At 36.6% G+C, this 72,089-nt stretch overlaps 4 protein-coding genes across 5 annotated transcripts; 3 read left to right on the forward strand and 1 right to left on the reverse strand.

Annotated features, from left to right (window-relative positions):
* The first annotated feature begins 5,591 nt into the window (after nt 1–5,591).
* Nucleotides 5,592–9,932, forward strand: LOC21400352. The gene is made up of 2 exons (XM_010103417.2): nt 5,592–5,775; nt 7,547–9,932. The coding sequence occupies exon 2, from the start codon at nt 7,580–7,582 to the stop codon at nt 9,593–9,595; it is 2,016 nt and encodes a 671-aa protein (XP_010101719.1). The 5' UTR covers nt 5,592–5,775; nt 7,547–7,579; the 3' UTR covers nt 9,596–9,932.
* A 261-nt stretch (nt 9,933–10,193) lies between these two features.
* LOC21400353 lies at nt 10,194–12,569 on the reverse strand. The gene is made up of 4 exons (XM_024169105.1): nt 12,103–12,569; nt 11,934–12,015; nt 11,707–11,823; nt 10,194–10,453 (listed from the first exon to the last, which is right to left on the reverse strand). The coding sequence occupies exons 1-4, from the start codon at nt 12,222–12,224 to the stop codon at nt 10,403–10,405; spliced, it is 372 nt and encodes a 123-aa protein (XP_024024873.1). The 5' UTR covers nt 12,225–12,569; the 3' UTR covers nt 10,194–10,402.
* Nucleotides 12,570–19,516: 6,947 nt separating this feature from the next.
* LOC21400354 (serine carboxypeptidase-like 50) lies at nt 19,517–21,094 on the forward strand. Its single transcript, XM_010103419.2, has one exon. It carries the CDS (start codon nt 19,633–19,635, stop codon nt 20,974–20,976), a length of 1,344 nt encoding a protein of 447 aa, XP_010101721.1. The 5' UTR covers nt 19,517–19,632; the 3' UTR covers nt 20,977–21,094.
* Nucleotides 21,095–24,841: 3,747 nt separating this feature from the next.
* LOC21400355 (ATP-dependent DNA helicase homolog RECG, chloroplastic) lies at nt 24,842–58,854 on the forward strand. Of its 2 annotated transcripts, XM_024169084.1 has the most exons (19): nt 24,842–25,092; nt 31,589–31,682; nt 32,552–32,634; nt 32,726–32,861; nt 33,525–34,037; nt 34,138–34,250; nt 34,543–34,777; nt 38,814–38,977; nt 39,728–39,809; nt 40,224–40,313; nt 40,752–40,985; nt 45,046–45,117; nt 45,230–45,382; nt 54,991–55,134; nt 55,988–56,146; nt 56,623–56,706; nt 57,115–57,687; nt 58,205–58,315; nt 58,477–58,854. In XM_024169084.1, the coding sequence occupies exons 2-18, from the start codon at nt 31,644–31,646 to the stop codon at nt 58,295–58,297; spliced, it is 2,967 nt and encodes a 988-aa protein (XP_024024852.1). In that variant the 5' UTR covers nt 24,842–25,092; nt 31,589–31,643; the 3' UTR covers nt 58,298–58,315; nt 58,477–58,854. The 2 variants fall into 2 exon arrangements, with proteins under 2 accessions (XP_024024852.1, XP_024024853.1); XM_024169085.1 differs by lacking the exons at nt 45,046–45,117; nt 45,230–45,382.
* Nucleotides 58,855–72,089: the final 13,235 nt, after the last annotated feature.

Consider the following 72,089-nt stretch of genomic DNA (forward strand, 5'->3'; position numbering starts at 1 on the left):
TGCTTTTTCCCAATCTAAAAAAAATATAAGTAGGCCTTTTTACATGAGTACTCCTAAACTTCTTGATTGGCAAATCAGTCTCTTAATTTTAAATCTTGACAATCAACCCCTTGAGGTTTAAAATTCATTGCATTGCAAGTCCAATAAATAACGGTGTAAAAAACTTAATAGATTTTTTCCTCACGTGACTTGCATGTGATTTTTAAGAAGGGCATGAATGGTATAGGCAGTAAAATTGGGTTTAATAAAAATAAGAAAAGAATTTAAACAGACAAAAAAAAGACTAAACAATTAGAAAAATAGTTCTATGATCTATCATGCCGATGGGTTGGGGATCAATTGAACAAGAAAAGAAGTAATCATATATTTCAATAGCTTAATGCAAAGACAAAAGAAGAAAAAAAAAAGAGAGAGAGATTTAAGAAGAAATAAACCATTTTGCAATCCCAACTTCTAATCGATATTCATAACAAATCTTATCTCCTCATCCATTTTTGCATATAATGATTAGATTGAAGAACAAATAAACCAAAATTGATACCGAATCTCTACAATCAGGTTTAGGATATGAGAAAAGATGTCTTGAAGGGTTGGTTTTTTTTTTCCCCTTAAAAAAGAGAATTTAAAGGATGAAATGTTTCACGACTCAAGGATAAGATCTCACCACCTTAAGATACAGAAACAATAGAGAATTCACCACTCAATGAAAATCCACCAAAGAGATAAGAAATTCTGGAGTATAGCTGAATAGCTTCAGTTTTACAATTCACCAAAATCATCTCAGTTATGGCCACATACATTCTTTTAAAGACACGTTTTTCCTAATGGCTGCAATAATAAGCCACTAATTACAAGCTTAAAACTAAAAACATAACTTCTCAGCCTACTAAGATACACACATAAAAGCTGAAGTTACAAGCCACACAAATTCCACCATTACAACCAATTAAACACAGCTGAAACCCCTAATTAAAACACACCAGATAACAACCACTTTCAGCCAGCCTCAACACACAATTAAACACACCTTAAACACACAATAAAGATACAATTAACACCACCAATTAGCCCAAAACGTCCACATCTGGAATTGATCAGCCACCAAGCAAAGAAATTAGGTCTGAACTTGAACTAAATAGCTTGAAGAAACAATTAAGTCAAAACCTGAACTCAGGCCCAGGTCCGCATATCCACCTTGGTACGAACTTGAACTTGGATCTGAACTTGACCCTACTTGAACTTCATCAAAAATGGTCAGACATGTGAAGACATAAAGCAAAAAATGACGATTTAATAGGGTGCAGATCTGGTGGAGACTTGAGTGATGGAGGCGATCTGCCCAGCCACTTAGAGGCAAAGTAGATCGCCAAAGGATGGCATGTATATCTGTTGATGGTGAAATTTCGTCAACAGAAATACGCCGGATTACCCTCTGGTATCCCGCGGGGTTACAGGCTAGAAATTAGCTGTATATTTGAAATTATGCTATGAAGTGTTTGTTGTGTTTTGTGAGCATCAACATAACACTTGAATGAGAGAACACACGAGATTTATAGTGGTTCACTTTGTTAATGAAGAGCTACATCCATTTATGTATGGTATATTTCTTTAGGACTCTTTACAATTTACATGCACGTATCCTCTTTATTGTCTAATGCTTCGGAGAGCTCTCTCTCAGTGTATGGGGCTTTGCCCCTTTTTATAACCCAAGCTTCCTTCGTGGGTGGTTTTCCTTCGTAGGTGGAAGTACTCGAGTGGCCTACTTAATAGGCTAAGACTGTAGCCCACTAATCACCTTTTAGGCTATTCACTCAACCAATTGGTCTTCTATTACGGCTCTGTAGATTCCTATAATCTCTTACTGCCCCTTGCAGGGCGGTTTAGGAGTTTCACAATTAATGCCTGTATTGCAGATGTCTCCCACCTTTAGACGCAACTTTATGATGTCAGGCTTCTTTCTGAATAGCGTTCCCCTCGGCGTCTGGGTCACGCAGACCTCACGCCCTTTCTGATCTTTTCCGAAGGTTGTTTGCATAAGTTTGACGGCACAAAGGGTCGACGCCCTAATTTGGGCCTCTTTGCAGCGTCGAGGGGTAGTGAACTCTAAGCGTCGAGGGTAGTTGAACTCTTGGTGTCAAGGGTTGCCGCCTTTTGAGGGAAAGTAGGGCCACGCGTCATGCTGTCGCCGTTCCACATGTCACCCATATTTTCCCACACAACAATATCTATTCGGTCGGTATTGCGAAGAGGAGCATGCAACAATTTTTCTAGCAATACTTCAGATCTCGGCAATCTCCATCAAAGAAATCGATGACGGGTTTGTGGCTGCAAGGATCTGCTCCAGATCCGTGAAACCCATAAAGATCTATGAGATCTTCTTCACCGACGCTGGTATGTTGCAGAGGCCGGAAAAGATGTCGCCGGATGAATGCACGGGGTAGGCCGCAAAGAGAGAGACATTTTCTTCTTTCATTTCCTTTTATTTTTTTGGTTTTTTAATTTCTCCATTATAAATTGGACTATTCATACTCTTCTTAAAAATCTTCATTAGCAAAAAAAAAATACTCTTCTTAAAAATCACGTGCAAGGCACATGAAGAAAAATCTATTAAGTTTTTAACACTTTTTTTATTGGACTTGCAATGCAACAATTTTAAATTTTGAGGAGTTGATAGTGAAAATTTAAACTTGAAGTACCGATTTATCAACCGCGACAAATTTAGGAGGTACTCATGCAAAAAAGCCCCAGCTAGATAGACTTGAGTTCAAGAAAGGTATCAACCGCCCTTCAAGAAATATAAAAAAAGGCGCTTTAAAGCCTTCACGTGGGCAAGTGGCGTTAAATAAGAGAAAATGTTTATTAAATTGATTTACAATATGATATTTCTTTCTTTTTTGTTTTTTAGGGGAATTATGATCTATTTTTATATGCTAATCATGTGTGGAATTTTGCAGCTAATGGCAGCGTAACATGTGGGTTGGGTATAAAGGGATGGACAAAGTCAGAAATGACCGGCTTTAATTTGGCCATTGTCCAAGGCAGCTCCGATTGGTAGGAGAGATAAAAATAAGAAAGATATGAGGGCTGTTTCTTTACCTTTTTTTTTTAATTAGGTGATTTGAGTGTAAATTTTAAGTTAAGTTTGAGTTATAATTTAAGTTAAAATTATAATTTAAATTTGTATTTAGTTGTGTATATTTAAGTTATTATTTGAGATAAGAATCTTTTTGAGTTTGTGTTTGAGTGAGTTAAAACTTGAATTTATATTTAGATAGTATTTTAATAAAAACTTAATGCTGATGAAAAATTTTAATAGGGTATATAGGTGGGGTTTTATTCGTCTTTTCGTTGTCAATGCATAGAAAAAAATCATCTCAATCAGAATTAAAACGAAAAAATTATAGCATTTTAAGAATAGAAAAAATATTGTTCATTAATTTAAGTTCGAGTTTCTGAACTCGAGTTGAAGGAGAAACTTGAACTCAAGTTTTAATCCCAAATTCAAGTTCAAACTCAAATTCAAACTTAAAAGAATATAAACTTAAATAAAATTATAATTCAAATTATTTTTTTTTAATTTTTAACTCAAAAAAAAAGGGCCGGGAACAGCCCTTATTTTAACTATTTTATACTACTTCTTTTCAAGATAAAATATTCCTTTTTAAATTTTTATTAATCGATTGCATGATTTAAGGGATTCTACCTCTATCTCTCTTCCTTTTTTTCCTCTTAACTAATGAATTGAGATCGCGAACCTCCCTCTCTCTCTCTCCATTTCTCATTCCTGCCAAACACACTGTAATTATTGCTTCTATTATGTTCGGTTTGTAGATTTGCATAACAATAATTTTTTATGAGCAAAAGAACTGTAATAAAAAATTTGAACTGTGATTTAAGTCTGTTTGTACTCTTCTTTATCTCGTCCTTGTGGGGAATCCAAAATCTACCACATCAGCCCTTATTTTAACTATTTTATACTACTTCTTTTCAAGATAAAATATTCCTTTTTAAATTTTTATTAATCGATTGCATGATTTAAGGGATTCTACCTCCATCTCTCTTCCTTTTTTTCCTCTTAACTAATGAATTGAGATCGCGAACCTCCCTCTCTCTCTCCATTTCTCATTCCTGCCAAACACACTGTAATTATTGCTTCTATTATGTTCGGTTTGTAGATTTGCATAACAATAATTTTTTATGAGCAAAAGAACTGTAATAAAAAATTTGAACTGTGATTTAAGTCTGTTTGTACTCTTCTTTATCTCGTCCTTGTGGGGAATCCAAAATCTACCACATAGGAATGAGCGACATTACGCCCAAACCTTCTGTGCAAAAAATGAGATTTTTTTTTTATGGAAATATACTTTAAATGAGAATCTTTTTAATTACAGGTGAACAAGACCAATAGCTATTTGTTGGGAAATAAAAATTAATGGGCGATATTTGAATGATTAAAAAGAAGGTTTTTATTATTTTGATACTCCGCATTTTGACGTAATATTACATTAGTGCTAGTGGGGGGAGTTAGAAAAAATTTTCTGGCATATAAATTAAGTTAAAATTTTAAACGTGTTTTGGTTATTTTTCCGTTTTTAAAATTTAACAAATACCCGACTCGTCTATATTTTTTTTAATGAAAAAAAAAAGTATAAGCAGGAGTGACCGGCGATAATTACCTTCTAGAACAATCAGACTCATCTATATTATTATTGTACCTTATTCTTTTCTTAATGAATAAGTCACATCCATATATTGTAGTTTGACTGTTCGTTTAATAGACTCAAACGACAACTGGTTTTTTAATTTTATTTTTTGCTACGTTGAATATTTGAATGTTGAATGTTGCATTAAAAAACAAAGCGTGGTCTTTCCATTTCGTTTTTTGCCAGGGAGTAGGGACCCCTTGTCTTTTTAATTGGATAGATCAATTATTCATTGACTAATATATATATACTATGGCGACTCTCTTACACAACTCCATTATTTCTGGCAGGAATAATTGAATGCTAGAAGGATAAAGAGAAACTGAGGAAACAAGAAAACTTTTAGATAAAAAAGAGTAAAACGTTTTAGAGATCAAAAGATGATAGAAAAACAATCACAACAAAACGTTATTCAGATTAGATTGAACACTGTAGCTCCCAAGGATGGTAGTAAAGAATCCATGGGAATAAGACAAGATATTCAGATTTCCATGACAACTCACAGCCCATTTTCCATGTTCTCACTTGCAAAGCCCAATGTCAACCTAGAAAATAATATAAACATATACATACACACATATTTAATTATATATATGTATATTTATAATACAGAATGCGTGTATTATGTGTGAGAGAGATTGAAAAAAAAAAAAAAAAAAGTATTAAGTGCAGCGTCGTGGCGTAAATTTCGCCCAATATTCATGAATCCAATAATAATAGCAATATAAGTAATGATAATAAAAGAAGAAGAGGAAAAATGAATAAGGAGATGGTCAAAAGAAATCTTCAAAAAAAAAAAAAAAAAAAAAAAAAAAAGAGAGGGCAAAAAAAAGCAGCCAGAACAGGTAAAAATCATCGACAAATGTGGCCAAATGTGCCTTTAGATGGTCAAAAGAAGCAGCTAGCACAGGTTAAAACTGGATCAGAAGCTAGTCCTTTATACCAGAGAGGATTGCAATAGAAACCATGATCAACTCTTTAGTTTGTTTCTATCATTAGTTTGACTTTGTTTAAGCTGATGAGATAGGACAGAAGCAGAAGCAGGTCATTTGTTGCTTAAATTCCAGTTCAGGTAAAACCTCTCTTTCATTCCAATTTGTTTCTGATCTGTGATCTTGCATATCAAAACTCATGATCTTTTACGTTAGATTATGGATATTCCGATTCTGTTATGTTTCATTTTTTGTTTCTAATAATTAAGAATAGCTAGTTACTAGCTTCAAGGCTTGCCTGTTTCCCATGAATTTCAGAATGAGATGAGTCTCGGAAATTCTAGGACAATATATTGGTTCGTTTAGTATGAGAGTTCAAATCCGGGTGATTCTAATTTTAATTTTAGAATCAGAACCATAATTCATGATTTTGAGTCCAAATCATGGTTCTAAAACAAGAAATAGAATCAAGGGTTTGAACCACTCAAAATTAAGGGGGTGATTCATGGTTTAAACATCATATCAAGATTTAAACATTGAATCGGAACCATCCTAACCAAACACTGATTCTAAATCAGATTTATAGAACTCTTACACCAAACAACACCTAAGAGACACCTAAGAGTTTTAAGTGTTCTATTGATTTCAATTTTGATAGTTATATATCAAAGCTCAGGCTCGAATTGTTAAACCAAACTTGTAGTTATTTTCTAAACACTTTACTGAAAATATGAGAAAATTTGAACCTTTTTTTTTTTAAAGTATCTTAACTATTTACATAAGGAAAATAATTTCTCAATAAAACTTCCTTAAAATATTTCTACATCACCCATCAGGTCAGACTCGTCTATACAATCTTAACCCAACCAACACTACAACTTTATGTGCTTGTTATTTAATATCATGCTTTTAACATAGAAAACATTTCATTTATGTGTTCATCTCTACCTTTTATGATAGCTTTGTATAAATATTATTAATAACATAAACATAGCACATGAAATTTTTTAGTATAAAGTAAGAGCCTAGCACGCATTTGTTTTATTTTTATTTTTATTTTTATTTTTTATTTTTTATTTTTATTTTTTTTTTTGTATATAAACAAGCATCACACAAAAATATACTATACTTGTGTTGTAAGTTTCTACTTACTTGACTTCCTTAGATGCAATCATGACGATGCTGAACGACTTAAGTTTGCTATTACATAAATTGTAATCCACCAATTAGAATTTACAAGGGCTTAACTGAGCTTTAACGATTCTTTACGAACTTGTTAGTTAAAACTCTCTAAAGATTTCGTTGAACAAACCGACTAACTAATATTTGAAATCATTATGGGGTTTTGATGAAAACTAATTAGTTAATATCTTCTTAGATATGTTAAACTTTCCTTCTTTACATTTTTTTTTTTTTTATTGTAGCACTATGAAAAACTAAAGACATTTTTTTAATTAAATAGGATTATAATTACATACTTTCATTATTGAATAAGACAGTTAAAATTTTTCGTATAAGGTGGAGACATAACGAAAATTTAGAAAAATTTAATATGAAAATACTTTTATAAAGTATGAGTTGTATGTGACGCCACTCACTTGGCAAGGTTCCGTGACAGGAAATATAAAAGAAATGACAACAATAGGATTGGAGTGGTGGAATATTGAGAATTTTCATTTTTCTAGCTGTTGCACCTATCAATTATGCAACTTATGTTTCATTAATTTGTTTACCATTTACGATTGGTGGTGCTGGCATATCTGTGACGATCAATTAGAGTCCTTACCGTTTCACTTGTGGTCTCAAAATTGCCAAGTGTCCACTATTTTTATTTATTTTTAAGTCATTAGTAATTTGTTATCTATAATATTACCTTCATGATCCATATGCGGACTCTACGTATGCATGTAGTTTGCTGGGAGCAGAGAAAATTAAGAAGCAAACATGGATAATGACTATGAGCGATGGGATTTATGGAATCTACGGTTTTGTGTTATCCTGAGCATCGTCCTACAGCCTACCTTAGCGCTCTTGCCATCCATGAGGCAGCGATACAAATCCGTCTGGGTGCACATATTGATCTGGTCCGTCTTCTTGCTATCAGATTGGATACCCGTTTATGCTCTTGGTCAAACCATCCAAAGCCCCAGTGACGTGAAGGACTCCAACTCCATTTCCGAAGAAAATAGAGAAATTTTTGTATTCTGGGGACAGTTTTTCTTGGTCTATCTTGGAACAACTGACAGCCTCTTGGATAGAGGTATTTGGCTGAAGCAACTTGCTGGGGTCATTCTACAGCTTGTGTTTACTGCCAATAGCTTGTTTATGCTCGTAGTAGCCAAAAGCCATAACCTACGGGCCGCCACGCTCCTGGTGTTCTTTGTGGGAGTTATCAAGTGCTTTGAAAGAGTGAATTCTCTTCTCAATGCAGGCTTTGAAAGTTTTGGACAAGTTTTGTTGCCCAAACCGAACCCCGGACCTGACTATGAAGAGGTTGTCACGGCATTCTCAAGGACACCAACGACGGGTGCGCAGGTGATCCGAATGCCGTCAGACCGGATGAATATGACGCTGCTTAACTCTGAGAACTCCAACACAGAATTCAATGATTTCCGATTGAAGGAAGAAGCATATTCAAACTTGAAGGCATTCAAGGTCCTCTTAGCTGGCTCTTCTGTGAGCTTCGAGGATCGAGAAAAGAGCAGGGAGTTTTTCCTGAGACTTAACAAATCAGCTAATGCTTTTAGATTAGTTGAGTTAGAGCTCAACATCTTGAACGATTTTCTCCATAACAAGGCGGCTACAGCACAGAACAGGGTTGAGGTCTCTTTGCGATCTATTTGTTTCGCCTTTATAATTGCTGCCTATATATTGTTTTACGTAGCTAAGAAGGATGATTATAGTGATACTGATATTAATCTTACCTACCAATTGATGGTTGCACCCATTTTACTTGATATCACATTTATACCAACGCTCATCCTTTCTAAACGGAGCTCCCTTTGCGGAGAATCATCCTGGAGAAAACGTATAGCTGCATTTATGCTGAAACAAAAAAGATGGTCCAGGTCAGTCTCCCAGTATGATATGATCAGCTATTGCCTAGGTAGCCGCCCAAGGCTAGTACTCTGCAGGTTGATTCGAAGTAATTTTCATCTCGAAGGATATATAGACAGGACGAGAACAGCCTTTGTTTCTTCCGCAGTTCCTGTCACTAAAGATCTGCAGGATTTTATTTTCAATGAGCTCAAAACAAAATCTGAGAATGCAGACAATTTAAAGGATGCGGCAGAAGCATGTTCACAAAGGGGTAGTTCAGCCCTCTTGCGGAGTAGGAGTACCACTCCCGAGTCTACAAAACTTAAATGGAGCATTGAAGAGTTCGATTATATGAAGAGCCTTCTCCTTTGGCACTTGGCCACCGAGTTCTGTTATCAGCTTGATCAGGAGGAAGACCTGTTGTCAAGCACTCAAAGAGAGCATAAAAACATTTGCAAGCTTGTCTCAGACTATATGTTTTATCTACTGGTCACACAGCCCAAAATGTTGCACCCAGATCTTGGAAATTGGGGCGTAACCTTCCAAGACACTCGGGCAGAGGCCGAAAGATTTTTTGAAAAGCACTCAATATTGCGCCATTTGGAGGCCTGTGAGAAGCTGAATAAGGTAGAAACACCATACAGATCGGCTAAAGTGAAGGGAGACATGAGCAAGTCTTTGTTGTTTGATGCGTGCATCCTCACTAAAGAGCTAAGAGCTATGGAGCAGAAGAGGTGGGAGGTTATGGCCAGAGTGTGGGTAGAATTGATGTCTTTTGCTGCCATTAATTGCCTGCCCGCCATACATGCGCAGCAACTAAGTAGAAGCGGAGAACTTTTGACTCACATTTGGCTACTGATGAACCATCTGGGTTTGGGAACGCAGTTCTTTGAACAGGAAAGGGAACATGGAAAGATATGAGATATAAGCAGAGGAGATGAGACCTAGAATGTTCACTGGATGCTTAGCTTCAAGAACTATTTTAGGGATGAAGATTATGTTTATTATTGAGGTTTCTTATTATGCTTGGATTGTCTTTATATATATTTTCACTAGGCTTCTATTGGTATCCTCTTAGTGTTTGCAGTGGGAGAGGTTTCGAGTTGATTAGATAAAACCATATTACCTCATGTCACATTCCGGTTGTTCTCGTTTGGCCTTTGATTTGATAGGTTCTACATAGACTCGATTATGTTGTGTTTCAGCGGACTTTTGAGTTGATAATGTAGCAGATTATTGGAAATTCTCTCTTTGACTCCATCTATATTCTTTTTCCACTCTTCATCTTTTTCTTCTCCCCAAAGTTCTCTCTTTCCACGTCCTACATCACTTTTACTACTAGAACTAAGCCACCTTCTGCGTTAATGTTAACAGTGTGTTGAAAACTTGAGAAACCTTGGGACTTTTGCTTTTAAAAGAGAAAGCAAGCTGTCCACTTTAATCTGAGGAAATATACTTTAACATCACTGAAACCCAATCAAAATTTGCAAAAATAAATTCACCATCTGAACAAATTAGGTCGACAATAAGAATAGAACATAGATCTTTATACTTTAAACATAGACATGACAGTTGAGAAAACATGGAAGATGAAGAGAAACAATTATCTCTCCATAATTACATGAAAGCTGGAGTAAAAACATTAACTTGATTGGTATCAAATAAGTTGGATTGAGGTTAATATTTCTCACTGTCGGATTCATCCGATAGCCTAATGATCATCCCCTTCTACCCACTTCCATCAAGTTGTCCCATAGAGAGAATGTGTGCCATGTATTGCTGTAAGCACACAGATGAAAATGAGAAATGTGCAAGTAAGTGCCATGGAAATCAAATTCTTAATGCTGACACAGTAAAACTTTAGAAAGTCAAAAACATTTGAATCGTCGAATTATATTTATGAGGCAGGACCATCTACTATGAACTACGAAGATATTGAGGAGTGTTTTAGAATATCAACTTTCAGGTCAGCATGCTGATACAGCATAAAATATACACCAAATTTATTAACAAATGAAATACAAAAGAAACCTCCACCGATCACCTCGAGATAATGAGAGAAGACATATCTTCATCTCTAGATTCTAATATATTGAATAAGAATAGAAAGCATATCTTAAGCAGACTACAACACCACATGTAACACCCACAACTGTCATTGTTTGTATATACCATTTGAAAGCAAATAAACAGTTTGATAACCTTTTGACAGCCCCAAAATTCCCCAAACCGACTTGGTGGGCTTGAGTTAGAAACCGAACCCTGCTAAACTCTACAATCTTTCAGAAGCTTGAAACTCTTGGTTACTCACCGGAAGGGGGCCCTGCGGAATTGAACCCCAGACCATGTGGGAGCAAAACCACAGGCCTGAGCCTGACTGCCTCAAACAACCCTCATGCTGGGCACTTGTAATAGAAATAGTTTACTGATAACCACATCCAGTTCATTAACAACTAAAGGTTGAGAAGCATCGTTCTAGAGGGACATTGAAAGAAGTAGAAACCACCGTATCCATAAATCTAAACTAGTTATTCACGATCTGAGCGTTTAAATTTCTGCTTTTGCGGTCCTAATTGATAAGGAAACTTAAACAAATTCAATTTCATGATTTGTGGGATTTGTAAATGGTTCATTTTTTTCCCCTTAAACATTTGTGACTCTAGGAGATTTGTTACTTCTTTCCTTTTCATGTATACCTTGTATTCAAGTCTATATTGTACCTTATGACATCAATACAAATAGTTCAACCATTCACAAAATTCAATCTTTCTCAACCTATCATACTAATCTCCATAAAAAGTTGATAATCTTGTTAGTTAAAGTGAGTTATTTACTTTGACTGGGGACCAAAAAAGACAAAAAAATAAAAAAAATAAAAAATAATAATAATAATCAAATGTAGTCCATAACACAACATGAAATAATCAAACCAGACCTCACTCTAAAAAACAAAGATATAAAACCAAGTTGTTATTATATGCATGAAAAAGATGACACGTTCTTGAAGTAGATAGGGAAATAGAACAACTTACAGAATGGTATTCATATGCTGAATTTCCCTGACGGTTGAAGTGTTTAGCCATGATGGAGAACTCAATTGAGCCCCATTCTTCCGTTTCAAAGCAATTCCCAAGCGCAGCTTTGTACAACTACAGAACCCAAAATAACAAATTATATGTACACACACACACACACACACATATATATATATATATATGCAAGTGTCACTTAATCAAACAACTAATCTGCAGTCTCAAACCTTTGTAGTGTCCACCAAAAGCTCCGTTCCAGCTGGGTAGGACGCATAGAATTGATCGCCTCGAGAATACCCAGCTCTAGTTCTGCAAAACCCAGAACCTAAAACCCAAATAAACACAAAAAAAAAAGACCAAAACTTGAAGAACAAAAAGGAGTACAATTCAACTCACGTATTGTTTGTATAGGCGTAGCTCAAGCCCGCCGCGAAGAAGTAGAATCCGGTATACGACACAATTCTTCGGAGCTTCTGAATCTTTAGAAGCTCCACAAAGCCGTCGTATAGCCTCATCATCGCTGGTCCAAAGCGAAGATTTTTTTTTTTCAGGTAGGCATTTAATCAAACACCTGGTGTGCTTTTAAGTAAATGGCCAGAAAATTCCCACAGTTTTCGACTGTACTTCCGTGGATTCCAATGCCTCGAGAAGAAGAAGGAAAATGGAAACGGCAAATCCTTTTCGTTTCGCACGTCGCTGACACAAAGAAGATAGTCCGACGAGATGGTCTTGATTTCGGGGGGTAATCTTCACGAACAGCCTTCAGTCCATCTCCAACCAAATTTCTGTGAAAAATGCTTAAAAGACACTAACTGTGCTAAGCACCACATTTCACCTGTAAGTCCCACACTATGAAGCTCACTTTAGATTGCTCGCTAGTGTCTTATAACATTATTTTTTCTCTTTTAGGTTTTTTAGTAACTTATTTTATAGTTATTTAGAAATTAAGGGTGTGTTTGGCTATCTAAAAAACTCAAAAAAAAATAATTTGAATTTGAATTTTATTTAAGTTTATGTTTTTTAAAGTTTGAATTCGAGATTCTAATTTTATTTAAGTTTATGTTATTTTAAGTTTGAATTTGAGTTTGAACTCGAGTTTGAGACTAAAACTCGAGTTTAAGAGCCCGTTTGGTTAGAGGATTCATTATCTGATTCGAATCATGGTTCATTGTTTGCTACAGTATTTTCTCTCACAAAAAATACACGTAAATCGAAAATAGTTCTAATCTCATGGTTCTAATCCATGAACCAAACGGGATCTAAGTGTCCCCTTCAACTCGAGTTCAGAAACTCAAACTCAAATTAATGAATAATATTTTTTCTATTCTTAAAAATACTATAACTTTTTCGTTTTAATCTTGATTGAGATGATTTTTTTTATGCGTTGACAACGAAAAGACGAATAAAACCTCACCCATATACCCCATTAAAAGTTTTCATCACCATTTAGTTTTTTTTAAAATACTATCTAAATACAAATTTAAGTTTTGACTCATTCAAACACAAACTCAAAAAAAGATTCTTATCTCAAATCATAACTCAAATGTACACAACTAAACACAAACTCAAGTTACAACTTCAACTCAAGTTATAACTCAAATTCAACTCAAAAACTACACTCAAATCACACTCCAAAAGAATAGGCTCTAAGTATCACTATCTAATAGAAACTGGACCTCACCTATAAATCTTACACTGTGAGACTCACTTTCGATTAGATGATGATGCTTACCGGTGTCTATAATATTGCTCTTTCTCTTTTAGATTATTTACTTTTTATAACTTATTTTATAGTTATTTAGAAAGTATATCATTCCTTTTAATCTCATCAAAATATAACTTTAAATTACAATTTTCTTACAAGTCATACCTTTAAATTATAATTTATATATAAACTTATACCTTTTCGGTATTATAGTTTGTGAAATATTATTTTTATAAGTGAGTTTGTATATAAAGATGGCAATAAGACGAGGCGGCGGCGGGGATTTCCCGTCCCCATCCTTGCCTATATCCCTGTTTAAAAAGAGAGGGGTTGATATTGGGAATTTCTCGTTAGTAGAGTAGAATCTTCCTCATACCCGTCTTAATCTCAATCTAATAAAATAACGCATTTCAAAAAATAAGTTGAATTCACTATAAATTAAAATCAAAGTTAATGGTTGCACAAAACAAACCAAATTCTAAACATATAGAAACTAAATCTTAGTATTAAAACATCAAGAGGAATAATTATGTTTTGAAAGTTAATATTATACATATTTATTTACATGAAAATATACAGTTATATGAATGTATATCGGGGCTGTAACAGGACGAGGAGTACTTCCTCTATTCTCGCCCCGTTACAATTCGGAAATAAGTTTTTGTCCCCATTTTTGCCTCCATTCCTAATTATTATTCTGCATTCTCACTCTTTTCGAGGCGGGGCTTGCGGGGTTCATTCTTATAGGAAAACATGTCATCTTTATTTGTATATAACGCCCATCTCTATTTACAAATAATTACATAATCACCTTTTAAGAATAATTTGGTCATTTAACAAGTCAACTCAAGTTTTGAGCGAGAGGAAGTATAGATTTATGTATTAATTTGAATTCAAAGATATGCTTTTGATAAAATTAAAAGTGGATGATATACTTTTTAAATAAATATAAAATACATGGTATGAGAATATAAATAATCCTTCTTTTTTAGAGAATGAGATAAAAATCTCTAAAAGTGTTTGAGTTTAAATTTTTATCTTTTGAAGTCTTTACACTTAATTGATATTTTTTTTAGTCAAATAACTATATTAGATAAAAAGATAATAAATAAGAGTAACGAGTAAAAATGTGAAAACATACATTCTAAGGGCCCATTTAGCTCATACGTTTAAATTAATGATTCTTAATTTTAACATTTAAATTTTAAATTTTTTATAAGAAAAATATATAATTAAAATTATGAGTTTAAACTCGTGAAATAAATACGTCTTAAAATTAAGTTAAACAATTTTCTCGATTTTTTTTATATGCTTCCTTCGTATGTAAAGTTCTCGGTTTTTTTTTCCCTAGAGAATCGCTTTCTACTTTCGGTTTCGAGTTTTTTTTTTTGTTTTGTTCTTTTTTTTTTCTTATCCGTGACTTATACCCCTCCCTTGTAATTATTGATGTCGTTTGTCAGTATTCTACTGTTGTCTTGTCATTTTATGCTTTTGTTGCCGTTTTGAAGTCCCAGTATTGCTTGTTTTGTAGTCCCAGTATTGCTTGTTGTTTGCGTCCTAATCCCTATAATCGTCTTTCTAGTTTATTGGTTATATTTGTATATATTTTATAGTATTTTCAACTTTATTTATCGTTTTCCAGTTTTGATGTCGTCACATACAATATGTGAGCTACTATAGCAAGTTGTGATTAAAAAAAAAAATCAGCAAATTTACAAAATAAATAAATAAATAAGCAAATTTGCATGCCAATTGCTAACGATACCCACTCCATAAATAGGCGGTGTCGTAACTTCATTGGGGTATCACGTGTATCAGTTGTAAAAGAGACTAATTTAAGAGAAGTGAACGAGAAGACAAAAATATAAAGAAAAGAAAAGAGAGAGAGAGAGAGAAATGGAGAGAAATCTATATGTAAAAAAATGATTTTTTTTTTTAATGAAAAGAATAAAATTAACGCTTACTCTTTATCTGCATATTTTGTTAGTTAATTCCTTTCTTCTTAATATTTTGCCTACCATCTACAACGTTTCTAGTTTTGTGCCGTTTAGTTACACCAGTAAAACTCGTTTTGCATCAGTATGCAGTGCAGTCCCCTTAAGAGTAATGGAGCGTTCTCTATTGTTAGAAACTTTATCAATATTGTATACAGCGAGTCACCGAGGCTGTGAGAGGAAACCATCGTTTGAAACTCAAATAAGATCTCCAACATTGTTATTACTTATTATATCCATCCGAGATCTCGAGGAGCCAACGACAATTTTCTATTAACCACTCCCAGTCCCAAGTCACAACAATATTCAATACAAATGAGGATTTACTGTAATTTTAATTATGGTTCGTGGATAATAATTTTTAATTTTTTATAGTATTTTTTTCTCATAAAAAAATTTAAATTTTAAAAATTAATAATAAATCATGATTCTAAATTCACAAAATAAACGTCTTATTTATTATTGCAACAACTCTGTACTTCATTTATTATTGCAACAACTTTGTAGTTCTTTAATTTATTGACCGAACAAGGCACATGAACTTGAATGTTTAACATTACATATCACAAAAAATCCTTTAACAAAAACTATATTTATGACCAACTGCAACTACTTCGAAACTTGAGTCTGAAAAGTCAATGTTAATGGAGCCCGGAAGTTCAACCCACCATAAACTCGTTCTTATATAATATATTTATATAATTATGATATAGAATATAATAATATTATTAAAATAGTAACTGAAATAATTAAAATAATAATTATATTATATTATATTATAATATATATATGAAAATGTTTTTAGTCCGGCAGCAATTATTTATCTGACTTATCTGGTAAGTGATTTTCAGTCGTTGATGAAAATGGACGGGTGGGATTCATCACATCCTTACAGAAGCATTCACATGTGCTAGCTTCCGTACACTGCAAGTGGCAGCTTTTATTGGCCATGTGTTGAATGAAGAGAAAAGGGAGAAGGAAGAGTGAGGTTGGTGGCCACGTGTATATGTGAGAGACAAGGGATGATGTGAGAGACAAGGGAGATGGCTGCAAGAAAAAAATATATTAAAAAAATGTGAAACCCAATTAAAAAAAAGCTCTTTTTTTGAACAAAACAAAGAGAGCCTTGATTAGCGAAAAAAAAGAGTGAGGCTTAATCGTTTATGGAGGGGGAAAGAGCTCAGTAAAAGCAGCAGCTTTTACAGTTTTACAGTAGGCGAAAAATATAAGGATCGTGTATGTAAAATTTCATTATTTTTTGACGTCGTTTTTATTTTATTTTATTTTTTAAAGATGAAAAAGAAAGAAAATCATAAAAAAATAGAATATTCATCAAAAAAAATGTGCCACTTATTGCATTAATTGCTAAAAATCATATATTAATTTTAGAATGTAAAAAATAAATAAAATTGTACATTTTTTACCCATCCCGGCCCCTGAGCTGGCCCCTGGCGCGCCCCACTACGTGAGCCGGCGGCTTTTTGACAGGTTTTACTTTTTTTGTCAATTTTTGAGGCAATTTTTTCTGGCATGCCTAGAAAAATGTAAGGATTGTGTATGCAAAATTTCATTATTTTTGACGTCGTTTTTATTTTATTTTATTTTTTAAAGACGAAAAATAAAGAAAATCATAAAAAATATAATATTCATAAAAAATAGTGCCGCTTGTTGCATTAAATAAAAATCAATATCTATTATATATAATAAATGTGATGAAGCAAGCACGTGTCAACTAATTTTTATCTCTTTATAGTACCCTTAACTATTTATATTTTTTACTTATTTGTTATCTACTATTTTCTCTTACTTAGGGCTTGAGAAAACAAAAGGGTTTAATTTGTGTTTCCATTTATGTTATTTACCTTTTGTACTTTTTATTTACGTGTTATGTACTAGTTTTGTGTTTCTATTTATGCCCTTATAAATTTTTGTATGTTTAATCTACTTGTTATCTATTGTTTTATCTTACTTAAGTCTTAAGAAAAAACGGTTTAAGTTGTGTTTCCTTCTATGTTCTTCACTTTTTGTACTTTTTACTTATTTGTTATCTACTATTTTCTCTTACTTAGAGCTTAAAAAAAGTGATTAAATTAAATAATATTTGAATTACGTTCTGAACGTGGCTTCCGAATCTACAAAACTCACCCCATCAAAATAAGCTGTGCGGTCTAAATGTTAAGAAAAATAATAGAGTATGACGATTAGTTAGAACTTATTTGTTTACATCATAAAATTATTTTTCTAATAGACAATAAATATAACAGTTAAATTCATGCAATTGCACGTGCCTACTTTTACTAGTTTCTTAAAAAAATAAAAATATTTTAAGACATTAAAATATTTAAAGGAAAATAATAAAATAAAAAGTTCATGATTTTTTTTCTAGATTTATTAGATTTTGATTAAGTAAAAGAGTACTAATGTCATTTTACATCATAAAAATCAACTTCAGAGTACCAAGAATATATTTTTAAAAATGCTGAGGTGTCATTTTAATATTATCAAGAACACAAGATACTAAAAGCATATTTCGCTATATACATTGTCGCTTACGTTCATTAACATGAAATACAACAAATCAGTCAATATACATATTTTTATGCTATGTGTTCACTTAATTGCTATAAAAAATACATATTTTGAGGATTAATATACATTGTCGTTTCTTATAACTTAACATATACATCTTTATATGTAAATATACACACCTTATATATAAATATACATGAAAATGATAGAATTGTACATCTGCCGTTTCAGTCCGGCAAACAGTAACCGCCGGATTAAAGACCTTGCCTATATATATAATTACAATATAATGTATATTTATTATTATATTTAATATAAGTGCAAACTCTTCAATAACTACCCAATTTCAATCAAGAACACTCCTTAACACTTAAAATAATTTACTAAAAGAAGAGAAAATAACACTTAAAATAATTACTTTTTTAAATAAAAAAAACACACACACAGGGGATATTTGGTTTGAGGATTTAAACAATAATTTGAATCATAGTTCATAATTCGTTATAATATTTTTTCTCATAAAAAATATATATATAAATTAAAAATAATTCTAATTCATGAATTAAACCTCTCTTAAAGAAGTTGAAAGCATTAACTATTTTTGGCTCCGTTCATTTCGTTGATTTGAGTTTAGAATTCGAGTTTTTTTACAGTAAAAAGCTCTCACAAACAATCACATCTAACTTTTTTGCTATAATAAAAAACTTTCACATAAAGTCATATCTCAACTCGAATTAAAAATTAGAATCAATGAACTAAACGGACCATTTGTTTTTAGTTTAACAAAAAGCACGTGCAAAGCACTGTTTTCTCTATGCACGTTCAGAACACTTGCGATCATGTACACGAGTGACGCGACCAATAATTGTACCACACGCTTTGCTTTTAATTTCATATTTCCCCGCTCCTCCTGTCAGTTATCTTTTGGCAACTTGCACTTAAAAGATTCCCATTCTCATCAAACCCTTTTTTGTTTTGTTTTTGTTTTTGGTTTTTTTTAGAGCTTGACATTTCAATATTACTACTATTGACTACATAGGATTTATTCTTTTAGAGTAACTCTTAAACAAAATTTAAACTCATTACCTTTATTGTTTGTAAAATTTGAATTTAAATTTAAGTTTTAATTCGAGTTTTGAACTAAAATATGAATTTAAGTTTTCTCTTTAATTTAAGTTTTTAAATTCAAATTCAAGTTAATAGATAATATTTTTTCTATTATTAAAAACGTCATAATTTTTTTATTTTAATTCTGTTTGAAATAATTTTTTTCTATGCATTCACAATGAAGAAACGAAAAAAACCCCACTCACATACCCTATTAAAATTTTTTATCACTATTGAATTTTTATTAAAATAATATCTAAATACAAATTCAAGTTTTGACCTATTCAAGTACAAACTAAAATAGATTTTTAATTCAAATTATAACTCAAATGTGCACATCCAAACACGAACTTAAATTTAAATTATAACTCAAATTTAATTCAAAATGTATACTTAAATTATTATAACTTAAAAATATAACCGAACAATCTCATAATTTTTTGCCCTTTTTTTCCCTAAAATATTGATAGTTTTTTGCCGCCCCCCCCGGAAATATCGGCCACATAGTGTTAGTAGTATACGCAATGCGAACTGCCCAAAACACTCACAAACTAAAAAAAAAAAAAAAAAAAAACCCTCACCACTACTCCAATGAAGTCAACGCTCTCCACCACCCTCCTTTTCCTCTTTCTCACCGCCATCACAGCGTCCTCCTCCTCCTCCCTCGTCCCATCCTCAGCCGTCCCCACCAAATCGGGCTATCTCCCAGTCACCCCTTCCCTAAACTCCTCCTCCATCTTCTACACCTTCTACGAGGCCCAATCCCCCACCCACCCCCTCCCCCAATCCCCCCTCCTCATCTGGCTCCAGGGCGGCCCCGGCTGCTCCTCCATGATCGCCAACTTCTTGGAGCTCGGCCCCTGGCGCGTCAATTTCAACAGACTCCCCCACGAACCCCTCGCTCTCCAGCCCAACCCCGGCTCCTGGAACCGCCTGTTCGGCCTCCTCTTCCTCGACAACCCCGTCGGCACCGGCTTCAGCGTCGCCGTCACCCCAGACGATATTCCCAAAGACCAGACCAAAGTTGCCCAACACCTTTTCACCGCGATCACGAGGTTTCTCGCTGAAAACCCGGGGTTCAAAACCCGCCCCGTTTACATTACCGGAGAAAGCTACGCCGGGAAGTACGTCCCGTCGATTGGATACTACATTTTGGAGAATCCGGGACGGGCGAGCAGGGTGAATTTGGCCGGCGTGGCGATCGGGAACGGGTTGACTGATCCGGTAACCCAAGTGGCTACCCATGCTTTGAATGCTTATTTCTCTGGTTTGATAAACGACAAGCAGAGGAGTGAATTGGAGAAGCTTCAATCTGAGGCGGTGAAATTGGTAAACTACGAGAAATGGGGCGAGGCGACGGAGGCGAGATCGGGGGTTTTGAGGCTGTTGAGTAACATGACGGGTTTGGCGACGTTGTACGACTACACGAAGCAGAAGCCGTACAAGGACGAGATGGTGGAGGAGTTATTGAGAAACGACGAGGCTAGGAGGGCGTTAGGGGTGAAGGGAGATGTCGTTTTTGAAGTTTGTAGTGACTTGGTTGGGGAAAAGCTGAACGACGACGTGATGAAGAGTGTGAAGTATAAAGTGGAGTTTTTGGTGAGGAAGCTGAGCAAGGTTTTGCTTTACCAAGGGTTTTACGACCTGCGGGATGGTGTCGTTTCGACGGAGGCCTGGGTGAACACGATGGAGTGGGAGGGGTTAAAGAGGTTTTTGGGGGCGGAGAGGAAAGTTTGGAGGGTGAATGGAGAGCTTGCGGGGTATGTGCAAAGATGGGGAAGTTTGAGTAATGTTGTCGTTTTGGGGGCTGGGCATTTGGTGCCTACAGATAAGCCTTTGAGTGCTCAAGCCATGATTGAGGATTGGGTTTTGGGTAAAGGGTTGTTTGGGGGTGAACAAAAGGAGAATTATCATTGTGTGTCAAGGAATTTCTAGGGGCCAAATGCAATTTAGAAGTGAGTTTTGTTGGTGGATTGGTTTGTAATTGTATGAGTTAGTGAATCAAATAATGGACATGCACGATTTAACATTTAGTTCATAGATTCAGAACTATTCTTGATTTATGTGTATTTTTTATGTGAAAAAATACTGTAACGAATCACGAATTATGATATAAATCACATGAATACACCAATTAAGAATCACGAATTATGATATAAATCACATGAATACACCAATTAAACGCATAAAATATAAAGTGAATAAGAGAATAGGTGATCCATGGAAAAGGTTTATGAATTTATATTAGTTACGGAATTTGTATGTACATTGACATAATATGTGTTTGGAAAAAAAAAAAAAAAGTTTTTCCTGGATCTTTGTCGATTTAACGATCCCAAAAAGTTGTTCCATACACAGTTTATATATTTCATTATGTTATGCTCATGTATTGCGGTGTTGGGTTCTATTGGGAATTCATTCTCCCAATTTATCCTAAGATGCATTAATTTGTAGTCTAAGGTCTCGCATATGTTAAATCTCTTTTAAAATATACGCTAAAAAAATGGGTCTTGGATTTTGGAGTTTCTTAAAAACCGTCTCTTGAACAAATTTTTTTTTTGAAGAGTACATAAGATTAGTGACTTCAATAAATCAAGTTCTTAAATTAAAAAAAAAAAATCTAACATTTCCACCCATTCTTTGGATGACGCAAATTTTGAATTAAAAAAAAAAACAAATTTTAAATGAAAGAGTAAAGGAAGGACAACTAATGTAACGGCGCTTGGAGGCGGATTTGTGAAGAGGAAAATTGGGAAGAATAAGAAAAAGGAATATTCGGCTTTTACAAGAGGTTTAGAGAACCTCCAAAAAGACCAAACAAAATTCCGATTCCAAAACCACCCAAGTAGCACAAAACCCGTACTATGATGCCATTTTGAGGAATTGATGTGCAGGGCTAGAATGGCAGGGCACCCTGTAGAGCACCTACAGGTTTTTCAGAGCCACTTTTTTCATATCTGCTCTCCCCTACTTGCCACAGCCCAAAAATTCCTTGTGTTCTTTTGGGCAGAGAGAAAATGCTTAACACAAAAATGCAACGCTTACCTGATTCTAATTGACCACGGCTACTTCTTTCATGCTTTTTGCTCATACGATGAAAACCCTAGTGGCTATTTATAGAGCACCCCATATGATAAGGGTTAAAATGAGAGAGATCTATTTGGGCTCAAATCTCAATCTCCTCTGGGGCTTCCTCGCTCATCAGCGGCCCAAAACTTGTGAAAAGAACAAGCCCTTCTAAATTTAATGTCTAAAGAATACGAGTTGTTTCACTTTGGTTCTTATAATTAAAAATAGAGAGAAAGAGATAAATAGATCAAGATTTAAAATGAATTAAAATTAATAGGTTAATAGTTTACATAAGTTAATAAATATGCTAAATTACTGTTTTCGTCTATAATTTGTCTGATTATGAACCATAACTTGACAAATTATTCACAATTTTTGTCTATAATTTGTTTCGCTATGAACCATAACTTGACAAGTTTATTCATAACTTATTTGGTTATGAACCATAACTTGACAAGTTATGACATATTAATTTCTATAACTAAAAATTGGCCTATATATTTTTTTAAACTTTTCATATTGGTCTGTTTTCTACTATTTTCCTTAAAAATAGTATAAAGCTGACCCTCGAGCTTATCCGACATTGTAATTTCAGTACTTCTATCAATTACACGTCAAACTTCTAACAATTTTACAAACATGTAGATCATATGATTTGTTTCTAAAAGACACTAATGTGGATGATGAAGATGCCGGTCTTACGAGCAAAGCAGGAGGAAGTATCTCTAGTTTTCTTTTGAATTTTTAAAATTTTAAAATTTCTTTGAATAAAGTCTTCGTTTTCTTTGAAAATTTCTCAGAGGTGATTGTTTTATCAAAAAAGCCAAGCGTCTCTAATAGCTCAAAGGAGTGCTCACGGAAAAGAAAATGTTTGTTCTCAAACATTTCATGATTTTTGTGATAATGATTCCATAGAACAACTGCCATATTTGTAGGCATGAGTTTAGAGCAATTAAAGATGTTGAAGCCAACCCACTGATGAAGAGAAATTACTGACTTTGAAACCTCACCAGAAATCTCAAAAAACCAAAAACAAAGTTCTTGAATATTGAAAAACCTAAACTACAACTTTTTAATACTTGCAATAATTGAATGTGTTGCAACAAGTTCATGTTCTTTTAAATTTGAACTCGAGTTTGGGACTAAAACTCGAGTTCAAGTTTCCTCTTAAACTCGAGTCCAGAAACTCGAACTCAAATTAATGAACATTATTTTTTCTATTCTTAAAAATGCTATAATTTTTTCGTTTTAATCTTGATTGAGATGATTTTTTTTTCTATGCGTTGATAACGAAAAGACAAATAAAACCCCACTCATATACCCTATTAAAATTTTTCATCACCATTGGGGTTTTATTAAAATACTATCTAAATACAAATTCAAGTTTTGACTCACTCAAACACAAACTCAAAAATATTCTTATCTCAAACTATAACTCAAATGTACACAACCAAACACAAACTCAAGTTACAATTTCAACTCAAGTTATAACTCAAATTCAACTCAAGAACTACAGTTAAGTCACACTCCAAAAGAACAACCCTCAGTCTCTTGACAAACGAGCAACAAGAAGATGAATAAGAAGTGGAAATCCAGAGCTATGACAGACCCATAATTAGCGCCAATCGGAGACGATATCGGATATTTTGGCGGAAGAATTTCTCAAGTTTTGAGATTTCTAGTCGCGGGAAAGGGTGGTTTGTGCTTGCACCTCGTCGGGGGAGGATTGCCATCGGAGGAGGGGGCGTTGTTCATGCTAGCGCTATTGGAGTAGAGGGCGAGATATAGTTTTAGACTCGAAGGAAAAGATTTGAAAGTCTTTTTTTGCCCCCTTTTGTCTAAGCAGAGCTTCTCGAAGATGGGCGATGAGGGAGTCGTGGGATTGGACCAGCGAGGCAAGGGGAGAGGTAGAGAGTGAGGATGGTAACGGTCACGAGATTCCACGTGGTGGAGCTCTGTTGGTAGGTTGGGCGACAACCACCGAAAAATGAGAAGAAACCCACCAGCGAAGTAGAAGGAGAGGAGGCAAAGATTAAGAAGTCAACGTAAAGGCCTCATTTAGTACTTAAATTCGAGTTTTTAATTTAAATTGAGATGTAATTTTATGTGAAAATTTTTAATTATAACAGAAAAATTAAATATAATTTTTTATAAAAATTTTGAATGTGAGAGCGATAAGTGTGTTGTCTCTATTTTAAGTGTGGTAATCTTAATTTTTTATTTTTATTTTTTTGACCATTTAATTAAAATTTGAGGTGTAACATTTGTACACTATCCGTAAGATAAATTGGTTCAGCTTACTGTAGACATACTCGTATTTAATATCATTAAAAAATTTAAAAGTTTTATTGATTAAAAATACAAAGATTATTTTCAGTGAGCCGTTTAATAAGACTAATATTTTAACTGTTAAATTTAATTAAAATTAAATTAAATTAAAAAACCCGTAGAATAAATAATTTTTAATAACAATTAAGGGTTCGTTTGGTTGGAGGATTCAAACCATGTGATTCGAATCATTTTCAATTTACGTGTATTTTTTGTAAGAGAAAATATTATATCAAACCACGAATCATGATTCAAATCAAAAAATGAATCCCTCTACCAAACGCTTTCTAAGAGAATGAAACTGCCCGTGAGCGTCAATTTTGTACCATTTTCAAGTATTGATACAAAATATAAATACGGAGCAAGACAAAAAAGAAAAAAGAATCCATTTTAGATTTTCGTCTCCACCTTCCGGAGCCCCAGAGGAACTAAAACGGAACGGTCGAAGTGTGCATTATTTTAGTGAAGAAGAAAAAAAACCAAAGAGACAAGCTCCAAGTTTTCAGCTTTTGAGTTCACGCTAGGCTTAGATAGCGCTTTTCTCGGAAGCTTCGAGAGCCGGTGTTTCCCCAAGCTCTCTGGAGTCGAATTCGTCGTTTGGTTGCCGAGAAAATGCTGGAAAAGGAGCGGAAAATGGACTCTCCTTCCGAAAAGGTTTGTTTGTTTTCTTTTTTCTCCCTTTAATTTCAAAATTCGAAAAAAGTCAGTAATTTGAGCCTGAATTTGCTCGCTAGTTTCATTTCGTCGCGGCTAGTTATAGTTGATTTCGTTGATTTTGTGGTGAATCTGCATTATGAAATCAATGTCTTGTGGCACAGGAGATTTTTATGAACTTTGGTGATGAATACGTACTAGGTTGATATTATTTGCTACGAGAACGAACAACATAATATTCCTAGTTTTCTTGTTATTTCTTATATGGTTGATCCTTCCTGGCTTTCTTGTTATTTCTTATATGGTTTTTGTTCGTACTAGGAGATAAATTTGATTTTCTAATTGTTTTATGGAAGAAAGGGGGGTCATCATTTATTGGGAAAATTAATACTAATAATTGTGAAATAAATTTTTTTATCTTTATGTGTTAAAATAGGATCTCAAATAAAATGTCAACAAAGCCAAACAACTAATGCACCAATTAATTAAAATAATTAACCACAAATGAAATACTAATTTTTAACGTGAAAAACCTCTCAAATTGAGAGTAAAAATCACGGGACCTTTAAGTCACTTAAATTTCTTCAACTATATTAATAATGAGATTACAAAGTTTCTTTCTAGAATCAAACTAGAGGCTCACAACAACAATATCATCAAGAAACACTATTATTAGTTCACCAACAATATGAACATCATCATCAAAGATAGATAATAACAATAACACTAAAGAAAAATTTAGGTCTCACCAAAATAAGAGTATTCAAGAGAGTACTAAAGAGAGGCTAAATGAGAAATCAAGTCCGGTAGATGAGAAGAGCTCGGAGCAAGGATTTTTCACGTCAAATTTGAGCCGAAACCGACAACGTTTTGCCACCCGATCATCTTGCACAAACACCAAAACCCTATCACTTTTCTCTTTCTCTCTCTCTCTCCTTTTCTTCCCTCATCTTTCCCTGGATCCCTCGGCTGTCCACTGCTGTCGATTCTCCTTCTTCTTTTCTTTTCTATTTTGCTGGTTTGCTGCCTACGTGAGCAACATGCCTTTCATTTTTTTTTGTTGGCATTTGGGCTTAAAGCCCATTATTTGTTCCAGCCCACAAATGGGGCGGAACCCAACAAACTCCCCCTCCGCATCATTTGGTGGGCTCAACTAAGCCGCTCTCTGCCTAGAAGCTTAAATTTTCTCCTTAGGCAAAGTCTTCGTCAGCATATTGATCCATTCTCACTGGTGTGGATCTTCTCTAAGTGTAACTACTTCTCTTCAAGCACATCACGAATTCAGTGATATCTAACATCAATATGTTTGGATCTTGAATGAAATGTTGAATTCTTGGAGAGGTGGATGACACTCTGACTGTTGTTGTAGACAATACACTTCTCTTGTTGCATGTCCAGTTCTTTAAGAAACCTCTTCATCCACAAAGCTTCCTTGCAACCTTCAGTAATTGCTATGTACTCAGCTTCTGTAGTGGATAGAGCGGCACACTTTTGTAGCTTGGACTGCCAAGAGACTGCTCTCCTTGCAAAAGTCATCAGGAATCCCGAAATAGACTTCCTGTAATCAATGTCACCTGCCATGTCTGAATCTGTGTACGCATCTAAAATAGACTCACCACTTGCAAAGCGTAAACACACCCTCGAAGTACCTCTCAGATATCTCAATATCCATTTTACTGCTGCTCAGTGTTCTTTTTCGGGATTAGAGAGAAATTGGCTAACAACTCCAACTGCATGAGCAATATCTGGCATTGTACAGACCATGGCATACATCAAACTGTCAACTGCAGACGCATATGGCACTTTGCTCATTTCTTTTTTTTCTTTCTCACTTGTAGGATATTGCTTAACTGTAAGCTTGAAGTGACCTGCAAGTGGAGAACAAACAGCTTTGGCCTTACTCATATTGAATCTTTTAAGAACCTTTTCAATGTAACTTTCTTGAGATAACCATAACTTCCTATTCTTCCTATCACGGGAGATTTTCATATCAAGTATCTGTTTCGCTGATCCCAAGTCTTTCATGGCAAAAGACTTGCTTAACTCTCTCTAGTGCTGAAACATCGGGCGGCGGGCATGCCCGGTGCCCGAAAATTTTCGGGTACGGCGGGCAGGCTCCTCTCGCCGCCCGACCATGGTTTTTTTCGGGCATGGGTAGCTCGAAAATATTAATTCCCCCGACAACCCGTTGCTGTGGAGAAGTCGTCCCCCGCCGTTCGCCAGAATTTTTTTAAATTTTCCGGCAATACCCGAAGTTGCCCGAACTACCCGAATTTTTTTGACCGTTGCTCGATTTTTGAACAAAAACGGGTCTGTTTGCTCGAACCCGACCCGAACCCGAATGTTGCCCGAAAATTTGAACCTAACGGTCGGATTTCTTACCGTTGCCCGACCTGCCCGATTTTTGCTCGAATTGCCCGAAAATATAGTAGCCGTTGGACCCGAATTTTTGGGGAAAATTTTTTTTTTTTCAACCCAAAAATTTTCCTATAAATACCCCCCTCCCCCAACCACTGTCTTGGTGCTTGTTTGAGCTTATACAAGCTCTTTCTCAACTTGCACACAAGATGCTCTTTTCCTATGACTTTGAACCCTTCTGGTTGCTCCATAAAAATTTATTCTTCTAAGTTGCCGTGAAGGAACGCAGTTTTCACATCAAGTTGCTCTACCTCTAAATTCAAGTAGGTAGCTAAACCAAGAACAACTCTGATGGATGACATCTTCACAACAGGAGAAAATATTTCTTCAAAGTCGACACCTTTCTTCTGACCGAACCCCTTCACAACTAACCTTGCCTTGTACCTTAGTTGTGAGCTATTGTTTTCAGTTTTCCACTTGTAAACCCACTTGTTCTTGAGCGCTTTCTTGCCTTTAGATAACTTCACCAAGTCATAGGTGTGGTTCTCACACAAGGATCTCATCTGTTCTTACATGGCTTTAAACCACTCTTGCTTCTTCTCTCATGTGAAACAGTTTCTAGGCAAGTTTTTGGCTCTCCCCCATTAGTAGTGTATTGACTAGGCGGACGGTGCTCTCTTATAGATCTTTTCACTTGAGACTCAACTGGTGGTGCTGGCGGTGCTTGTTCACCTGGCTCTACATCATTAACTGGAGGGCCTTCATCATTAACAGCATCACCACCATCTTCTTGGACATCTCCCCTTTGATCAATATTCTCTACAAGTGCAGAAATTGGATCCAAATTGACAGGAATTTGAGCATAGGAACAAGACTTTTCACCCTTGTTACCATCATCAATCACTTGGTCTTCAAGGAAGACAACATCTCTACTTCTGACAATTTTCTTGTTCACCGGATCCCATAATCTATACCCAAACTCGTCGTGGCCATAGCCTAAGAAAATACATGATTTCGCCTTATCATCAAGCTTGGATCTCTCATCTTTAAGAATATGAACGAATGCCTTGCAGCCAAAAACTCCTAAGTAATCATAAGAGACATCTTTCCCAGTCCAAACTCTATTTGGAACATCACCATCCAAGGCAGCTGCTGGAGAAAGATTAATCAAAATTGATTGCGGTTCTCATGGCATCCCCCCAAAAGGACTTAGGAAGCTTTGCATGAGAAATCGTGCACCTGGTTCTTTCTTCAATTGTTTTGTTCATTCTCTCCACTACACCATTAAGCTGAGGTGTCTTAGCTGGAGTATTCTCAAGCCTGATTCCATGGAGTTTGCAATAATTCTCAAACGGTCCCCTGCACTCACCACCATTATCAGCGCGAACTGATTTCAACTGCTTTCTTGTTTCTATTTCAATCTTGACATGAAATTCTTTAAAGACATCAAGGACTTGGTTTTTAGTTTTCAAAGCAGTAGCCCAAACCTTTCTTGAATGGTCATCGATGAAAGTCACAAACTAGAATGCACCTCCAAGAGTTTTAGCTTGCATAGAACAGACATCAGTATAAATCAAATCAAGAATATTTGATCTTCTAGATGGAGGGTGTGAATGAAATGCAACTCTATGTGTTTTTCCAGCTAAACAATCAACACAAGTTTTAAGAGGCATACCTTGCAAACTAGGCAGGAATTGCTTTCTAGCAAGAAGTTGTAGTCCTTTCTCACTGACGTGGCCAAGCCTCTTGTGCCATAAATTAATGCTTGCACCCTTCTAAACAACATTTATCTCTCCTCTGTGAAGCTTAGCTTGCATGACATAGAGTGTTTTCATTTTCTTTCCTCTTGCAACCATTAGAGAACCTTTGGTGAGCTTCCACTTACTTTCACCAAAATAACTAGTAAAACCCTCATCATCAAGTCTGCCTGTGGAGATCAAGTTTAGGCGAATATCTAGAACATGCCTAACATTCTTGAGTACCAACTTGCTTCCAAGATTAGTTTCCAAGCAAATATCTCCAATGCCCACAATTTTAGAGGCACCACTGTTTCTCATTTTGACATTGCCAAAATCACCGGCAGAGTAAGAAGTGAAGAAATCACCATGAAGAATAACATGAAATGAGGCGCCATAATCAATCACCCAATCACTTTCTTGGCACACGAGACTAACACAACTGTCATCACAAATGATGGTAACATCACCTTCGGCGGCTACTGTATTAGTCTCTTTCTCATCTTTATTTCCTTCACCATGTTCTCTTTTTCAAAGTATGCATTCTTTTCTCATGTGACCCATCTTGTTGCAGTGATAACACTTGCCATTTTCTTATTTTAGATTTTTCCCTGAATGTATCCTTTTTGTCATGACCCTGAGGATGTCTACTTTTACTTCTGCCACGCCTTTCTTGTTTTTCAGAAACAAATACCTCAGAAGAAGATTCACCCTTTTCCTTTCTTCTGGCTTCTTCACTCAACAAACTTTCTTTAACCATCTCCATGGTTAGCTTTCCTCTAGGAGCTGAAGTGCTTAGTGATACCACTAACGTTTCCCAACTATCAGGCAAGGAGCTAAGAAGTAACAATGCTTGCAACTCATCTTCAAGAGGCCTTTTCATTGCGGCCAATTGGTTCATCAAGCCTTGGAAATCACTAGTATGCTCAGTCATACTTTTTCCATCTTTGTACTTCAAATTTACAAGTCTTCTAATGATCGAGGCTTTATTTTTGGAGGTATTTTTCTCATACATAGCCTCTAATTTCTTCCAAAGTGCATCGGCTTTCATTTCTTCAGAAATATGATTAAAAATATTAATATCAACCATTTGCCTAATCGTAGCAGCAGCTTTCATGTGTAATGTTTCACAATCATTATCACTTATTTTTTCTGGCTTTGACTTGCCCATAACAGGCCCATACAAATCTTTAACAATAAGCAAATCTTTCATTTTGTGCTTCCAAATGAAATAATGCGATGAGGTTAATTTTATCATCCCATACGAATTTTGTTCTTCTATCTCAACACACAAGAATGAGCCTCTAGCCAACCAAAAACTCTGATACTAGTTTGTTGGGAAAACTAATACTAACAATTGCGGAATAAAACTTTCCCTCTTTGTGTGCTAAAATAGGATCTCAAACAAAATGCCAACAAAGCCAAACAACTAATGCACCAATTAATCAAAATAATCAATCACAAATGAAACACTAATTTTTAGCGTGGAAAACCTCTCAAATTGAGAGTAAAAATCACGGGACCCTTAGGCCACTTAAATTTCTTCCACTATATTAACAATGAGATTACAAAGTTTTTCTCTAGAATCAAACTAGAGGCTCACAACAATAATATCATCAAGAAACACTATTCTTGGTTCACCAACAATATGGACATCATCATCAAAGATGGATAATAACAATAACACCAAAGAAAAGCTTAGGTCTTACCAAAATAAGAGTACTCACGAGAGTACGAAAGAGAGGCTAAATGAGAAATCAAGTCCGATAGATGAGAAGAGCTCGCCACAAGGATTTTTCATGTCAAATTTGAGCCGAAACCGACAACATTTCGCCACCCGATCGTCTTGTACAAACACCAAAACCTTACCCCGTTTCTCTTTCTCTCTCTCCTTTTCTTCCCTCCTCGTTCTCTGGTTCCCTCGGCTGTCCACTGCTGTCGATTCTCCTTCTTCTTTTCTTTTCTATTTTGCTGGTTTGCTGCCCACGTGAGTAGCATACCTTTCATTTTTTTTTGTTGGCATTTGGGCTTCAAGCCCATTATTTATTCCAGCCCACAAATGGGGCGGAACCCAACATCATTACATATTGAGTAGATAATAACTGCCTTTATAATTTCGAATAACAAGTTTAATGAAGAGGACATGAGTGGCTGAACTCTAATGTCAACAATACAAATAAGAAAAGTTATTTAGCAAGCATAACCCATTAGGAGAAGATTATAAGCTTATGAAGATTCAACACCCTTTGTCTCTGGACTTCTAATTCCAAATATATTTCGCTGTTCACGATGCATTAACACTTGCATTATTGTTTATTGTTTACTTTTATCACTTTTCTAAATCTAATCTCTTGTGCTAGTTGTTTTTTCAACATTGTGATCAGTATAAATCTGTTTTGCAGGTTTGAGGCCTATGAAATCCAGGCATGTCCTTTTCATGTAGCAAGCTTGCTGCAGATGGCTCCGGCAGTCTTCGTTATGCAGTCATGTGGCATGGTATAAAGGAATGCATATATACGTTTTTGTACTTTGGTTTCTCTAGTTGTGTATTCTCATGTCAGGGCAGTTTCAAACTCTAACCGAAGTAATTAATCATGCATATTTTAGGAGGCCTCACTAAGGCTCCATTTGGTTGGAGGGATAGAGAATGTGAAAGATCAAGAGGATTATAGTAATCCTTTATGTTATTTAATAGTATAGAGGAAGAGTTGAAAGGATGGATGATAATTATTTGTCTAATTTATTATATTAACTATTTTACTATTTGTTAATAACTTTTAGAGGGTAAAATAGCATTTTTAAACTTGAATGTGATAGATTTCTTGAATCCTTAAACTAATGGAACGATTTAATTTGGTGGGCCCAAAGGGACTCTTTCCCTCCACCTCTCCCCTCCAACAAAAAAATGGATTGTTCCTCTCCCTTCACCCCTCTTCCTCCAACCAGGCACACTTTAAATGTTTCTTTAGGAGTCAATTCCACAAAATTCATACACCCCCCACCCCCACCCCACTTTTTTGCTCAACAAGAGGAAGAGAGGAAACAATTGGCTTCAGAGACTGTTAGCTTAGCACGTCCCAACATTGGCACTCTCTAAAGCTCTCATCCCACACCAAGCCCGTATTACAGGATAAATGAAATGCCACAACATTCTTAATTGTTTGCTTATTGGAGCTATCATTTATGATGCTTTATTGCAAGGAGCTTGCTTGGCCTTTGAGCTTCCAAAAATGCCATTTTTAGTAGTGAGGTTGCAGCAATGAGAATAGGTTGAATTCCCATCAGAAGACGATCATGCACTATTTTTTGTTTTTTCATCCTTAGGGAATGAGTTTGTGACACTACATTAAAAGTTTGGTTTTCAGTGTTTTAGCATGAAACGAATGAGAAGTGCAATCATTTTCGAAGCTCAGAGAGGATACTGGAGTGCTTTGGGCAGAAATATGAGGTATCATTTTGTATTCTTGTTTTTGATTGCTTATGATTAAAGTATAAAATTGACACTGTTGGTATTGACTTGCATGGTTATACTCTTGCAGGTTTAATTATTTTCTCTATTCCAAATATTCGAAGATATGTTATAGATCGAAACATAAGTTGGTGGAAAAGCTGGTGGAGGAAGTAGATGGTTATGGTTTGTCAAACTTGTGTAATCGTCCAAAGGTGCTTGACAAGGTAGATGCATGGATGCAACTATTGATTACCTTTAGTTGTTTTGCACCTGTCAATCTATCTACCATGCTTTTAGTTGACAAACACAAGCGATACACATAAGTACATACATCATTTATGTTTATACAAAATGAAAATGATGTAGGATTAAGATAGGCGAATATAGCTGAGACTGAAGAATAGAACCAAAATAGTGAAATAAAATTAAAGGAAAGGAAATAGAGAATTCTAAAGGCAGAATGAGAATTGAAGAGGAGGAAATCCGAAACTCGGTATTTATTCATCAACCACAACTAAGTTGAAATTGCAATCACTAAGTTATGTAAAGAGAAATAACAATAAAAATAAGATAAATAAATCCTAAATAATAATAGAGACAAACACAATCTTAAAATCAAAACTAAATATTAATACTTAAACACTATCTTTGTCTTGTCTAGTAAATACACATGCTGCATAAGTTTAGCAGTTTGTTGCTTTCATCCTGATAGGAGAGGTTGAGGGACTATCTTTTATATATTTTCGTTTCACTCGAGCATTTCACGAAAACTATTTCATCTGTCATAGTTCAGGTTGTTCTCTAAAGTCTAAGGCTGCATATTTGATAATTCTTCATAGCATTTCTTGACGTTTAGTCTTATATACTGCTGCTTCCTTTCCTTTTAGGTATCAGTCATGATGGGTTATGATGGCCTCCCTGATTTGATTGAAAATGGTACGGATTGTTTTGATGTTTCCTTAGTGCGTAATAGGTTTCCATCCATCATAGTGGGTAGTTCCCCTCCAGTGAGCCTCTATGATGGAACCTGGGATCTCTGTGATAGGAGGAGCCTTTTAGCAGTGAAAGGTTATGAAGATTTCCTTTCTAATTCTACCAGCAAAGAGCAGATGCTGAATAGTCTCAATGAAACATGCGATTCTCCGGATTCAACTTTTTCAAGTGTAGAAACTTCCTCATCAAGGGAATGCTATTCTTATACGACACCCTTAGTTTCTGAACCCATTACTTTGGTTCCTGAGGAAAATTTAAATCAACCAGTCACTTTGGAGGGATCTTATGCACTGGAATCACAAGTGAATGAGACACCCATTGAATTGTTTCTTGACAAAGCTATTAGTTGCATACAAGGACTTAGAAAGAAGCATTGTCATCAGCTGGAAGATGCTGGTTTTCATACGGTCTGTTTTATGAGAAATTTTGTGAAAAACGAAAGGCTTATGTTTAGCAATATTTGAAAGAAGGCTTGACTTTATGTTGGTCATTCTTATTTTCATATAGTTTCGGAAAGTGCTACACCATTTTCCTCGGACGTACGCTGATTTACGGAATGCTCAGATGGGAATTGAAGATGGACAATACTTGATTTTCATCGGGAAAATCGTATCTTCAAGGTAATTCCATTCTTTTTTTGGTTTGGCAATTTTCTCGAATCTTATGTACAACTGATATTTGTGCATAAAATTTTAAAAGTTCTTTCATTGTTTTTTCTAATCTTGATAAGCATCCGGGTGTTTTTGTCCTCATTTTTTTAAATATTATACAAGTCATTTTAGTATTTTATAGGCTCTGAGGCGGTATTATGTGACATTCAAAACATTCGATTTTTTATATGTGATATGAGTTTATCTGTTGGTGTACAAATTTTGTATGTAATGCTGATAAGTTTATCTCTTTCTCCTGCAGAGGAGTCAGAGCTAATTCTTCGTTTTCATTTCTTGAGGTTGTCGTGAGTTGCGACATTGCAAATTGTGACTCAAATTCTGAGAATAGAGTTGACAGTACAGATATTGAAGGAAACAAGACAATTTATTTGCATTTGAAGAAATTTTTCCGTGGTACTCGTTTTACTTTTAAGCCTTTTCTCGAAAGTCTTCAGAAAAAGCATAAAGAGGGAGATATTGTATGCGTTAGTGGTAAGGTGTGTTTCGAGGGCTTCTCCAGAGTTGGATGGCTTTTTTATGCATTATTTTTTTCATTATATTCCAATTGATATTTTGTTTTAGCACTCTTTTTTGGATCAATAGGAAATTATGAGCATAACATATATTGGATATTGACTCCATATAATACTTTTTCCCTGGACTTAATTCTAACTCAATGCTAAAGTGAAATGATTGCATAATCTAATTTTATTGTTAGGTATGAAATATGGACAAATAATTAATGGCTCATATTTAATTGAGAGTTTCCTCTAGAACAATTAACCTTTTGACATAGCACGCCTTTCAAACAATTTTTTATGTTCCTCTGCCTCTCTATTGAATTTAACTCTGATAAAACATTTTGATGTCATTGCATTTTATCAACTTTGAAAGAAAGTTATTGGCCCACATATGGCATTACTGATTAATTACTTAGGGTGGTTGAGTGAAAGTCTGCTAGGAAGAGAGAGAAGCTCTCTCCTCTCTGTAGAATTCTGAAGGATGAGTTCACAATCTCATTACTGATTTTATTCATGAAATAGCTGAGTACTTAAGATGTCTCAAAAGGATTTGAATCGTTTTCTCCATGACTTTAGAATAGGTCCAAAGCTGTACAAAATCTTGCTAAGTATAGATGGTGGCTCGGTGAGAATAGAGTCCAATAGGAGGCCGAGTTTCTTCATTTCCTGCGGGTTAGGTGCAGTGATCTAGATTTGTCACACAATGGGGTTCTTGTGCAAGAATAACAGGATCGATCGTTTCAAAAAGAAGTTCAACGGGGCACATTATGTTTTGTTGATTGAGGTGCTTACGAAGGCAAGGGGAGAATACATGAAGATCACAAGAATCAATAGAGTAGGCGTTAGAATGGTGAAAGTAGAGAGATAAGCTCTCCCTTCGCTCTACATGCAGCATACCGAGTATTGCATTATCTCAAAGGGACACCAGGCATAGGTATTTTGTTCAAAAGGAATGGAGGAGTAGTGCTTGAAGCGTATACAGATGCAGACTATGCTGGATCCATAGTAGACATGTGGTCAACATCCGGTTATTGCACTTTTATTGGTGGAAACCTTGTGACGTGGAGGAGCAAGAAACATAATGTTGTAGCTCGTTCTAGTGCAGAGGCCGAATTCCGAGCAATGGCTCAGGGTGTGTGTGAGTTGCTATGGTTGAAGATTATTTTAGAAGACTTGAAGATTAAGTGAGATGGCCCAATGAGATTCTACTGTGACAACAAATCTGCAATTAGCATAGCTCACAACCTAGTACAGCATGATTGAACAAAGCACATCGAAATCGACAGACAATTCATCAAAGAGAAGCTAGACAATGGTTTGATTTGTACACCTTATGTATCTACACAGGGTCAACTCGCTGATGTACTCACCAAAGGACTAAGTAGCTCAGTGTTTTAGAATCTTGTGTCCAAGCTGGGAATGGTGAACACTTATTCACCAGCTTGAGGAGGAGTGTGGAAAACGTAATCTTATTGATTTTGTAAATAAGATATATTAGGAAAGTTTGAATTTTATATTTTGTATCCCTAGGATTAGGGTGATCAGTTAGTTTCCTGATATCCCATGAATAATGGGATAAGGTGTAATCTAGGAGGTTCTATCGTTGTGTATTAAACCCTAAGAGGGCCGGCTGTATAGAATTTAATTTTTTGATGAATAAGAAATATTTTTCTCCTATTTTCCACACCTAGCACAACTAAAATCCTGAATGAAGCCGAGCCCTCCATTGTTCCAGAATCAGAAAAGGAAATCAACACTGAGACACTAAAGTCACCACCTCTAAAAACATTCTCCAGGGGGAAATGGTTCGTCGCCAATTACCAAGCTCCAATTTTCAACTCCGAGTCAGGTAATGAAAACACTCAACCAACTCTTGTCCGTTTATCTGAGTCCCCCAATGCTAATATTTCTATAGCTTTGAGAAAAGGGGTCCGGAATTGCACCCGACACCCCATGACTCATTTTGTCTCCTTGCAGAATCTTTTTCCTCATTATAGGACATTTCTCACAAGTTTTTTATTTGATAAAGGCCCAACATCAGTTAATAAAGCTCTTGCCTCGAAGCACTAGAGAGTTGCTATGTAGGATGAAATGAGAGCTTTGGAAAAGAATTGAACTTGGGAATTAGTAGAAGCGCCAAAAGACAATAAGATTGTTGGGTGTAAGTGGATTTTCAGCCTTACAACTATGATGGATCGTTGGATTGATATAAAGCAAGATTGGTTGCAAAAGGCTACTCTAAGACTTATGGAATCGACTATCTTTAAGCATTTGTTCCTGTGGCCAAGACCAACACCATTAGAATTCTTCTATCACAAGTAGCAATGAAAGACTGGCCCCTACATCAACTCGATGTGAAGAATGCCTTTACATGGAGGTTTGAAAGAAGTGTATATGGAGGTTCCCACAGGATATCAAGAGGACGTCAAAGGCAATAAAGTATGTGAATTGAAGAAATCCCTTTATGGTTTGAAAAAATCACCGCGAGCATGGTTTGGAAGATTCTCCCAAGCTATGCTGAAACGAGACTACTTTCAAAGTCAAGGAGATCACACTCTATTCATAAAAAGGTCTAGGAAAGGGAAAACTCAACAACGCTAGTTCTATATGTTGACGATATTGTCGTGACAGGTGATGACCACGAGGAGATAGCTGGGCTAAAGACCTATCTTGCCAAGGAATTTGAAATCAAGGATTAGGGAGCTTGCGGTTTTCCTTAGGAATTGAAGTGGCTCGTTCAAGACACGGGGTCTACATTTCACAACAAAAATACACTCAAGATCTGCTGCAAGAAGTTGGAATGTCTGGATGCAAGCTAAGTGAAACTCCATTCGAGGTGAATCACCGCCTTGGGGAAATTGCAGGATAAGAACTAGTTGACAAAGGAGAGTATCAAAGGATGGTGGGAAAACTCATCTACTTATCTCACCAAGACCGAATATCGCCTATGCTATGAGTGGTGAGTCAGTTTATGCACGCTTCCCTAAAATCACATTTAGAAGCCGTGCATTGGATCCTAAGATACCTAAAAGGATCTCCTTGAAAAGGTCTTCTATCTAAGAAGAATGAGGAACTCAAGGTAGAAGCTTATACTAATGCTGATATGATTGGGCAGGATCCAAGTTGGACCGACGATCAACTTCAGGATATCCTTCTCATCATCAACTCGCAGATGTTCTCACAAAGGGCTTCTTGGCTTGATGTTTCAACCGTTGATAAGCAAAGCTAGGAATGCAAAATATCTTCGCACGTGCTTGAGGGGAAGTATTGGAAGTGCTTACCACCTAATCGTGCCTCCTAATTAAGTTTTCTACCATTGCATATTTATGTTGTTAGGTGGTAGTTTAGAGTTGGCTTACCTTTGTATATGAAAGGATGCAACTCTGATTAGTTCAATACAACAAAAATAATCAAAGTTATTTCATCTTTAGATTATGTTAAAGTATAAAACTATTGTTGGCCCACCTCCTAACAGCTTAAGCTTTTGGGATGGATTGGTAAACTAACATGGTATCAGAGCGGGAGGTCCTGAGTTCAAACCCCCGTAATTGCACTCTTTATCCCCATTTAAATTGTCATCATGTGTTGGGTCTTTAATATATCTCGGGCTTAAATATTCACGTGTTGGGCTTTCTAATTAATTTACCTACATGATTGCCCATTGTGCAGCTCACACGTGAGGGGGAGTGTTAAAGTATAAAACTATTGTTGGCCCACCTCCTAACAGCTTAAGCTTTTGGGATGGATTGGTAAACTAACAGATTACATACTTTGGCAGCTCAACTATGGTTGTGGTTTGTGGTTTTAGTTAATGTTGAAATATAGAAATTAACTCCCTTTTTGGTATCCTTAGAAATAGGCTCATTTACGGTTTTTTTAATAAACTTGTTAGACTTGCTACTTATTAGTTTCTTTAAAAAAATGTTATCATTTGTTTGTGACCATTTTATCTTTTATTTTGTTGTGGACATTTCAACTGACACTTGCGCTTGAATATTCATCTTGAATCAAGGTGAAGACTATGCATATGAAAAATCATTATGAAATAAGAGAATATAATATTGATGTGCTTGAAGATGGAAAGGAATCATCTTTTCATGCGGAAGGGAGGCCATATCCTATTTACCCTTCAAAAGGAGGCCTAAAGCCAACCTTTTTGAGAGACATTATTCCAAGGTTTGTTCCTTTTGTACCTTCTCTTTAACGTCATAGAAAGGCCACTCCCCTTGGCAACATCTGCACTTGGGAATCATATACATTTTCTCTTGCTATAAGATATTTGGAGATAAGTCTATCTTTTTTCTCCCTCTTTATCTTTCCTCTTCGATTGGCGTCAGACAATTACAGGACAAACAACCAGCTTTCCGTTATCTTATTTTGTACTCTTACAAGTGCATATACTAAAATGGCCATTCCTGCATAAATTATGCTGATTTCTGTCCTAGAATAGTAGAATTAAGATGTAAAATGGAAGTTGTTGGTACGTTTTTTTATATGTAGCTTTAGTTCTTCTTTATGCAGCTAAGTATTACATGCCTTAGCACTGCTGCTCTTGAAGGTTTTCACTATGAAGCAATGTTGGATGACCCTTACTGTCTACTTTTTCATATAACACGGTAATAATAGTAACGGAGTAAGTGAAAGAAGGTTAAGTGAATGCACAAGTTAGTTCATCTGATAACTGAACTTTGCTGTATTGTTTTGAAATCCCATTTGGTTGGTCCTCTATAGCTATATGGTTAAAACTTTACTGGTGGGCTGCTCTGCTTTGGGAGATGCCGTTGGATGACCCCCTTTTTTATGATTTATGTACTTGTTGCATTGTTTTAATCTACTTAGAAAAGGAGATTAGTTAGTAATTTCTTTGGTAGCTCCCGCTTAAAGTGATACTCAAAATTTATTGTTATTGGTATTTTTTTGTAACAGTGCTTTGCAAGCTTTGCCCTTAAATATTGATCCTATTCCTGAAAAGGTCATTCAAGAATTTGGACTGGCAAATCTTTATGATGTAAGTATATATGTTTATTTTATGGTTTTTAGCTTTCTCCGTCACATGTACTTGGTTATCTGTGGGTAAATTTATGGCCACTTATTATTTTTAGACCCCTTCATAAGTCTGTATTTCCAGTTATGAAGTGGATTGAATGCATAGTCACACGCTTCTTTTTTATCCCAGCCGCAATAGTTATCTTTTTCAGCTCACAATTAATGCAGGGACATTGTTTCGCACATAATGTCAGTGCCTTTTTTCCCCCGAGTAATTTAACTAAAATTCAGTGGGTATCTGATTAGCAGCTTGCATTGAACAATGAAATCTATGTGGGAGTACGTGCAGCCCTTCCTTATGGTCTGTCTATATGCATCCATTGGAACTTTTTGTCTTATCCTCATCCTAGAGCTTTATGCTTTTGTCAACATGTAGGCATATACTGGGATTCACCAGCCGAAGAGTATAAATGAGGCTGATTTGGCTCGTAAAAGGCTAATATTTGACGAGTTCTTCTACTTGCAGGTGATATAAGTTCCCCTGTCAATGCTGTTTGGTATTATAAAATAAAAAATGGGCGAACCATTAATCTCAAACATTTAACATTTTTGACAGTTTAATTTTGAGAAATATTTTCTGGTTTTTGTACATTGAGAGAGCCAGGAATTTTTGTCAGTGGAGGCTATGTACAAAATCAAGTTGAGTTATTGGAAATGGGGGCTATAAGGTTAATTTTAATGGGGGCTATTTTATACCATTATAATTTAATACATATTTTTATATATAAGATTTTTAAAAATGAAAATTTTGAGTGGGGACTTGAGCCCCCGCTGGGCATGCACCGCCTCCGTGTGTGTTCTTGTATGAATTCCTCAATGAAATTATTAATAGTGGTGGTATGCTTTCTTATTACACTATGCTAAAATATTGTCTTGAACTAAACCAGTTATCATTCTCTGTCAGCTTGGACGCTTGTTCCAAATGCTTGAAGGTCTTGGTACTCAAATTGAAAAGGATGGATTGCTGGACAAGTATAGAAAGCCGGAAAGCAATGCTTCTTATATGCGAGAATGGTCTAGTATCACCAAGAAGATTGTGAAGACTCTTCCATATTCCCTTACATCTAGTCAGCTAAAAGCTGTTTCTGAGATTATTTGGGATCTCAAACAACCGGTTCCCATGAATCGGCTCTTGCAGGTATGAATTTTAAATTAACGTGTTGTTTTGTACACAGTGTATGTATGTACCTTCAGAATTTCATTGCTCTTCTATTCAAAGATTATTTCATGTGGTTCCCTGATGTGTTCGTATTGTTCAAAAGTTCACCTCCAATATAAGTTTATGATTAAGATTATCTCACCATTTTTAGGATTAACAATGATAGGTAATTTTGGGGCATTTTTTGCTGCTAACTTTATGCTAGGCGTGGGATTTCTTAAATTGTCCCAATCGGAAGGGTATAGGTTTTGTGAAAGTAACCACATTTCAGAAGTTAAAAACAGTAACGTTTATATAAAGAGACTGCAATGCCTTATCGTTTTGGCATCTTTGCTGTATTCCTATTTCTTCACCTTTATCACCATTGTTGTTGCTCTAACTGTAGATCATGTTTTCGAAATAAGGAAGCTAGACAATGGGGATGAATGTCCATTTCCTAATCTCGTGCATTAGCAAAGTTTGCCGGACAATGGGGGTGAATGTCCATTTCCTAATCTCGTGCATTAACAAAGTTTGCCGATTGTTAGGACTTAATGATGGGCTTCTGTTGCATAAGATTAGGACTTCCTGGGTCTAATTCCCTAGAATGTATGGCTGACTACACCTGTTCCACTAAGGTTTCTTGGATGACATCTCTCTTTAAGAGATTTGATGATGATGACGGAAAACACTGCATCTATCTTTTATTCCCTTCAAAAAATAATGATTACATCTATAAAAAAATTCTGAGTAAATCAGCATCCTTTATTTTAGGAACTACCTACCTGGAGAATCTATTAAGATAACAAAACTGATTACAACTAATTTAAATATTAAAATTAAAATCTAAACAACTTCCAAACTCCCCCTCAAGCTGGCCTAAACAAGTTGAACATTCCTAGCTTGTCTACTTGCTTCTTGAACATCGGTTTGGCAAGGTGTTTTGTACTGTAAGACTCGAGAGGGCATGCGATTTATCAGGTAAGACACGGTGAGAATGGCGTCCCCCTAAAAATACTTAGGAGCATTGGATGTGAACAACAGTGACTGAGCTACTTTTAAGAGATGGCGATTTTTTCTTTCAGAGACTCCATTTTGTTGGGGTGTGCTGACACAAGAACTTTGATGAACAATTCCATTTTCTATAAGAAAATCTCCAAGGATGGAATTGAAGTATTCCTTTCCATTGTCAGTACAAAAAATTTGTATATTTGTATTATACTAAGTTTTAACCATGGAATGGAAATTTTTGAAAACTTGTTCAGTTTCAATTTTTTTTTTTTTTTTTTTAAGATTTACCCAACAAACACGAGTATGATCATCAACGAACGTAAAAACCATATTTTATTAGTAAGACTTCGAACACGAGATGGACCCCAAATGTCACTAAATTAGTGCAAAGGTTTTGATGCCCTATATGGCTGGGAGTGAAAAAAAAACACGTTTATGTTTTGCTAACTGGCAAACTTCACATTGAAACAACGAATTAACATTATGAAACAACGAAGGAAACAAATGTTTTAGATACTCAAAACATGGGTGCCTAGCCTACAATGCTACAGCATAATTTCTTGTTTTCTTGAAAGGGAAACGTTGCAAATTACAGTTTGAACTTGTCCAATAACAGAGATGTCCTTCTCAAAGTAATATATCCCTTTGAATTCTTTGGCACCGCCAATCGTCCTACCCCGAACTCCGCTCCTGAAACACACAGATTGAAGGTGAGAAATTCACTACAGTCAATATCCTTAGTAATCTTACTAATGGAGAGAAGATTGCATGATAAAATCAACACATGGAGAACTGATCTAAGAGTTAAATATTTGAGGACTAATCTCAATGGTACCAATTCCTGCAACTACCGAGGGTGATCCGCCGGCTATCTTTACTTTATGATTGCCTGAACTAGGAGTGTAAGAGGAAAAAAAATCTCATAGCCCGTCATGTGATCAATTGCTCCAGAGTCAATTATCCATGGTTCTCCTTTTCCTGTCAAACCACTGAGAGCAGTTAAGGATATACCTTTTTAGGCCATGAGTGATGTGCTCGAGGACTGCGAATTCAGCAGTTTATAAAGCTGTTCCATTTGCTCCTTTGTCAGAGAGAGGTTGGTCGTATTTCTTTCTGGCTCGGCATGTTCTGTTGATGTATGGAAACCTTTCTGTTGACGATTTCTCGTCCTATTTGGCGCCTAGTTTGCTGGTTTCCCATGTAACTTCCAGCAATTCTCCTTCGTTTGGTGAGGTTTTTGGCAATGGTCACACCTGAGCTGCCCTTTCTTGTTGTTGCGAGCATTACCTCGATTGTCCATTCCTCGCGCTACTAAGGCTGAATTTTCAGTCTCTGACGTGGTCGTAGAGCCACCAAGCATTACCCGTTTTCGGGCCTCTTCTCTTCTAACTTCAGCAAATATTTCTTCAATAGACAACGTAGGCTTCATCCTAAGCAGTTGTCCTCTTACTTCATCCAGGTCCTTGTTTAGATAGGCTAGGAAGTCGAAGACATTTCTTTCTAGCATCCGTTTATACAACACTGCATCATCTGGACAGTTCCATTCAAAGCTGTTAAACAAATGTAACTACTACCATAGCTTCATTAAAGCATTAAAATATTGGGTGACGTCTTGATCGCCCTGTCTGAAATTCTGAGCTTTGTTTCTGAGTTCGAACATTTGAGAAGAATTTCTTAGATCGAAATATGCTCGGTTCACAACACATCCCAAATTGCCTTCGCCGTCGGATAGAGCAGATAATTGTTGCTGATTCTGTCTTCCATGGAGTGAATCAACCAAGTCATCACCATCGAGTTCTGAGCATCCCAAATTTGATACAGGGGATCATCATCATTTGGTTTCTTGGTAGTTCCATCTAAAAAACCAAATTTCCCTTTCCCACGAATCACCATCTAGACTGAACGAGACCACTGAAGGAATTTTTTTCCATTTAATCCGTGGAAAGTGATTTGTAGAGAAGTATTATCTGAGACTGCAGTGGAAGCAATTGTAGCGGTTGACTTAGAGGTATTCGAAGCTACCTCCGAGCCATTGCCGCTGCTTGCTCCAGTCATGGCCGTTTTTGCCATAGTTTCCCTCAACTAAATGCCAGCTCTGATACCGTAAATGCTAACACAAGGAAGGAAATAAACAGAAAACACTGTATCTATCTTTTATTCCCTTACTTCAAAAAATAATGATTACATCTAAATATATAGATTCTGAGTAAATCAACATCCTTTATTTTAGGAACTACCTACCTAGAGAATCTATTAAGATTACAAAACTGATTACAACTAATTTAAATTTAAAAATTAAATCCTAAACAATGACAATAATAATGACTATAATAATAATAATAATTATTGTTGTTATTGTTATTATTATTTAATTATAAAAATTCTCCCTGAATTATATCCATTGTAACACTTTGCCTCCTCATCTTTAAAACGTAACTTCCATTCCCCCTGAACAATGAAATGTTAACAAAAAAAAAAAATCCCTCCGTTAGGTTTTTTATTGAATTGACATTAAATTTGTTCTTCTGAGGGTGTTTTGGTAATTTTATCGTTTAAATTTTAATTTGAATTTAAACTAAGTTAAATGTTTAAAAAAACCTCATAATTTTTTTTTTTATTCTACCAAAAAAAAAGATTCATAAAATTCTTAACTTACATTCAATCAATAATGGATATATCGTAATTAAAAATTTAAATAAAAATTAGTTTTAAATTCAAACTAAGTTTTAAACCATTGAGCTATTAAAATACCATAAAATAACAAATTAAATGTCAATTTCTGTTAAAAAACCTAACGGAGGGATTTTTTTTGTTAATATCTCATTGTTCAAGGGGAACGAATGTTACATTTCAAAGATTGAGGAGCAAAATGTTACAAGGGGTAAAGTTCAGAGGGAGTTTTTGTAATTAATCTTTGTGACGTGGTCTTTCCCACATTTTTCCCCTAAAAACACCCTCTTTACTCTGCAACTTAATATTCTGTCACTTAGTTTGTTACCTCTCAATCATGAGAATAGGGCAAATAATATGCCGTGATGCTTGTTTCTAGGGTGATGTTGGATGTGGGAAGACTATAGTGGCTTTTTTGGCATGCATGGAAGTTATTGGCTCTGGATATCAGGTTAGTTATTGAGTTCGATATTTTGTTTGTTTTATCATTTGTCTTATTTGAATGGTTTGTTTTCTTATGGCTAATGCCCAAGTGTGGTCCACTTTCCTTTGCTAATCTGTAGGCAGCTTTCATGGTTCCAACTGAGTTGCTTGCAATCCAGCATTATGATCACTTAAATAATTTGCTTGAAAGCATGGAGGAAGTTGAGTGCAAACCTTCTATTGCCTTACTAACAGGTTCAACCCCGTTAAAACAATCACGAATGATACGTAAGGTACCTGTGATAAATGGGTAATTGTATTTCTGTATCTTTAGAATTGATAAATTGGATAAATGAATATTTCATATATCTCAAAGGGGTGTTTATACAGAGTATTCAAAACCTATTTTAGGAAAATTCAACTATACAATCAATCTGACAACTAATACCCTGAATCTAATACATTAATTCCTATCTAAATAAGGGAATATAATTATACAAAATTATAACGTTGTACACGCCAATTCTCCCCCTCAACTTGGTGCATAAATATCGCACATGCTCAACTTGGATAGTGCTGTATAGAATGGACCACTAGGAACGGCATGAGTCATCATATCAACTAGTTGATCTGCACTCTTTATGTAAGGAACCTTTATCCTGCCAGAGTCTAGGTTATCTTGGATGTAGTTCCTGTCAAGCTTAATGTGCTTAGTCCTATTATGTTGTACCGGATTATTTGCGATCTCAATAGATGTGTTATCACAGAAGAGCGCCTAGGTTTCTCGGAACCAAAACCGAGTTCAATTAGGAGAATCCTTAGACAGGTAAGCTCCGTAATTGCATGATGAAGAGCGCGGTATTCAGCTTCCGCACTAGACAATGACGCCACATTTTGTTTCTTGCTCCAAGTCACTAGGTTCCCCCCAACAAATGATACATATCTTGGCGTAGACTTCCTATCCAATCTGGATCTAGCAAAGTCTGAATTTGTGTAACCGACAATGTCAAGATGTCCGTGTCTGGAGAACATTATACCTTTGCCTGGAGAGGACTTGAGATAAGCCAAGATACGATTCATTGCACTCATGTGTCGGTCACTCAGATAGTGAATGAATTGACTTACAACACTGACTGCATATGATAAGTCAAGTCTAGTGTGAGTTAGATAGATAAACTTCCCCACCAGTCTTTGATATCTCTCTTTGTTCGTTGGGATCTGATCAGGATAGACAGTTAAGCCATGATTCACCTCAATGGGAGTATCCATAGATTTACAAGCTGAGTTCCCAGTTTCAACCAAGAGATCTAATATATACTTCCTTTGGGAGAGAGAGTCCATGCTTGGACCGAGACACTTCAATGCCCAAGAAGTATTTTAGAGATCCCAAGTCCTTCGTTTCAAATTCCTTAGACAAATAGCTCTGAAGCTTCTCTATCTCATTGGAGTTGCTACCCGTAACAATCATGTCATCAACATAAACAATAAGTAGAGTAATATCATTACCATCTCTTTTATAAAACAAAGTGTGATCCGCCAAAGCTTGCTTGAAACCATACTCCTTCATTGAGTAGCTTAATCTGCCAAACCATGCTCTTGGCGACTGTTTCAACCCATACAGGGCCTTCTTTAGCTTGCACAGCTTACCACCTTTTGGTGTAAACCCCGGAGGAGGATCCATAACACCTTTTCCAAAAGATTGCTCTTCACATCAAACTGCCTTAATGGCCAGTTTAGATTAACTCCAGGATATAGTATAACTCTAATAGTATTCATTTTGGCCATAGGAGCAAAGGTCTCTTGATAGTCGATTCCGTAGGTCTGGGTGTAACCCTTGGCAACCAATCTAGCCTTGTATCTATCAATTGTCCCATCTGACTTATATTTTACCGAAAAAAACCCGCTTATACCCTACTGTCTTCTTCCCTCGAGGTAACTCAACCATCTCCTAAGTAGAGTTCTTCTGGAGGGCCTTCATCTCATCTACCATAGCATATTTCCACTTAGGATCTTCAAGGGCTTACTGAAAATGACTAGGAATAGACACATAAGACAACTGAGGGGCAAATGCCAGGTGAGTTTTAGGCAAACGATGATAAGAGACAAAGTCAGAGATAGGGTAAACAACATTAGAAGATGATTTTGAGAAACCTAACCTATAAGGATCTTTATGTTCACGAAGAGGATATCTCAGAGATAGGGTAAACAACATTAGATGATGATTTTGAGAAACCTAACCTATAAGGTTCTTTATGTTCATGAAGAGGATATCTCCTAACTTCTTGCGGATTCAAGGCAACAATTTCAGAATTGGGATCATTTTTTGAAGTTTTAGGAGAAGAGACACATACCTCAGGATTAATCTTAGAAGAGTCATCCGATGGCATGGTAGTTTCATTTGAAGGGGTATTGGAGTTTGGAGGGGCATGGTAGTAGCATCCTTATTCTTCTTTGTGTATCCTTTTTGAAATAGCCGAGCTGGCCTTTCACCTCTTTCACTCCTTTCCTCAAATTCAGATTTAGCACCAACGGATTTTCCATGTTCAACATTTTCAGGTTTAGATTCAACATTAACAGGTGTTTCACCCCTTCCTGCCGAATCCTCTCCTTTACTCGAAGTCTCCTTCCCCTTGCTCGAAATCCAAAACCTTATCTCTTCTAACCACAAGCGTTCCTCTTCCTTACTATTTATCTCCTGAAAAGGAACTAAAGATGCATCCCCAGAAAAATAAGACTGTTGTTCAGAATTGAACATCCATGGATACATAATATTTTCCTGTAGGAGGATGAAAACATTTGTAGCCCTTTTGAGAACTAGAGTAACCAAGGAAGACACATTTAAGAGCTTGAGGGTCAAGCGTATCCCTATGATGAGAATGCACAGGAACATAACAAACACAACCAAAAACCTTAGGACATAGTGTGAAATTTTGACAACATCCTCAAAGGAGTTTGATAATCAATGATACAAGAAGGCATTCGGTTTATAAGAAAGATAGCGGTCATGACAGCCTCGGCCCAAAAACGTTTGGGAACACGCATAGTAAAGCATAAAGCCCTAGCTACCTCAAGGATATGCCGGTTCTTACGCTCTGCTACACCATTCTGCTAAGGCGTGTAGGTGCACGTTGTCTGATGAAGGATGCCATGTTCATTAAACAAATCAGCAAGAGATGATTCACAAACTCGTGACCGTTGTTAAAATGAAAAACTTGAACCGGAGTATCAAATTGTGTGGCAGTCATTTTTGAAATTGAGGAATAACATGTATAACATCATTCTTAGATTTCAACAGATATACCCAACTGACCCTAGTACAATCATCAATAAAAGACACAATATTTATGTCCCGAAGCAGAGTAGAGAAAGGACCCCAAACATCAGTATAAACACATGTGAACAGAACTAGACTATTATTGAAACTTATTTTAAAAGGTACACGGTGACTTTTAGCATAAATGCATTGTTCGCACCTCAAACTGAAAACAGAAACATTATGAAACAATTGAGGAAATAAATGTTCTAAATAAGAAAAAGATGGGTGACCCAAAAGACAATGCCATAAAAGAATCTTCTCTCTATCAGACGTCCCTCTTGCTACTTGAAAACCATGTCCATGCTCAGATTTTAAGTCCCTTGTCCCCTCCAAAGAGTAAAGACTCCCCTTTCCTTACCAATGCCAATCGTCATCTTTGTAAGATTGTCTTGAAACACAATGAGTTGAATGAAAGGTTACCGAACAATTAAGATGTTTGGTGATTTTGTTGATAGAAAGGAGACTATTAGAGAGATTAGGTGCAAGTAGAAGACATGGAGAATGATGGTGAGAGTTGGACATTCCCTGACCCTGTGATTGGCATAGGAGTCTTATTAGCAACCTGGACAGACGTAACAGGTGAAGGCATTAGAGAGTCAGGCAAAGAAGAATTACTAGTCATGTGATCAGTGGCTCCTGAATCAATAACCCAAGTGTCAGTGGCAGTAGAAATAAAGGCCAAACTAGAATTACCTCCCTCAGAAGACACCCGAGTTACATGAGAAGCAGAAGATGGAGAGATATCTGTGAGAGCAACCTGAGCAGATTTCGTATTTTTCCTTTCAGCTTGCTTGAGTTTGTACCACTCCGGATAGCCATGCTTCTTCCAGCAAACATCTTCAGTATGCCTGGTGCTGTTACAGTGAGTGCAAAAACGAGAAGCGGAGTTGGAAAAAGGAACAGGGTTTGCTGGCCGAGAGTTGTTCATTTGGACAACTAGGGTTGAAGCCTCAGTGTGATCTTCCGTGCCCATGGTGAGTTGTCTCTACTCTTCACGACGGGCCATCAAATAGGTTTCTTCCAGACTTCGTATAGGAGAGGTAGCCAAAACAGGACTACTAACTTGATCTAAATTGTGATCAATACCTGCAAGAAACATATAGACTCGATCCTCAGAAATACGCTTCCTCTATTTCTCAATATCTGTTGAACACGTCATATCATTGGGCCCTACGATAATCAAGGTCCATAAATATTGAGTTCATTGTAGTATTCTGCAACATGCCGACCATCTTGACGCAAATGAAAGGACTTCTTCATCAATTCATAGACTTGAGAAGAATCAGAGACGTCAAGATAGCTCCTCTTGACTGCTTCCCAAACGTCCTTAGCCGTTCCACATTGCACAAAATGGGGCATTAGTTTGTCAGTCATGGAATTTATTAGCCAAGACTTCACAAGAGCATCTTCAGCCTCCCATTCATCATAGCTTGGATCACTCTTTGCAGGTGCTGCTTCCTCCCTATAATATAGCCTCCAAAATTTGGGACCAAACACGATAATTAAACCATCAAGGTTAATATGGATTGGAGAAGGAGTCTCGTGAATGGTCACAATGGAAGGCTTTTGGCTTTGAGGAATTTCTGAGTCAAGCTTTGTAGACATGGTGGCTAGGGTTCATAAGATGGCGTAGCTAGGGATTAGGCAGAAAGAAAGAAAAGACAGCAGCGGAATTTTTCAAATTGATAAATTGGCTTAATGAATATTTCAAATATCTCAAAGGGGTATTTATACTGAGTATTCATAACTTATTCTAGGAAAATTCAACTATACAATCAATCTAACAACTATGCTCTATCAATCTGACAACTAATACCCCGATTCTAAGACATTAATTCCTATCTAAATAAGGGAATATAATTATACATAATTATACATAATTATACAGGTGTACACGCCAACTTTTAGATTACACGATCTCTCTTTATATACAAATCTCCTCTGGAGATGAAAAAGGAAAAATAACTACTGATACAAAAAAGATTCCTATAAATCAGAAAACTAATTACAATCCATCTAATCCCGTGATCCTAGGAATACAACTAATTCCATGATCCTAGGAATACAGCTAATTACTGAATTTTCTACAGCTAATGAAGGAGAAATTCATGTTATGTTTTCCAACACTCTCCCTCAAGCTAGTGAATATGCATCTTGCATTCCCAGCTTAGACATAATTCCTTTGAATGCCACACTGTTCAGCCCCTTTGTAAGTACATAAGTAAGTTGACCTGTGGTCGAGACGTAACGAGTACAAATAAGTCCACTATCCAGCTTCTCTTTTATAAAGTGCATGTCTACTTCAATATGCTTTGTTATGTCTACTTCAATATGCTTTGTTCTATCATGTTGAATAGGATTATGGGCGATATTAATGGCAGACTTGTTGTCACAAAACAATTTTATTGGTCCTTCCCATTTGATCCCAAGGTCTTCTAAGATTATCTTGATCCATAGTAATTCACATATTCCCAAAGTCATTGCTCTGAATTTTGCTTTTACACTAGATCTGCCCACTACATTTTGCTTCTTACTTCTCCACGTCACAAGGTTTCCTCCAAGAAAAGTGCAATAGCCTGGAGTAGATCTTCTATCAACAAGTAAGCATGCATAATCTGCATTAGTGTAAACTTCAAGTGCTAATCCACCATTTTTTTTGAACAAAATGCCTTTACCAGGATTCCCTTTTAGCTATTGTAGCACCCTATAGACTACCTATAAGTACTCTTTGGGATTTTGCATAAACTGACTTACCACACTTACAACATATGCAATGTCTGGCCTAGTATGAGCCAGATATATCGGCTTTCCTACCAGTCTTTGATACATTTCCTTGTCTACACTGGTTCTTCATTTCCTTCGCCAGCTTATGATTTGGATCAATTGGTGTGGATGCTGGCTTACATGCTAACTTTCTTGTCTCCCTTAAAAGGTCCGCAACATATTTCTGCTGTGAAATAAGGATGCCTTCACTGGAATGACCTACTTCGATTCCCAGGAAGTACTTTAGTCTTCCAAGTTCTTTTATCTCAAACTCCTTGGTTAGACATTTTTTAAGGCTTCCTTTTCATCGTTCCTTGTCATAAGTATATCATCAACATATACCAAAAGAGCTGTCACTCTACCTGAGTCTGAGTACTTGATAAAGAGTGTGTGATCTACCTGACTCTTGTCTATATCCAATGTCTAGCATTACTTTGGAAAATCTACCAAACCAGGCTCTAGGAGATTCTTTGAGACCATACAGTGCTTTCTTCAACCTACAAACTTTATTGCTTCCCATATTCCCTTTGGATCCTGGAGGAATTTCCATGTATATCTCCTCTTCTAAGTTGCCATGAAGGAAAACGTTTTTTACATCAAATTGGTCCAAATGCTAGTTGAAATTGGCGGCCAATGATAACAAAATTCTGATTGTGTTCATCTTAGCCACTGGAGCAAATGTCTCCTGATAGTCAACACCATAAGTTTGTGTGTACCCCTTGACCACAAGTCTGGCCTTGAATCTTTCTCAAGAGCCATCTGGCTTGTACTTCACTGTAAACACCCACTTGCATCCCATAGCTTTCTTTCCTGGTGGTAAATCAACGACTTCTCATGTTTTGTTCTTCTCTAGTGCCTGCATTTCTTCTCTCTTAGCACTATTCCATTTCTCATCAGATAATGCCTCAAATATAGTATTAGGAATATGAATCGTATTTAAATCGACTAGGAAGTTCCTATGAGATTGTGAAAATTTATCAAATGACACAAACTTCGCTAGAGGATATAGAGGGTGTTTAGTGCATTCCCTTGTGCCTTTTCTTACAACAATAGGAAGATGATGATCATGTGCTAATTGAGAAGGAATAGTTTCTGGAACTGCACTTACCTCATTTCCAAGAGTGGGTTGTGAGTCTTGGACTTGCTCTGGAGCAGGATCCGGGTCTATACGCCTTGAATAAACTGGTCAAATTTGAATACGTCATTGAGTGCTTTCTTCTCTGTCACAGGTCTTATAGGTGAAGGAATTGTCTTTGTTTGGGATGGTTTAGCTGACACAAAAGGTGAAAGAGTTAGCTCTGCTTGGGATGGTTCGGCTAACACAAAAGGTGAAAGAGTTGGCTCTACTTGGGATTGTTTGGCTGATATAGGACATGAAGATGGAGGAGGAGGTACATTGTCAGAAACAGTTGCATTAGGTGTGGGTGATGTTGGAAAGGATAGGTCGAGAAAAAACAAGTCTGTGTCCTTATCTTCCATAGATGGCAATGACTTCACCTAAAGATAATGTTGAGTGAAATATGATTTTTGTTCTTCAAAAGTAACATCAACAGTTACAAAAAATTTCCTGGTGGATGGATGATAACACTTGTACCCCTTCTAAGTTGAAGAATAGCCCACAAAAACACACTTAATAGCTCTTGGATCTAATTTCCCCCTGTAGTGACTATGACATGAACAAAAGTAGTGCATCCAAAAATTCTAGGAGTGAGGTTATTAATGGTTACGAGATCAAGGTAGAATTTAGAGAGAGTTTCCATTGGTGTTTTAAACCCCAAAAACCTTGAAGGCAATTGGTTGATTATGTATTCGGCTGTGAGAACGGCTTCCCCCAAATAGTTCTTTGGAACATTTTGATGAAAAAGAAAGGCTCGAGTGGCAGCTAATAGACGACCATTCTTTCGCTTTGCAACTCCATTCTGTTGTGGGGTGTTAATGCATGAGGATTCATGAATGATGCCTTTCCTTTTGAAAGTATGGGGACATGATATGGTTGAAATAATCCCTTGCATTATCTGATCTAAATCTTTTTGTTTTAACCCCAAACTGATTTTGAATCATGTTATGAAAATTTGGAAGTACAAAGTTGACATCAGATTTAGATTTTAGAAGAAAGATCCAAAAAACTCGTGTGCAATCGTCGATAAATGAAACAAACCAACGTGAGCCAGACAGATCGTCGATAAATGAAACAAACGAATGTGAGCCAAACAGATTTGGAACTGTGGAAGGTCCTCATATATCACTATGAATCAAATAAAATGGAGAGGAACTTTTTTTTATCTTTGATTGGAAAGGGTACTCGTTTATGTTTTGCAAATTCACAAACGTCACAATGAAAATGTTCATTCCCTAACCTTTAAATAAAGCTGGAAACATGGTCTTTAGGATGCCAAATGATGGATGTCCTAATCTAAAATTATGAAGCCAAATAGTATCTTTATTGGATGATGATAAAAAGGATAGAGAAAACTCGCATGATGTCTTAACAATATTCGATTTGCCTGACTCCTCCAGATAGTATATACTGTCTCTCTCCTTAGGAAGTCCAATCCTCTTCCCGGAATCTTGGTCCTGAAGTAGACAATAGGAAGGATAAAAAAGTGCATTGCAGTTCATATCATGAGTGAGTTCCTGTATGGATATTAAATTGGTGGATAATTTGGGAACATGAAGCACATTTTTTAGGATAAGAGATGGAGTTATATGGATATCCCCTAGGCCAGCTACGGTGGTGAGGGACCATCTGCAACAGCTATTTTCCTACTACTTGGACAAGGAGTATAAGTGTTGAAATTTAATGAAGAGTGAGTCATATGATCAGTGGCTCCTGAGTCAATAATCCATCGATTCTTAATGCATTCATCCGAGACATTTGATCCTTGAGAAATGGGGAACTTACCTGAGAGTGCAAAAGAGCATGCATCAGACTCCCTACTTAGTGGTTTGCCATTTAACTTCCAGCACTTTTCTCTTGTGTGCCTCGGTTTTTGGCAGTAAGTACACCAGAGGGATTTTTGCAGTACTTTTGACTTTTTTTTTTATAATTATATAACAAAAAAGGGAAAGCCCTACAGCAAATATGTATGCCAACTCGAACCAAAAAAAATCACGACTAACATAGATGAAGAGCGGAGATCCGTGGCCGCAAAAGGACTGCAACGGCGGCGGTCAAACGGACTGCGATAGCAGCGGTCGAAGTAACCAGCGACGGCGGTTGATGGCGGTACGACCAGCGACGGCTATTGGAGTGAGTCTTCTTATCTGGTGCCGACTTCTGTTGCAGCAACAGTAACCAGAAACCAGCGATGAAGATGCACGGAGATCACAAACTAATTGGTGATGAAGATGTGATGCAGAAAGGAAAAATGGTTGAATAGGTCGTAGGCGATGAAGGCTGAACCAAGGCCAAACAGAGATTGGCAATGAAGGCCCAAAAAAAAAAAAAAAAAAAATTTTTTTTTTTTTTTTTTTTTTGCAATTCCCAGATTAGCGAGCCTAAAGCTCTAATACCATGTGATAAATGTGTAATTGTATTTCTGTATCTTTAGATTACAGGTTCTCTCTTTATATACAAATCTCCTCTGGAGATGAAAAAGGAAAAATAACTACTGATACAAAAAAAGATTCCTATAAATCAGAAAACTAATTACAATCCATCTAATCCCATGATCCTAGGAATTCAGCTAATAAACAAATTTTCTACAGCTAATGAAGAAGAAATTCATGTTATGTTTTCCAACAGTACCGAAAGCCATCTTGTACTTTTGCTTTCTTACTTCTAGTGTTTCTAGTCTTACCCGTTAAAATCACGTATTTCAGGATCTTCAAACTGGAGACATATCAATGGTAATTGGAACCCACAGTTTGATAGCTGAAAGCGTGGAGTTCTCTGCACTGCGGATTGCCGTAGTGGATGAGCAACATCGTTTTGGTGTGATCCAGAGAGGAAGGTTCAACAGCAAGGTGTGCCTTTTATATGATTAGCAATTAGCATGATGATTATGGTTGCCATATGCTTGATTAGTCTTTGGCGATTGTCTTGAAAAAGAGAATCCCGTTTGCCAGTGTTATTGATCTATTGATGTGTGTGTGTGTGTGTGTGTGTGTGTGTGTGTGTTTGTGTGTATTTTTTAAGAAGTTTGCTGAAACTAACTTCAATTTGAGATATTTTAGCGACTCCCAAAATACAGAAAATTTCTATTGCATGTCTTATTTCCATGCCTGGAGATTAGACACCTTAAGTATTCCAGTGTGGATTTGGGAGATTAAGATGTGGTCGTTGCTTTTCTAATTGATTCTTTGCTTTCTCAAATTTTGTACCATCATCATGTCTGATATGATGCTAATGTTTGCTTCGTAACTTGTTCCATTTATTCGCTTTAGAATTTATTTAACAGCAATACCTTACTCTACCGATGATGTCATTCACACGATGTCAGTGCAGATGGCTGGCTTCAGCATATTGTTTATGTCGTTCAAACCCTCTTCAATACTGCAACACTATTTTGGATGCATTTGAGCTTGTGATACCAGTCAGAAGTGAAAATTTTTGATACTAGGATTAGGGAAGGAAAAAGAGATGAGCTAAATGAAAACATAATCTGGTGTACATGGCTATTCTTTGGCACCTCTAATCATTTAGATTATGAAAGTCATGATACAATCATATTTGTACAAAAAAAATGGTATAATAAAAATACCTAATAACGTCAGCAAAATGCTGGTTATCTAAATTTTACTTAAGCTCGTGTTTTTTTCTTCCCATTGATTCTGCAATGATTTATGAAGTAACTGAGTGAGGGAGCTAACCTTGCAGTTGTGCAATACTTCCATAAGTTCAAGACTTCCTTCAGAAAATTTGGATGAGTCCTCACAAACCGATAAGTTTATGGCTCCTCATGTTCTTGCGATGTCTGCCACTCCTATCCCAAGAACTCTTGCTCTGGCTTTATATGGAGATGTGTCCCTGACGCAAGTATGTAATGTTTCTATCCTGCCGCTCCATAATAGTTTTCTTATATGTTTTTCTTTGTCATGTTAAATGAAGCTCATAGAGAGTTTTTGTTTGGTCTCTGCATATTTTTAAAACGGCAAGTAGTTTTGTTGCAAAGTTATAAGAAAATTCAATGAGATTAAAGATCAGAAGTTCAAAGGAAGGCATCAATCATCTGAGTTATATCAATGTGGTTATGGATGGAATGAATGTTAGGGTTATGCTAGGACTCAATATTGTTAAGTTATTGAGCTTTTTGTAGTTCCTGTAACATCTTTTGTTCCTTTGGATAAAGCTAAATGATCTTTTAATTTCATCGGGCACAGTTCATATGCAAGTTATATGTAATAGACACATTGCTGATTTTCGGTACTAAATAACTTGTTAGCAGCTAATAGAATCACATATTCATCAAAGTTCGTGGTTTCCTTTTTTTTTACCCCCCCCGGTAATGACAGATAACTGACTTACCTCCCGGAAGAATACCAGTTGAAACACTCACCGTTGAAGGAAATGAGACTGGGTTTGAGAATGTTTACAAGGTAATTTTCTTTTTTTATTCTAACCTGCTTCTAATACTTGGATGTTTTCTGATCTTTCTTGTAATATTTGACTTTTGTGCTTTCACTTGAGGAATCACAAAAGAATACGCAGTACATAAGGAACCATTCTTATTCGACTATAGACTTAAATTCTGTTAATACTGTTAATTATGTGTAAAGCAATAAAAAAATATTAGTTGGTCCATACATAGAGCATGCATAAATAAGCAAACTTTTATTGTTGAAACTAGTGATGTGCAAGTATTTCTATAAGAGTTCATCTATATTTGGGGGTCAGCATTTTCTTTTCAAGGACAATATGTTACTTTATTTGAGTGGCAATGATTTTTCTGATTCTTTTCTTTCGCTTGGAATGTTATTTCATGAAAAGAATATTATATTCAACAGATAATGCTAGATGAATTACAAGGAGGAGGAAAAGTGTATCTTGTGTATCCAGTCATTGAACAATCTGAACAGCTGCCTCAACTTCGTGCAGCTGCTGCAGACTTTGAAGCTATATCCTGCAGGTTTCAGGACTACAGCTGCGGGTTGCTGCATGGAAAAATGAAGAGTGATGAGAAAGACGAGGCACTAAAACTCTTTAGATGTGGAGAAACTCATATACTGCTTTCCACACAAGTAATTGAGGTTGGTGTTGATGTTCCGGATGCATCACTGATGGTTGTTATGAATGCTGAGAGGTTTGGGATAGCTCAGTTACACCAACTTAGAGGACGAGTTGGGCGTGGAACTAGGAAATCCAAATGTATATTTGTAGCATCCACTGCTACAAGCCTTAACCGATTGAAGGTGCTCGAAACATCATCAGATGGTTTTTACTTGGCTAATGTGGACCTTTCCTTACGGGGACCTGGTGACTTGCTTGGTAGGAAACAATCCGGACATCTTCCAGAGTTTCCTATTGCCAGATTGGAAGTAGATGGGAATCTTTTACAACAAGCACACCTTGCTGCACTGGTAAATGTTATTCCTTTGACAACAATTTTATCAGTGACCCTTCTGAAAATTGTCAATATTTTACAATTTTGTTCATTGATCACTGTTAGTATGTTGTTAATATTTCTGCTATAAAGTTTAACAGCCCTGTTTGGAACTTGTTGGCTTGACAATATGGAATTTGGAAGATTAGGATTTGTAAATGAATCACTAAATTAATGCAAAAGATGCTTTCTGGAATCTGTGGACAAGAAACAATTTCAGAATTGCGAACAATAGAATTGCTGAGGGTAATACTTGAAGAAAATAATTGGGTTAGAAAGGAATTTAAATTTTAGGACGCAAGGAGGCAAACAATTAAATGATGATTGGTATTGCCAGGTTCCTTGAACAATACTTGTGACAACTTAAAATTTGAGAAGAAACTGATTTTCATGTATGCATCTTTCAAAGGTTTGTATTTTTTATCTTTTATTTTTCAACTATAATTGATGCTTCTACTGGACTCTCTAACATGTTTTGGTTAATCCACTTGCAGAAAATTTTAAGTGCTTCTCACGACTTGGAGAAATTCCCGCTGCTCAAAGCGGAGCTTAGCATGAGACATCCACTTTCTTTTCTAGGTGATTGAACTCATGGTAAAAGAAAGGTATTTAAACCATGCCCAAATTAACAACTCTTGCATTGATGAAACCGAATTGCCGGTTCCCTTCAATTATTACAGACTTAATGATATGTTCAAGTTAGTATAACAGACTTCCTAACACCGAATTCAATGTTTTTACGTTGCGAATTTTTCTTAATTCACAGCCTAGGTAAAACAATGCAACATTTAGGAAGACCAGGAAGCATAAAGTTCTTTCACATTTTTGTGGTTCTGATTCAGGACCAAGGGATCAACCTGTGGTCATAATGTCGTCTGTATCCATTGTAAGTCGCGTTTTTTATTGTATTGTATTCAAGTAATGGCCGTCACTTAGGAGGACAGAATTTTGTTCTATGTGCATAAATACGGCATTCATAAATGGGCTTTTTTTCCCCTGCTCTACCAGTGAAGCAAACTTGCCTGAATAAGCAAGTTATTATAAGCGTGGCCTCTGGAAAATCCAAACTCGTTTATCCTGACTCAACACCTTGTCGTTGAAGCCACGACTTGTTTGTAGATTGATTCTCGACTAATATAAGGTTTTTTTTTATTTTTTATTTTTTATTTTTTTTTTATTTTTAACATATTCTTTTGATAACATGACATCTTATCAAACTATCTCACTCAAACGTCTAAAATTAAATGCGACTAGTCCTTTGTTAAGTGTTTGACTATTTTATGGTCTTTTGCATACTCCCAACACATATTTCGTGTTCAAGGGGTAGTTTATTGAATTACTGAATTACGGGCAAATTTCATTTTGATATACTCTAAGAGGATCTAGGAGGATGTTTGGTAGAGGGATTCGTTTCCTGATTCGAATCATGATTCGTGGTTCGTTACAGTATTTTTTCTCACAAAAAATTCACGTAAATCGAAAATGATTCAAATTACATGATTTGAATCTTTCAACCAAACGTCCTTTAAGACTCTTTTTTAGGACGTGAAAAGTCATTTGTACCCTTGTACTTGATTTTTCTGTAATTTTAATATAAATTTATTAAAAATATTCAAAAATATATAAAATAGGAAAAAAAAAAAACTAAGCACTAAGAACACCAGATCTACCAAAATCAAATCTAAACAAAAATATATCTATCAAAATCAAAACTGATTTTACGTAACAAAAGCAAATAGATCTACTAAGAAGACATCAAAACCAAGCAGATAAAAAATACTAAGAACAAATTGGGGGGGTTTTTTTCACTAGAAAAACCTCAATCACTATTCGTTTGGTTGATATATTTATACCATGATTTGAATCATGGTTTGTAGTTTGTTATAGTATTTTTTTTTCACAATTTTTCTTACATTCATTTTTTGTATTCATACTTTGCTATAAAAACTTTAATTGCAACTTAAAACTTAACACGTGCATCATCGTGCCTAAAAAAAGAACACCACACGCAATAGTATATTTACGATTCTTTGGTATACCCCATTTAGCTGCGGAAAGCAACAAAAAAGCCCCAAAAATCAACGCATTTCTAAGGGCAAAATTGGAAAAGGGTGAAAAGAGCTTGATTGTATAAATAAATATTTTTCTTTTCCAACCTTTAATTTATGTTATTTGCCTCGCTCATCCTTTATCTATTGTGATTGTTATTGGGGTATTCTTGATAAATATTATTTAAAAGTATATGAATCAAAATTTTCTCTTTATTTTTATATCATAATTTTTTTAGTTAAATAATTATATTAATAAAAGAGTATTTATCAAGAATAAAATATAAAAATTTAAACTCGTGTACTTTTAAAAGTAAATTCTCTATTTTTTCTTATTATATATTTATTGTCATTTCAATCGTTGAACCAGACGGACTTTTAAGTAGGGTTGGTAACTCGTGTTTACGTGTTGTGTTTGGACCAACACGATTGTAACACGACACGATTATAGTAAACACGAATACAATATAATTAATAAACATGTCAAAAATTCAAACACAAACACGAAACGCTAATAACACAATTAACACGACACAACACGCAAACACGATTATTAAACGGGCCGTGACAGGTCGACACGAAAAAAACACGTTTATGCCCCAACTGGCAAAAATAGTAGAATTTTATATTATATTTAAAACTAATATTAATTGACTACTTAATATCACTTATAGTTAAAATTTAGCGAGCATATAATAAGAAAAACATAAAATTATATATATATATATGATACTCCTTCCTTTTTGCAAGCAGATAAATCAAAAGAAATGCTAATAGAAATTCAAACAGACCATTCAAATAACTTACCGGAAGGAAGTTAGCATAGCCGGAAACGAGAGAAGAGATGCTGATATGAGATTAGAGGCAAAGGAGAATAGAGAAAAGTGAGTGAGAAATTGAGAATTAGGGCTGGCAAAAGGTAGGGGAGAAAAGTGAGCGGCTAGGGTTAGGACTTAGGAGAAAGTAAGTAAAAAACTGAGAATTAGCAAAATTAGGGCCGGCTATTTAAGTTTCAGACAATTTTTTAATTTTTTATAAATTTTTTATTTTTGTATATGAGTTATAAACGGACGGGCCGTGCCATGTCGTGTCGTGTTGGTTAGTTAACGGCCCCTATAACTAAACGGGTTAAGTGTATTAAACGGGCTGGTACGATCCCAGCCCATTTATTTTTTGGGATGTTTGTTTCATGTATCAGTCTCTGGTTCTGAATCACGGTTCATGATTTTGTACATTATTTTCTCTCACAAAAAATTTAAATTTCAAAAATCAAAATCATGAATCATGATTCTGAATTCATGAACCAAACGTTGTGTTATTCGTGCCAGTCCATTAATGATTTAATTAATAATCGTGCGACTCAAACTCATTTATCTCGTATCATTTTCGTATTCGCATGTATCGTGTCTGAAATTTATTTCGTATCATTTTCGTATTCGTATATATCGTGTCTGAAATTACCGACCCTACTTTTAAGGCCGTTTGAGAGGTACACTCAAATTCAAATTCTTTTTAAGAGCTTGTGAGTTTGATTATATGAACCCAACACTTCCTTAATTTCAGAGAGGTTGATTTGTTTAAGAATGAGGTTTTGCTCTCATGGAGAACCAACAGACTAGGATTTGGTCGTTGTCCTTCTGTATCAATGGCTGCCTTATATGCTTTGCATCTCTCTGATCGTAAGCAGATCCCATGATTTCCTTTCCTCTCTCTATCCGAAAACGGAAAAGAAAAAAAAATATCTCTCTCAATTTATGACCTCATTCATTTTATCAATTTAAATTTTATTATAATAAAAAATTTTCGTAATATCTAATTTTTTTATTATAATAAAAAATTTTCACATAAAATTATATTTTAACTCAAATTAAAAATTCAAATTAATTAAATAGTAAGGCGGTGATGCTATTTTCAGGCTGTAAAACTCAGGCATTGTGTCGGGGAAAGAAGATCCGAGATACCGGAGGGTCGACCCGGATGAACCGCTGGAAAATAACTCTTATGTCCCTTTCCACGTGGTGGCCGGTGGTCGGTGCCAGCCATGGTGGCGGTGGTCTCGACTCTCTCTCGCTTTTTCTGAGGAACGGTGAATGTGAGCCTTTGATTCTCTCTCTACACTCTGCTCTTTATGATCTCTAATAATATAGAGCATTAATTTCTAAATGCACTCTTTAAAAGATTAGGGTATAAATATTCTCATTTTGTCTGAGAAATATAAATCTGAGGCTTTTTTTGTGGTGACCCTTCCTTCTATTGACTATTGAGTGTGATTTTCTTCATATTTCTTTTTTTCTTTTGAGATGTTATCTGGTTGTGCATGTGCTGATTGAGGGCTCTGAATGTGAATGTAATTTGAGGAAATTAATTCTATTGGCGACCAGAGGAAAATTTTCGGCAAACCTTTGAGAAAAATTTTTGTTATATTTTTTGTAGCCATGATAAATTCATAATTTTCCTATTTTACGTGTCGTTGAAAATGCGTCACTTGTTCACTCAAAAAAAAAAAAATGCGTCACTTGTAGGAGAGTGAAAAAATGGGGTAACTGGGTACTTCTACAACTTCACAGCAGAAAGGCAAAACTGCTAAATTATAAATTACGGACCCTTTCCAAAGAATGTTTTAGTATCATTGTGAAAAAGAAAGTCCACTTGTACAGAAGGAGTAATGCTAGGATTTCTCTCTTAGTTTAAGAATGAGGTTTTACTCTCATGGAGGACCAGCAAATTAAGGTTTGGTCGTTCTGTGATTAATGGCTGCTTGTTTCTCTATCATCGTAGCAGAACCGATGATTTACTGCTTTCTTTTTTAAGAATTACAATGAGATCCCTGTGTTTTGCTGATGTTTTCTGTCTCTTTATATATTGGTGTATATATATGTATATTTATATATGTGGCGAAGTCCTAAGTCCCAAACCTTAAAATCAGGAAGTGATGATATTTTCAGACATAAAATCAGACAGTGGGAGTGGGAGGATACGGTTGCCTAGCGGGTTGACCTGGTTTGTGTTGCCGGAAAATGGCTTGAATTAGAATCGGTACCATTCTGAGTCTGTTTGTTTCGCAGGTTTGAATTTTTGTTATAGTGTTTCTCTTCAAATTTATGAACGAAACGGGGCCTTTTTAAGTCTAGTTATTTACTCTTAGCAGAAAGAGGTAGATAGCATTTTTAGAAAAATAAAGCTCTAAGGCCCTGTTAGTGTCACGGGCTCAAGTTGAGAACATGAGTTGAATAGTGAATTTGTGTGAGAAAAAAAATATTGAATTTGAATTTTTATGAGAATACTGTAGCAAAAGGCTTGAGTTGAGTTGTGATTCGAATTGTTAAGTTGTAAAATCCTTTGTTATAGTGTTTCTCTTCAAACCTATGAACCAAATGGGGCCTTTTTAAGTCTAGTTATTTACTCTTAGCAAAAAAAGGTTAGCATTTTTCAAAAAAATAAAGCTCTAAGGCCCTGTTCGTGTCGCGGGCTCAAGTTGAGAATATGAGTTGAATAGTGAATTTGTGTAAGAAAACATTGTAGTAAAAAAAATTTTGAATTTGAATTTTTGTGAGAACACTATAGCTAAATGCTTGAGTTGAGTTGTGATTCGAATTGTGAAACGAACGAAGCCTTAAATCACCCTGGAAGAATGACGGTTTTGCCCTTCTCCGTGCGGCGGGCAATAGTCGATCGTAGCCATCGGTAGCTTCATGGCCTCTCTCCCTCTTCATCTGAGAAAAGGCGAAACTTAAGAGATGTTTGGTTGGAGGATTCAAACTATGATTTGAATCATGGTTCATGGTTCGCTACAGTGTTTTCTCTCACAAAAAATACACGTAAATCGAAAATGATTTTAATCACATGATTTTAATCCATGAACCAAACGTGTCCGCCTCCTATACATATATATTGTTTTCTTTTAGAGATAATTTTGAAGAAATTTCTTTTTCTTTTTATCTTTTCCCCTTTTTGTTTGATTTTAAGGATTTTTTTTTTCTAATATATAATATAGGCAGGACTTATGACCATGGTCAAGGCTCCCAATGCCCACTCAAGTAAATTCTTGGAGCTAATACTAGGTAATAATCCTCTTTAGGTGCATGAATTTGTAAAAAGATACTCATTTTTTTTTATTTACTTGACATTTCATTACTTATCAACTAGGTTGTGTAGGTTTACATGAGCGCTCTTTCACAAGGTGGGAAGTATGTTGTGGATAACTTCAAGAACTGGTATCCCCTTTTTCCTGGTAATTTTTCATCCTCAATGGTTATGTCTAATCTGTTCTTAGGAGTTTGACCTATAACTGCTAGTAAGCTACAGAAATGTCATTGTTGCTGATATTCTTTGCTGAAACCATCCTGTTTTGTTCGTCAATGTAATTTACTTCACGTAGAGAAGGAGGCTTCATCTTCCAGGCAGTTCTATGTTAGGCTTTCAGCAAGTGTTGTTGTTGCCAGTAACATGGCATGTCAATATTATGTCCGTGAATTTAAGAGAATATTATCTATAAAAATTTGTGTTTCTTTCAAAACTAAAAGTTTATAAGCAAGTAACTTGGCCAAATGCCAAGTACCTGCAACGGGAACAATTGGAGTTGTAGAAGATGGGCAGAGTACAATATTAAAATGCACAAGCATGGAAGTTGGAGAGGTTAAGTATCTGATAAGATCGAGACCAGATTCCACACAATTCACACGTTGGAAGGGAAAGAAAACTCAATATTGGAATTAATGGCAGCAAAAATGGATACACAACGACAGATATGGGGGTGTTCGAGGGACCCCTTGCACTCAAAGTCTCTCTTACAGAATTCACTCAACAATCCAAAAGTCCATCTCTCTCGCCCCTCCCTTCCCTTTTATTTCCCCTGAACTACCCAACGCCTATTCTTCAAGACCTCGACACAAACCCCGAAGTCTAACTAACTTACTAGTCATAACCCCTTCATGCTCAATTTCTAGCTCAGCTCCTTCTTCCTTCTTCTGAGAATCCATTCCACTGCACCCAATCCCATGCTGTTCCCCTGCACTTGCTGGTTCCTTCCCTTGGATACGCCGACGAGCATACGTAAAATGGATGGGTGGCTTATCATTTACCCCCGCCCCAAAGACTCACCTTGTCCTCAAGGTGAAAAGATGGAAGTAATGGTCTCATAAGATTCCCAAGTAGCCTCATGGTCCGGCAGATAAGCCCAACGAATCAGGACCTTGGGAACCGACTGCCCACCGTGCACCCGCTGCCGCACCCCTATCAAAGCTGCAGGCTCTACCAGCAACTCCAGAGTATCCATGAGTTGTGGTGGAATGGGGGACAGAGTATGCTCCTTTCCAACCACTCGGCGCAATTGGGAAACATGGAACACATGATGTATGGCCGAAGTAGGCGGCAGTTCCAGGCGATAAGCTACAGGCCCGATGCGCGCCAATACGATAAAAGGTCCATAAAAATGGGGACTCAACTTCTCATTCCGACACCGAGCTAAGGAAACCTGTCGATACGGCCGAAGCTTAAGATACACGGAGCCCCCCCACTAAGAAGTGTACGTCACACCGTTTCCCATCCGCCACCGCTTTCATTTGCTGCTGCGCGCAAAGAAGGTGACACTTGAGCAAATCTAACATAGCGTCACGGTCCATGAGCTGGCGTTCCACCGAATCCACAGCAGAAGCGCCCACCCCATAACGAAGCAGAGGAGGAGGAGGGCGACCATACACCGCCTGAAACGGTGTGGTGCGTATGGCTGAGTGAAAAGATGTATTGTACCAATACTCCGACCAGGCTAACCACTTATGCCACTGCCGTGGCTTGTCATAGACAAAGCAGCGCTGATAAGTTTCGATGTAGCGGTTGACCACTTCAGTCTGACCGTCGGACTGGGGATGGTATGCCGTACTACGCAACAAGGTGGTGCCCATCTGTGAATGCAGCTTCGACCAAAAACGGCTAAGGAAAATGCGATCCTTATCCGAAACGATAGTGCACGGAACCCCATGCAAACGGACCACCTCCTGAATGAAATGCTTAGCCACTGTCCCTGCCGTGAAAGGGTGTTTAAGTGCAACAAAGTGGCCGTATTTGCTGAGGCAGTCCACCACAACGAATATAGTATCAAACTCGTCCGATCGTGGCAATCCCTTAATAAAATCCATGGACACATCATCCCATACCTGCTCGGGAATGGGCAGGGGTTGTAACAGTCCTCCAGGGGCAAGTGTGGAGGACTTACAACGCTGACACACTTCACACTCCGCGACATGTACAGCCACGTCCCGTTTCATGCCCACCCAAAACCAATCCGCTGCCAGGTGGCGGTACGTCCGCAAGGCACCAGAATGTCCTCCAACCACCCCATTATGATAAGCATGTAAGAGCCGAGGCACCACAGGGGAGTTACGAGCCACCACCATTCGGCCCCGATGCAGCAACCTTCCCTGGCCCACAGAGAATCCCGGGTGCGCCGCAGCATCACGATGTAAATCCGACCAAATTTTAGCTAACCGTCGTCTTGCAACACGTGTTGGTGGATTTCGTCGGTACTGACAATGGAGGAGGCGGCCAAAGCCTGCAGAACCGGACTAGAGGATAGTCAAGACAATGCGTCGGCCGCACGATTATCTGACCCTGGGCGGTATTGGATCTCAAAATCATATCCCATGAGCTTAGTCAGCCATTTTTGGTACTCGGGGTTTACTAAACACTGCTCCATCAAATACTTGAGACTCCGCTTATCAGTTCAGATAAAAAAATGGCGCCCCAGCAAGTCTGGATGCCACTTCTGTACCGCCAAGACGATGGCCATGAGCTCCCGTTCGTACACCGATTCCTTTGGTTTTGTTCACTCTATCAACTATACAAAATTCTATTCATTTTTAGTTTTCATAAAATCTAAATTGTGGCCATATGCTTCAAAATGGAAGGCACTATTCATAACCAGTAATATAGTTTGATTTTGTTCTCCTTTAGTGATGGCCAAACATATAATGTTCAGGTTGTTGAGGCTTATTAAGATTTCATACCTCTTCTATTACTCACGGCTGATCGTCCACCTGAGTTGGAAGATGCTGGAGCTAACCAAGCTATAAATCAGGTCTGGTGATTTCATCCATAAGTATTATCATTTTTGTTTCTCATTGAGAAAAAAAATAAAACCATTATTGTTTATATATGCATCTTTTATCTCAAAGCTGGTTCATCATTATATATCCACGAAATTGATCTTAGATCTTATAAGAAGAGAATATATATATGTGTGTGTACATATTTTTCTTTTGCTTTTGTTATCATCACAGTCGGGCAATAAATGATTGAAACTTTGCAGTTTTTATTAGAGGAAACTTCACATAATTATATTCTTCTGCCTCCTAAATTTACATTTGTAGAAATTAGGAAAGTAGGCTAAAGTTATGGACCGGATGTGTACCAATCTGGTTAATGGGGGCTTAGAGATAAATTAGAAAAGTAGTTTATCTTTTCAATTTTTAAAGAGATTTCTTGAGATAAGGATCTCATTTATTCTAGGGATTTAGTTTCCTTTTTCCGTGGGATATACTTTCTCGTTCCTATAGGATAGTTTTCCTATAAATACTGTAATCCTTGTACAGGAATTAATCAATGAAATATACTTTCTTTTCTGCCCTAAAAACCTACATGGTATCAGAGCCGACAATAACCTTCATAATTCATGGCTGAAACGGCCATTACTGAAGAAGGCAGATCCTCTAGGGCAGAAGGTCCTAATCATGGTGAACCAGATCGAACCACCATGGCGCAAGGAGGAGATTCTTCTCAATTTTCATTCCAATTGACTCTCCACAAACTGAACGGGAAAAACTACCTAGAATGGGCACAATCGGTGAAGCTGGCCATAGATGGAAGAGGAAAATTTGGTCATCTGAATGGAGAAGTGAAGAAGCCTGGAGATGGGGACTCGAAAATGAAGACATGGAGGTCAATTCTTTAGTCACTGCCTGGCTGATTAACTCTATGGAACCGACCATAGGTAAGCCCTACCTTTTCCTTCCTACTGCAATAGATGTATGGGATGCGGTGAGAGAGACTTATTTTGATCTTGAAAATTCCTCACAAATTTTTGAATTAAAAACCAAGTTGTGGAAATCCAAACAAGGTGATCGTGTTACAGTTTATTATAATGAGATGGTTTCCCTATGGCAAGAGTTAGATCAGTGTTATAATGATGAGTGGGATTGCCCGACAGATAGCGTAAGATTCATGAAAAAAGAAGAGAGTGATCGGGTGTACCTGTTTTTGGCAGTTTGGATTGAGTCTTTGATGAGATTAGGTCTAGGATTCTTGGAAAAAATCCTCTACCAACTCTTCGGGAGGCTTTTTCTGAAATTAGAAGAGAAGAGACTAGGAGGAAGGTTCTGTTGAAAACTGAAGACGATAACAAACCAGTGGCTGCTGTGACTGACAATTCTGCTCGTGTCAATGAGGAATGAATCGGAAAATGACAGGAAAAAGAAGCCTTGGTGTGACCACTGCAAAAAGCACTGACATACGCGTGAAAATTGCTGGAAGATTCATGGAAAACCGTAGAATTGGAAGAAGAACACTGATAACAGGGGCTTCTCGGCTCAAGCAACCAGTGAAGATCAGGGGCAGCAAAGTACTCCTGAAGGGCTGCCTTTCACAAAGGAGCAATTGAAGCAACTGCACAATCTTTTTCAGTCTTCACAATTCTGAGTAAACCAATCAACCCCTTCCTGTTCCTTTGTCCAAACAAGTAATCTTGTCTCAGCCTTCCTCAGTGTTAATCCCAAACAAAATAGCTCCTGGATCATAGATTCAGGAGCCACTGATCACATGACAGGTTGCTCCCAATTTTTTTCAACTTATACCCCATGTGCAGGGAATAGAAAGATTAGAATCGCTGATGGTTCCCTCTCCGCAATTGCTGGAACATGGACTGTCAAATTTCCAATTACATAACCTTGCATGATGTACTCCATGTTCCTAAACTTTCTTGTAGCCTTGTGTCTGTTAGTCAGATAACAAAGTCTCTTAATTGTCGTGTTATATTTGACTCTTCTCGGTGTGAGTTTCAGGACATGGTCTTGGGGAGGACGATTGGCAGTGCTAGAGAAAGTGGAGGTCTCTATTTTCTTAAAGATGGAACCGAATTAGGACACCAAGTTCAAAATTCCTATTTCAACTCTGTTTCCGTTTCTAATAATGTTATGCTTTGACATTATAGACTAGGGCATCCAAGTTTTAATTACTTAAAACATTTGCTACCTGATTTATTTAGAAATAAAAGTCCATCTTCTTTTAAATGTGAGATTTGTGAACTAGCTAAGCATCATCGTTCATCCTTTCCTTCTAGGCCATATCAAGCATCAAAACCGTTTCTGTTAATTCATAGTGATATTTGGGGACCATCTAGAGCCTCAACAATGTATGAAAAAAAATGGTTTGTCAGCTTTATAGATGATCACACACGACTCACTTGGGTATATTTATTGAGAGACAAGTCTGAAGTAAAAGAGATCTTTCAGGTATTCTATACAATGATTGAAACACAATTTCAAGAAAAATAAAAGTGTTTAGGAGTGATAATGGCAGAGAATACTTTAATGAGATCCTAGGGGGATATTTTTCACAAAAGGGCATAATACATCAAAGTTCGTGTTCAGATACACCCCAACAGAATGGGATAGAGAAAGAAAAAACAAACACCTCTTAGAAGTCACTAGAGCATTATTATTTACTAATGGTGTTCCTAAGTATCTTTGGGGAGACGCACTCCTAACTGCAACATACCTCATAAATTGCATGCCTACCAAAGTTCTAAATTATCAAACACCCCTAAGCGTCTTCAAGAATACTTTTCCTACCTCTAAGTTGACAACAGATTTACCTCTGAGAGTGTTTGGGTGATATTCAAAGTCAAAATAAGGGAAAGTTAGATCTTCACGCCAGGAAGTGTATATTTGTAGGGTATGCTCCGAACCAAAAGGGGTATAAGTGCTATGACATAAGATCCAAAAAAATGTTTATCATAATGGATGTCACTTTCTTTGAGTCTCAACCATTTTTTGGTACTCATCTTCAGGGGGAGAAAATAAGTGAAGATTCGAACTTTGAAATAGAAACTGAAATTGATCAACCCATCACAAAAAGCCCAAATTTCCTAATAAATACGGAGTTAAGTGATTTAGGTAATGAAAATTTGAATCCTGAGTCTATAGAGTCATCTCATAACATTAATAAAGATGTGAATAGGGAACAAGCAGGAACAAAAAAATTGCTGGTTTACAGGAGGAAGAACCGGAAGCAAAGAGTAGAGACTGAAACTATCCAACACTGCCAAGAGCCTGAACCACAGATCAGTCCGAATCCTGCACTACAGAACATTTCCGATTCTAATCCTGGTAATCCTCACACAGTACCTATTCACACAAACCTGCCCAATCTTAAATCCGAGCCCTATATACTTGAGTCGGACCTTCCCATTGCTAAACGCAAAGGGGTCAGAGTTGTGTAAGATATCCCATGTCGAGCTTTGTGTCCTACAAAAACCTGTCACTTGTTTTTTCTGCCTTTACCTCACAGTTGTCTAGTGTGGAGACTCCAAAGAATGTGCAGGATGCTCTAAAGGTTCTTGAATGGAAGGAAGCTGTTCTTGAGGAAATGAAGGCCCTTGGAAAGAATGGAACTTGGGAAGTGATAGAACTGTCGAGGGAAAAGAAGACTGTTGGCTGCAAATGGGTGTTCACAACGAAATACAGATCAGATGGATCTCTGGAAAGATATAAGGCTCGTCTAGTAGCCAAAGGGTTTACTCAAACATATAGGATTGACTACCTTGAAACCTTTGCACCAGTGGCAAAACTCAATACTATCAGGGTACTCTTAACACTTGCAGCCAAGTTAGATTGGCCACTACATCAACTTGATGTGAAGAATGCTTTCCTTAATGGCGATCTGGATGAAGAAGTCTACATGGACCCACCTCCAGAGTGTGAGGAAAAATATGGAAACCGGGTATGCAGGCTGAAAAAGTCTCTATATGGTCTAAAGCAATCTTCAAGAGCATGGTTCGAGAGATTTACTCAATTTGTAAAGAGACAGGGATATGACCAGGGGCAAGCAGATCACACGATGTTCACAAGACACTCCAATGGGAAAGTAGCTGTTCTTATAGTATATGTTGAGACATCATTTTTACTGGGGATGATACTGCTGAGATGAATCACATAAAGCAAAGTCTGGCTTTTGAATTCGAGATTAAGGACCTAGGCTCACTAAAATACTTCCTTGGTATGGAAGTGGCCAGGTCAAGAAAGGGGATTGCAGTTTCACAAAGGAAGTGTGTGATTGATCTTCTTGAAGATACTGGGATGAGTTGATGTCGCCCTGCAGAAACACCAATTGATCCAAATCAGAAGTTTGGAAACAAAGAGGGAAGACCAGTGGATACGGCCCAGTACCAAATACTAGTTGGGAAGCTAATCTACTTATCACATACTCGACCAGACATAGCATTCGCTGTCAGCCTAGTGAGCCAGTTCATGCACTCTCCTCATGAAGAACATCTAGAAGCAGCCTACCGCATTCTAAGGTACTTAAAGAGTTCACCGGGAAAAGGACTGTTTTTTGAGAAGAATGAAGAATGAGGTATTGAAGCTTATACAGATGCAGATTGGGCGGGGGTCTACTTCAAATAGATGGTCCACATCTGGCTACTGCACGTTTGTATGGGGAAACTTGGTAACATGGAGGAGCAAAAAACAAAACGTAATGGCCCGAAGCAGAATACAGATCAATGGCACAAGGGATCTGTGAGATGATATGGCTCAAAAGGATTTTGGAGGAACTAAGAAGACCTGTGATCATGCCTATGAAGCTGTATTGTGACAACAAAGCAGCAATCAGCATCGCCCACAATCTAGTCCAACATGACAGAACAAAACATGTTGAGATCGACCGTCATTTTATAAAAGAAAAGATTGAAGTTGGAGCCATTTGCATGCCATTTGTTCCAACCTCACAACAAGTGGCTGATGTTCTTACTAAAGGATTATTTAGGCCAAACTTTGAGTTTCTTATTAGCAAGTTGGGCATGATAGATATCTATGCACCAACTTGAGGTGGAGTGTAGAAATCAGGAAGGTAGGCTAAAGTTATGGACCGGATGTGTACCAATCCGGTTAATGGGGGCTTAGAGATAAATTAGGAAAGTAGTTTATCTTTTTAATTTTTAAAGAGATTTCTTGAGATAAGGATCTCATTTATTCTAGGGATTTAGTTTCTTTTTTTCGTGGGATATACTTTCACGTTCCTATAGGATAGTTTTCCTATAAATACTGTAATCCGTGTACAAGAA

The sequence above is a fragment of the Morus notabilis genome, unplaced genomic scaffold (genome assembly GCF_000414095.1).
Source record: "Morus notabilis unplaced genomic scaffold, ASM41409v2 Scaffold109, whole genome shotgun sequence".
NCBI lineage: Eukaryota > Viridiplantae > Streptophyta > Magnoliopsida > Rosales > Moraceae > Morus > Morus notabilis.

What these genes read in the sequence shown, in the direction of transcription:
- LOC21400352 (XM_010103417.2), top strand. Translation starts at nt 7,580, where the DNA reads ATGGATAATGACTATGAGCGATGGGATTTATGGAATCTACGGTTTTGT.
- LOC21400353 (XM_024169105.1), bottom strand. Translation starts at nt 12,224, where the DNA reads ATGATGAGGCTATACGACGGCTTTGTGGAGCTTCTAAAGATTCAGAAG. An exon ending in TACGCCTATACAAACAATAC is followed by an intron (nt 12,016 to 12,102) that starts GTGAGTTGAATT and finishes TGGGTTTTGCAG; the next exon opens with AACTAGAGCTGGGTATTCTC. An exon ending in TTTTGGTGGACACTACAAAG is followed by an intron (nt 11,824 to 11,933) that starts GTTTGAGACTGC and finishes TGGGTTCTGTAG; the next exon opens with TTGTACAAAGCTGCGCTTGG.
- LOC21400354 (XM_010103419.2), top strand. Translation starts at nt 19,633, where the DNA reads ATGAAGTCAACGCTCTCCACCACCCTCCTTTTCCTCTTTCTCACCGCC.
- LOC21400355 (XM_024169084.1), top strand. Translation starts at nt 31,644, where the DNA reads ATGGCTCCGGCAGTCTTCGTTATGCAGTCATGTGGCATG. An exon ending in GAGATGTGTCCCTGACGCAA is followed by an intron (nt 56,147 to 56,622) that starts GTATGTAATGTT and finishes CGGTAATGACAG; the next exon opens with ATAACTGACTTACCTCCCGG. An exon ending in GGTTTGAGAATGTTTACAAG is followed by an intron (nt 56,707 to 57,114) that starts GTAATTTTCTTT and finishes TATATTCAACAG; the next exon opens with ATAATGCTAGATGAATTACA.